This window comes from Camarhynchus parvulus, chromosome 1 (genome assembly GCF_901933205.1).
Source record: "Camarhynchus parvulus chromosome 1, STF_HiC, whole genome shotgun sequence".
NCBI classification, from domain to species: Eukaryota; Metazoa; Chordata; class Aves; order Passeriformes; family Thraupidae; genus Camarhynchus; species Camarhynchus parvulus.
The window spans coordinates 71,927,999-71,981,781 of record NC_044571.1 but is presented as its reverse complement, the minus strand read 5'-3'; the positions used below and the strand labels follow the sequence as shown (position 1 = coordinate 71,981,781).

The window sequence follows — 53,783 nt, the reverse complement described above, 5'->3', positions numbered from 1 at the left end:
TGCTGAGCTGAGCTTACTGCTGCTATTGAGGCCAAGAATGACCAATGCCATGGAAAGCAGCTGTCAAGAAGACACAGTAACGCATCAGAGCATGAGGCCACCACGAGAGGCTGAGGAGAGGCTGCCCTCAGTAGTGGTGATTTCATTTGCAGACTTTGCATTACTAAAGATATATTGCATTACTTTAGTGGGATAACTTTGCCATGTTACTGGGCGACCTGCAGATCCTTCTCCTTTCTAGTTCAGTTTCCCCTCTGGCCACAGAAAGCTATCAGGGCTCCCTTTGGAAAGGAGCAGGATTGTGCAGCCAACTGTTGCCCTGAAAAAAGAAAGGAAAAAACCTCAGCAATAGCTGCCCAGCAGCATAAAAGCAGGAGGAAAAAAGGCACTATAACTTACAACAAGCATATTTCTGGGACAGCTGATGTGGCCTTCACAGGAACAGCCAGTTTAGGGGAAGAGCTTTCCATCTGTGGCTACACTTTGTGGCACATGTGAGCTCCTTTGTGGCACTTAGCTGGGCAAACCAGCAACCTCGGGGAGAGCTGTTACTGTGCTTTGCTCCAAAGCAGCCCAGGGACAGAGGTGGTGTGGGAGCAGGGCAGCAGTGCAGCCTCCCTTGCCTGTACTGCAGCACCCAAAGCTGCAGGCCTGGCTCTTTGAGGCCTCCCTCCCGTCCAGCAGGACTCCCTGGGAAGGCTGCTGTGTGCTCCCAACAAGGGCCAGACCAACAGGAGGGGCCAAGGATGTCCTCCGCAACACGTGCACCCACACAGGGTAACCACTGCACACTGCAGCACGGCTGGACCATCTGTAAAGTCCTTTTCCTGGCTGCCACTCACGGCCTAAGAGGATCAGCTATCTCCCTTGGCCCACGTGTACCTCTTGCACATTCAATTTCCCCATTTCTTACAACTGCTAAGTACCTGGGGCTTTCTTGGGGCATGGGGATGAGACGGGCTGTGCCTTTACCTCTATCTTTTGAGCCCCACTGACGTTTGAACACTTAAGACCACTCAAGGTCTGCTTCATCAAGCCCCATTTTCTTCACACATTTAAAAAATAATAGATGCTGTCACAGGTATTTTTCATCTCACAGCACTGAAGTTAAGGCACTTTTGAAACCATGAGAGCTGCAAGTCAGCGCATCCATCAGTCTGTTCAAATTTCTGTTGTCCATGTCACCTGGCTCCAGTTTCTTCTGAAAGGCCTGGAGCTACTGTTGCATTTGCAGAAGGTGACCCCAGCTTTATGGATCAGATCCTCAGTTTGTTTTGGTAAGATGGAACCTAGGACTCCATTTTTACAAAAAGCTGCCCACTGTTCATTCACTGCTCAGAACAGAAACACGGAGTAGGCACAGTTTCCATGTTCTTAGCTGCAGCAGATTTCTCTGCCAGGAAAAACATTTTTACACTTTTTTGGGGTGTGTGTGTGTGTTTTAATGGTTGCTATTTCTATATTATCTATTCTTAAGATTATTTCCTGTAGGAAAGATTTATTATTTTTAATTCCAATAGTAAATTTAGTAACAGTTGCCATTTTCTGCCAATGTTTCTGCATTTTGGGATAGGACCAAATTATATGTTCTAAATTCCTCTTCTCCTTGCAGTTTCTCTAGGAAAGCTTTTAAGGCAGTTATTTCATACCTCAAAAATTACAGGGAAAAGAATTTTCTTGTGCTCGTGAGACCAATTTTCCATCCAGTTCCAGGCTATCGCCTGCATAGCCTCATTCTTCCATTCCCATTTAAAAGTCAAATGCTTCTCTCCCTCATTTAGCTTTCATGTTGCTCAAGCTAGGCAACTAGTTTTAAATTCCACTGCCAGTTCTTTTGCATCCAACTAGGAATAATTTGCTTCTCAAGAATTGCTGCTGCTCAGCAAATCTGGCCCTGCTGAAGAGTACAGGTATGAAAGGTTTGTAGAGGCTCCTTTCTGTTCCTGGCAGCCCTGCTATATAAAGTTTTCTGGTTTTTTATAAGTTATCTGGGGTGTTTTTTTCCGTTTGCTTTGTTTTGTTTTTGAGGAAGGGGTATTTTAATACCAACCCTGGATTTTTATAACCTCTGGAATCAAGATCCTTGATTTTGCAGGAAGTTCAGCAGAAACAAGAATTAGAGCCAGCCTCAGGATGTAGCACAAGGTTTACTTGTCCAAATTTTATAAAATTTACTCCCAAGTGTCTGTTTACCTCTGAAATGTCTGCAAAGGATGAGAGGCTTCTACAGACAGTGCCTGAAAAACTTGAAAGATTGGTTTTTCAAATTAGTTCTTTAGGTGAAAGGGGAGATGGCTTCTGTTCCCTGCAACATAGATTGTAAATCAGTAATGGTGGAAGCACGTGTTTTCTTCTGGGCTGGTTTCTCTTGTTTTGCTTAGTTTCAGAGATTCTGTATGTGCAGGTGAATTATTTACACTTTAGAAATGAATCAGAGGCAACAGCCAGAGGGGGCAAGCCAGTGTTGTGGCTGCCCTGGCAGCACCACTACTGCACCGGAAGTGACTGTGTTCAGTTTTTTCTATTTCATTCCATATCTATTCCATCCACTGACCTGCTCACTCCAAACCAAGTTTTACCTGGAATCCTGCTCCTTATTCTTAAGGGTCGTGAGGACAGAAGAAATAGTCTGAAGGTACCCTGAGATTCCACATCAAATGCTGCAGGAGAGATGAGATTTGGATCTTGGGTTTGTAGTTCAATCAATAACATTACAAAAAGAAACCCACTAAAACTTCTCCCTTAAAGGAGGATTGAATAACACATAACACATTATAGATTTTGATTCAGGTTTTTAATAAATTCTGCCAGTAGAAGCTTTCAAAGGCAATGATATATCAATAAATAACAGTTAAATTGAGTTCCTGAGAAAGAACCTATCACATGAAAGAATGTCAGATAGATGTAAATAACAAAAAAATGGCATTACTATATAAAAAAGCAGTAATACTGAATCTTACATGAACTGTCACAACACAAGCACTGCATACCTCAGAACATTCCTTTCATACAAATGTAAACAAGTACACAATCATTTTTGTTTAGTTTAGGCTGATGAATTCATATGTTGTTGCTTAGATATCTAAACAATGGATAGGATAGGATATGCTAAAACATTAAGGAATAATACATGGAATAATATACGGAAAAAATAATGAAGCTCCAGATTTAAAAATAAAATAAAACAAAAACACATTAAAGGAGTGTTTTCATCAGATGTTATTAGGTCAATCACTTTAAATAGGACTGTTACGCTAATCTGAATTACGGATTTTTGTGTGTGTTTACTTATTTAGTTATATATAATATATATGCAAATATGTATGGCTTAATTATCTTTAGTATTCTGATATCATCTTTAATAATTCTCACTTATACATACAAGAAAAATGCCTATTTTAACATAGTTAAAAACTGATATTTCAAAGTATGCCTATAATTAGACAGAAACGAAGGCCTATTGTGCTCCATCACAGCAACATTTTAACTCTAGACAACGGGACAGAATGACCTACCAACAATGCCAACATTTTCCAATGTCAGTGCCTAAAACATTAGATCCTAAATGGATACACATGTGGGGTCTGATGTCTGGAAAGACACATACCTCCAGGTTCCATAGGTGTCCATGGAGCTGCAGGCACCCAGCCTCAGCCTCGCTGCACCCGGGGCCTTGGGGTGTTAGGGGAGCCCCACGCTGGGAGATGCTCCAGTGTGGATGCTGTGCTGCCTCTGCCAGCTGGGGCCACGGCCTCTGTGCTGCTCCCTGCCTGAGCCATGGCCACTGTCCTGCTCCCTGCCTGAGCCAGCCCCATCCAGGCTCTCCCCACAAATCTGCTCTGTTGTAATGTTCTGGCTGCTGATCCTTGTTGGGAAATGTGTGTGCCCGTGACATGTGCTTGCTAAAACCATCTATTACCTCAGACCACAACATCACTACTCAGGTATAACCTTTGCAATCTGTTTTACAAAATTAATATTGGATACAATCATAAGAGGAAACCATCCACACAATACATTATCAACACACGGTTTAAAATGGTCTAATTTTAGACCCTTAGAAAAATGAATCCACAGGACCTGCCTGTGAATGGCAAGAAAAGGCCATTTCAAATAGAAAACCACTGCTCATGCAACATTCTTCACACACTAGACAATGAAATCACACCCAAGTTGCCACTTGCTCACACTTTCTATTACACTCCAATAAGCAGAAGGAAATAAAGCAGCTTTAAGGTTATGTCACAATTTTGAAATGTGGAAAATACATATAATAAACAAAAATCACGGTGTGAATACAATGGCGTCAGTAAATTTAGAAAATTAGAGAGCAGTTTTCTTTTTTTCATTTTTCTTCTTTTTTTTTCTTTCTTACATTATTGCACAGAGACCTTTCATCACATGTTCTTCAGCTTTATGCATCTTCCTAAATGTGAAGTAAGTGCTATGGATAAAATAAAAATGTAGAAAAGAAGAACAGCAGCATGATTTGTCAAAGTTAATCCCTATAATTTAGTAGGAAAAAAACCCTGCTATAAACAAAATATAAGTGCTCTTTATTCATTAAAAAAACAACGCTGACAGTTGCAGAAGTCTGTAAGTGTTAATCTGAGTAAGGGGGATGCTGACCTCAAATAAAATAGGCCAGAAATGACAGACTGCTGGCCTTGCAGATTTTGGTGAAGACCAGGATTTCAAGTGTAATTATCAACAAAGTTATTTACAGTAGAACTGACCTGAACTTTCAAGAGTGCCATCTTTAGGACCTGGCCCTGCAAGCTTCTTTTACTCCCCAGGATTTCTCCAGCCTCAGCTGAAGGTACAAAAGTGCTGCAGGATCAGCTCCTAAAGGATCAGTTAAAGGCCCTATTGGATTTGAGATTAGTCTTATCTGGAGTACTCTATACAATAATTTACACATATACAGGCTGACAAGCTCCAGTCTGATCTACCACACCTTTGTCTTCTACATCAGACTTCTCAGACTGGCAAACTTCCATTCCAGAAGGTTTGGGGTACCTGAACGGATACCCATTGTCATCAAAGAATCTTCGGAAAGTAAACTCATAAAAAGCATGTTCTGTGTGTTTGTTGTTGGAAGAGGCTAGTGGATCCCAGGTCCTGGTGCTGTCACCACTAGCATCACTCCAAGGACTTTCTTCTTCAACTGGATCAAAATTTGAAGTGTCCATTGGATGGCTGATCTTTGGAACATAGGGAGCTGGCTGCCTACGGATATCAGTAGAGAAGTCCATAGAGTGAAAGAAAGAATGGGCTTTAATATCATCTGCTCCATTTCTTCCAAGCCTGTCCTCAGCAGCACAGCAGAGCTTTGTGATCAGATCAGTTGCCTCAGGGCTCAGCTTGATCTGTGAGGGAATGTGCAGTGTGCTTTCCCAATTTATCACCTGCAGGTAACAAAGGTATTAAGGAACTTCTGATCTAGAAACAGAACTCTTCCAATGGCCAACATGAACTGTACAGGAGTGCACACCTAACGAGTCATCTCACAGTCTGCATAGTTCACAGCTTCAAGATTGCATTTTCTGTTAGTAATTACTCTAATGAACCAGAAAAACACTGTTGGCTAGCAGACAAAAAGAACAATACCATTTGTTAAAAAGGCAAATCCCTTCCCAAATATTCCAATAGTCAGATTTGAGAACATACTCAGTTTACACAAAGGAATTACCTCTCTTTGTCTCCAAAATGTAAACTAGGAAAAGTGGTCACAAGGCAGATCCTCTCTAAAAAAGAACTATCATTGCTCAATTTTGAAACACTTATATTGCCAACTGCAATTGTCACTGGCATATCAGGTACTAATAGGCAACCTAAGGAATTAAATGGATGAACTTGTGGCTGAGAAATCACAATTCTGCTGAGAAGACTCATAAAACTAATATGTATCTCTGCAGCTGGACAAGTCAGTTCTAGTCTGATATTCAGTATCTTCATTTACTGGCAAAAGATGTGTGCTTGCACAGAACTATTTATAATCAGGCTTTTTTAACCATTACTCCTTTCTCTAGCAAAAGAAAGGGGAGTGGGCCTGGGAAGGGAAGGGTTAAAATTTTGCTACCACAGACTGGAACTTTGCTTCAACTTACCTTCAGCTGGGTTTCTGTGGGTGTAGGAGCCAGGAAAGGAGGCTGTCCCACTAACATCTCAAAGAGGATGACGCCAACACTCCACCAGTCACAGAGCTGAGTGTATCCTGAAAGGCGAGTCAAAAGGTTGAACTCCACTAGCCAAGTGAAATGCGTATAGAGCTATTAGACCTACTTGCAATAAAGTATTAAAACATACAGCACAAACTTCTGCCTTTTCTCAGACAAAAGGTTTGTGACTTCTGCTTGCTGACCTACTTTACTGCTGTTTACTTCTAGTAAAGATCTAATCCTACTGTCCTTGAACCTTTCTGAATAAATTCTCAACAAAAGTGAGTCATGACACTATCATTGAAAAGAAAGAAGGAGGGCTTTTTTGTGCCCAATCCCACAGCAGCACAAACTGAACCTCAAATAACAAAAATGTTTAGCAACCGATGTCCACCTTAGGTTCAGCGGAGATGACTCCACGACTTTGAAAAGCTGCTGAAAGACACAGCCTGGCTCTACAGACAGAAGAAAGCCAACTCTCTGAGCAAGTTACAAGCAAAGGAACAACTTTAATCACTTAAGTGCTGTGAGAAGACCAATAAGGTGTATGCTTAAGATCTGAAAAAAAAAATTAAACACTGATTTCAATAGAATTTGTGTAATCAAATGATGTAGGATCCAATATGAAATCTCTGTTAGAGAAAATCAGGCTTAGGATCTAATTTGCAGACAACTCTGAACACCTAATCTCCTTACTACAGTGACCATGTCAGTTCTGCATGGATAGTCACCCAGTACTGTCCAAATTCCTCAAGCTGACCTTTTGAATGTAGGGTGTCCAGAGTAAATTGTGGAAAACTTCCTGTTGGGTTCCACAGGTTCTGGCTGGGAATATGGAGGACATATTTCCACAAGTTTACATCATCCATGCTGAAGTGGCCCATCTGAATCAGTGATCCAGAACTGTCAGCTGGCTACTCACTGGTCTGTGTAAACTTGATAGGGGTCAGAGTTGTACTCCATGAGTACAGATAATCTGCTTTATACTTGAAAAATATTGCTGTTAAAATTATTCAACACATTTATAAGCAGCCTCACTCAAAGGCCTCAGAGTGTGGACGTGACACAGACAAAGTATGGCCACCCCCAATGTGGTGATGCTAAACACTGGAGCATGAGGAGTTCTCCTTAATCTGAGCAAAGTGTTTGTGGCCTTCAGAATGACAATCTTCCAAAGCAGCAAGCTTATTCAAGGAAAAAAAAATAGCAAAACAGGAGAAAAATACAGGTTTACCTACCTTTACGAAGCAGGACTTCAGGAGCAATGTAATTAGGGGTTCCAACTAATGAGTGGGCCAGACATCTCTGGTGCTGCTTCTTAGCTCTTTGTTCCAATGTCTTCAGCCTATCTCCACATCGACAGTTGGACACATCATCCCAAAGATCACTGGGCTCCATGCTGTCTTGTCTGATATGGCTCCCTTTCAAATGAGAGAGAAAGTTCACATTTGTGATCATAAAACTCGACACACAAAGAGAGAAGTTTTTCCTCAGATCCAGAGTCATTTCCTACTCTCACTGAAGAATGGCATTTGAACTTTAAACCCAAAGTATTTTTAATGCCCTCCCATTCTCAATTAGTTTTCCATACAAAATGTCCAACAAAATGTCTCTGTCTCAGCACAAGGAAGTACAGCTCCATATGGGGGACACAGAACTATAGAGTATACTTAAGTAAGCTACACCAATTGTTTATGTCCTCTTTGCCAACAGACACCAGAACTCAACAGCACATACAGGAGACATATGGACTACTCCAAATCTGTGACTAAATTATTTCCCCAGCAAAAGAGACCCTCCAAACAAGTATAAACTGAAAAATTACTGCAGCCACATTACTGACAGGGTTTTGAACAGTATTGGAAGCAAAAGAACTGGAAACAAGCTAAATGAGTGAGTCAGAGTGAGACAGACACCTTATATTGCCATTGACTGTTCGTCTAGTTTCCTGATCTAGTGTTCCTGCCAAAAAGTAGGCGCTTGTTTCAAAACAAATAACACAATAGCATTCTAGAAAAAGGGTAAAAATATTACCTTTCTGATAGTATTTTGAATTGTGAGTCCACCTGAATCCAGTACACAGTCCAAAGTCAGTCAGTTTGATATGCCCATCGAGGTCTATCAGAATGTTGTCAGGCTTGATGTCTCGATGAATAAATCCCATTTTGTGCACACTCTCTATGGCCAAAGTGAGCTCTGCAATATAAAATCTAGCCAGACGCTCTGGGAAGACCTCCATCCGAATCAGCAGGCTCATCATATCCCCACCAGGGATGTAGTCCATCACAAAGTATAAATTGTCTTTATCTTGGAAGGAGTAATAGAGTTTAACCACCCACTCATTGTCTGCCTCAGCAAGTATGTCCCTCTCTGCTTTGACATGAGCCACCTGATTCCGGTTCAGCACATCCTTCTTCCGCAGAGTCTTCATGGCATACAGGGCATGGGTGTCCACTTTGCAGGCCAGGCATACTTCTCCAAATGCACCAATACCCAGAGTCTTGATTTTCACAAACATAGATTTGTCCATTTTGGCCCTTTTAAGTCTGTTGTAGTTGGACTCCTTCTGGTAGAGAATTTTCCTCATTTGTTCCTGTTCTGCTTCACAGAGGCCTGCCTTTACAAAGGAAAGCAAACCACAAGAGCTATACTGTTATATTCATAGCAAGAGAAAAACAAATGAGCATTCCCAAAAGACATTTCTCAGAAAAATTAACCAAGAACCAGAAAAGATGTATTCATAAGGGATATACTCTCTTGTCTGTCTGTTGAGGTATTTCTGAAAAAAGGGCAAAGTCACTGTGCCCAAACTTGCTGCCTGAATTTGCAATATCTGAGATTGGTATGCCTGTCTCTTGGCTGAACAAGAAGGCATAGGGCAATATTGTCAGAGAGGGGAATACGACATAACAAACCTGACCGTGGGATTTGGTTTACACCTTTCAAACGTGCACTTTGCCACTGCACTCCACTACATGTATATGAAATTAAGCCCAGCTTAATTTAAGATGAAACTTAAACTTATGTGCAGCAGTTCACTTTGTTCATGAATGGTTCCCCAGGGCAACTCACATTAGCAGTTCCTTGTGCCTTGGAGCCTCCTTCAGAAACTGTGTTTCTTCCTCTGCCATAAACATCCTCCACTGTCAAGCATTTTAGATCTCCTGAGCCTCTGTCCTATAAACTTCTCTTTTTCCCCTCCCAAAATATGCACCTAAAATCCTCAGGTCTAGTCTCCCCTCAGCCACTGCAGCCCAGACCCTGGTGCTATTTCCCTCCTAAATGTATCATTTTCCCTCTGCACCCAAGCTGTAGAGGAGCTGGCCTTTCCCCCTCCCATCTCCAGAGAGCCTCCCAGTAACTGCAAGTAACATTTCACAGGGCTGTGGGGAGAAACCTCCTGGAAAAGAGCGAAGCAGCTGGATCCAACCAGATTGTCCCCACCTTTCAAGACAGAGCCTGCAGAATGCCAACTCTGCCAACTTCAGAGTCTGGCCCTCTGCTGAGAGCCACTGGTGGCCTCCACCAGCAGAAACCCCTAGGCTGACCCCCAGGCTCCTCTGACAACTCACTGCCTGCAGCATGCTCTTTTCTTTCTGCACACCCCAGTTCCAAAATCCTGAATTAATTGGCATCAACTGAACTACTTTTGAGAGAAAGATCAGTGCCTGGTGAGAAGGGGCCATTGGGAGGGTGGAGGGGGCTGAAGCTCACTGATTAGCAGGCTAGAAACCCAAGCATACACCCACAGAGCTGCTGCTTAGGCTGATTTAATTTCACATCTGTAGTCTAGGTATCTAAAGATGAATGTGGGCAGCCAGACTATGCAATGAGATCCTCATGGTATAAAAATTAAATCTGTATGAATAAAGGATGGGGTAAGTCTACAGAAACTTGCAGAACAGGTAGGATGAAGTTTCAGACTGAAGGAAAAAGCCAAATCAAAACAAGGAATACTGTTTTTGAAATGAAAAATAACTACATCAATCCATAACAGAGGAAATATTTACTTTTTAGGGTAAAATAATGAGTGTGCTCTGTTCTTGCTAATTCTAGAATAATGCAATATTAAGATAGCCAAAATCTCCGCATGTGTATTTTCAGTCAGTGATAAGGTTTCTAGGGGAAGGAGTTGTTTTTGTTTATACCTGAATTATCTCTGAGTGAGGGAAAGCTGAAGAGTCAGAAGAGAACTAGCACAATTAGACCCTGTTATACCTCTCTAGAAATCATTCCCTATCTCAGTCTCAGGAAAATACTCAAGCAACACAATACAATCTGTACTTGCAGTGAGGACAAGCTGTTAACTGTCAGTAAAATGCCAACGTTTCAAGAGATTTTCCAAGAATATTCTCTTAATTCTAACCTCAGTAAACAAACTTCTGAGTTTTCTGGTGCAATGTGAGCATCAAATCAATTGACTCTGGAAACTGACTGTGCTAGGGAAGATTGGGTAGTTAATTATTACCCATTACGTGTTAATAACAGCTTTTCTTAGAGCTTATTCTTTAATGCAAAAGTAGACTAGTCATATTCCAGTCATGCCTAGGAAGAAAAAAACCCCTCTTCCTCTTCCAGAAATAAAAATTAAACACACAACTGCCAGACCAACCACCAGAGCTTGGCAGCTTTGTTTTAAGCAGCACTATCAGAGAGTCAGCTTAGATTCGAGAGCTGCAGTTAGCCATGAAAGAAGTTCTATCACCCAAAATGCATCTCCCTGAGACCTGCCTCTAGAATGGTTCTGGCAACGGTCCCAAAATCAGTTCAAGTTGGTCCAATACGGTTACTTGCACGACATTATTACTTACATGTGTTCAACAGACAACTTTCAATCGAGTATTACACAGTCATCTGAAAATACGGCACAGCAACTACCAAGCTGAACCATGGCTCTGGTGAATGGGCAGCAATCATGGAACAGTGAGGAGGAACTCGAGCAAAGAGTTTTACAAGACCTGCCAAAGTATTGCCAGAATTACCTCAGCCTCAAGCTTGCATTCTAAGTTCTTACCTATAATATGGGGGTTTTTTTGCCTCATTTTACTTTTCTGGTAGGAAGAAATATCATTTCACATCTCAGGTTTTTCAAACAGCCTCCCAGACCTGCATCCACACTTCTAAGGGGATACAGTCTGGTATAGGGAGGTGTCTGATACCTACTACTTCAGTGGATTCTGCCTTTACAATTTTTTTTACAAATTAAAAATAGCAATAATCAATTTGACCCTACTAGATTTTACAATAACAAAACAAGAATTACTTTTGCCATTTCTTGCTCCAACTGTAACCTTCTGTTAATTTTCTGCTGGTAGGTCTTTATGACGTTCTCTACGTGTTGCTCCATGTAGAACTTGAAGGCAAAAGGTGAGTAGCTCTTTATTCGGGATTCTCGCTTTTCCTCATCTTTGCCATTTTTTCGCACAGGCACCGGAGATGTCTGAATCTGCTTTTTATCTTTGCTTGGTTTTTCAGCTTTAGTGTTCTTGCTGCTTTTGTCATTTCTCTCACTGCTCTCTTCAGCCTTGTTGCTTGTTGAACTGGGAACCACACGCAGAGTCTGCTCCACGCCCATGCACAAGCAGTTGATATCAAACTGCTCAGAGGTGCCAGGAAGTAACAAATGCTTGGGATAGGGTGGGGGTGGACACCGCAGCTCCTGGTTACCGTAATCCACATCAAGCTGGTAGGCATTAGCTGCTCCAGGCGGTGGCACATGCTGCTCCATGATCTCCAGGCCATCCACAGCCGGTGCCTGTGCAGGCAGCCACGCAGGGTGGGAAGGTCCCACTGCAGTCTGAGGCTCTGGTCTCATCACTCGCATGCTCTTCACTGGCTGGAGGATATGAGCTGATGTGACTGCTGTGATTGTGTTTGGAGACGTAATGGAAGGATCGGGTTTTCCTGGAGGAACCTGTCTCATAGACACTGTCACCTGTGGCTGCTGCTGGTGGTTGTTGAAGGAGTTTGTTCTGCTTGGCACCGCAGCATCAGGTCTGAAGGATACATGTTGCCGTGGAGATGTTTCTATTCCTGGGTTTTGTACAGAATCTCTGCGTGATGGTGTTGCTGCCTGCCACTGCTGAACTTGAGGATTATTCATGTCATAGAGGTCCATGTTTAGGCTATTTCTAGATGGAGTTAATAGATTTTGTGGTGGACTGTCTGAAAAATCATTAGCAAAGGCTGGACCTCTGGATATCACATGCATTTGATGAGAAGAAGGACTTGTCTGCTTGTGATGAGAATGTGAGATATACAGGCTTGCTGGTGCCTGCTGAAATGCATGACCAGTACTGTTCTGAACAACTGCCCCTTTATTTGGGAGATTGGCATATCCCCCCTCCTGCTGCATCTTGTTTTGGAAGGATGGACTCCGCTGAACACCATATCCTATTGGTTCCCCCTGCACCATCATGTGCTGCCTGCTGTAATGTTGGCTGTTGCAGCCATGGGATGCCTGCAGCTGCAGGGCCTGACTGTTGTGATTAGCCACTGGATAATTAATCACAGAAGACTCCATATTGGCAGGGTATGCTTTCTGCTGATGGCTCGTTGGTGTGCTGTGAGTGCCTACTGCAGAGGGTCGCTGTACAGGAGCAGTCATAGCTGAAGACTGAGAAGTAGAGATTAAATAGTCCATGTATGGCCTGGGAACGTCAGTAAGCATATTTGCACCTTCTGCTCCAAAGCCTGTCCCTTCATAGGCTGCATTAGTGATCTGATGGTAGGACGGAAAAGATTCATTTGATCCTTCAAAGCTTGGCCTCCGGGTTACATTACTTGGCACAATACCCTTTCCTTTATAAAAAGAATACAGAAGAATGTTAGGAAACAATTCAGGTGAACCAATTACTTTGTATTAATCATGCATCTATACATATACACACGCACACATACACACACTGCTCAGAGAGTATGTTTAAAAACACCTTTCAAAACCTAAATTAAACACTCTGAACATTTAAAGCTATAAGGTGCCAAGTATTCCTACTGATAACGAGCTACTGGCTCACAATAATGCTCATGCCAGGAATCATCAGAGAGTCTTATCAAATCATGAAAATAGAAGCACAAATTATCTAACTATGAACTCATCAGAGTACTCTACAGCCTGTTTCTTAAAGCTGGACCAGTATTAGCAGTCATTGCTCTCAGGCAGGAGGAAGCTACAGAGCAGAGTGTTAAGTACAACAACAGGAGGAAAAAAGCTCCCGGAAAGACTTTCTATACAACTTAAAGTCAACATTGCTACAAACTACTAGGCCATCACATAGTCCATCTTCTGCACAGTGAGCCACCTGCTCACACTGGTTTTCTGTTTACATCTCTCTCTTCCATCATTCTCAAAAATCCCTCTTTCCTTCTCCTTCATTTAAACAAAGGCATCATACAGTTTGTCCTGTATTCCTTCCAATGTGTTGGACACTGAGTATCCCTTCACATTACTCATCTTCCATCTGTTGGGAAGGAAAATCTTTCAGGGTGTCAACATATTAATCTTAGCTTGAAGAATGTGCAGAGACAAGATAGCAGCATTCCTACAGTGGAAGTGTTAACAGCACTTTTCATCAGTTCTTTGATCTGAGGACAAATTGCAGGTGTATAAAGCACTAGCTGTGCTAAAAAGACAAGGGGAGACTCTGTGCTGTTGTTATGTTTTTGTTCCCCTTCTGCTTCTTTAGCTCTCACAAATTACAGGACTTGGCCCATTTATGCCTAAACCATTTCCTTTTAAAATCCTGACTTCACAAAGCCTGTAAGAATAGCCATACTGACATAAAGCTTGAACAGTGCATTACAAGCTTTTTGCAGTACAGCACGCCCCAGCTGGTCCAGATGCAGCACAACTGAGCACAGCTGCTGCCTCCTCACCTTGACACAAGCCCTGCTGCTTACAGACACACAGGGACATGCATGGTATCAAGACAGGTTTCTGCACACTCTCTGCACAGTGACAGCGTGCACTACACTGACAGCCTCATGAAGAATGCAATGTTTTGAAATGGAATCAGGTTGGACAAATAATTAGAGATCTTTAAAGTGAAATCTATAATTGGCAGCTCTTTCTCCTGTGATAACACAAGGCCAGCATTACTGAGGCTGTTCTTACAGCAACACCCCTGACAGCTCATCTGCTAGGACACAGTGAGATGCACTGATGAGGATGTAGAAATCCTAAGCATCCTAAGAAGTGGCTACTCTGGCCTGGAAATGGAAGGCCGCTAGTAAGGCCCATTTGTCATCTCTGTCAGCAGGACTCATCCTGAGCCTTGGGGGCAAGCTGACTTTGCTTTCCCTTATCAGAGGTCACAAAAGAAAGTAGCAGCAATAACTGTCCTTCTTTGGGACACATAATTTAGCTGTGCAAATAATCTTGATGTCAAGAGAGATATGATGTCCACCTCCTAGATTTCTGGTCCAATGTTGAAATTGTTCTGGTCCAATGTTGAAATATTTGGATTTGAACAAGAGATTTCTGTTTAAGAAGGTGGACTATGAATGTGTACACAGACAACTCTATGGAAGCAGGTGAGCCGTATTGAGGTTCCAGCCCAGCTGGCCTTGCAGGCTGGCACTGTCCCCTACAAGACTGCTGTGGAACACTGCTGTCCAACACTTCTCCCCAGCGGCGACCCTACTTTAAAAACTACCTTATTGCAAGAAAGAAGAACACAATTAAAAAAAACAATCATGCTCACCTGGTGAGGTTTGCTTAATTACACGTACTATCTGTTCATTTCTAGGATCCAAGTAGCTCATCTTACTGATGTACTCCAGGGCTGCCTCAATACTTCTGCTCCCTGTCTGCTTCAGTGCTCGGACAGCCATCTCCTGCACAAAGCAAACAAGAATTGAATCACGTTGTGACAAAACCCAAGCACTGCAAGCTGAAAAGCAGTTAGTGTTCTTACATTAATAGGAGCATTTTAAACACCAGATCACAGCTGCCTGAAGCCAAATGGACTCATATTTTGAAAGCATTTGCATGCCTTACGCAACTCAAAAATCATAAGAAGAAAATAACAAAACATACAATCTACCCAGATTCTAGCAATTAAAGAAGCCTCAAATTAAAATGTGTATTTCAAGAGCCCTTAAAACAATCTTTGAATAAGGTATGGAAAAGCCAGCATAATTTCACACTGGATGAAATGAAATTAAATGAAATTAAAATGTAGCTGTTGGTATTTGAAAGCATGTCTCTTAGTCACACTTGAACACAGTAAAAACTTTATCCTTTCACAAATACCACAAAGAAGCTAATTAGGCAGGGGTTGATTTCTGCTCACTAGAGTCCACAGGGAAGAAAAATTGCTGTTTTCAGTACAGCTGGGACATCATCTACTATTTGTTTGGAAAATGACTGAGCATCCCAAACGGAAAGCTACACTGTCAGTCTTTTTAGCTGTATTTTATTAACAACTATGGTTAGCAACCCCTGCTCTATTCTACAGCTCCTAGCAGTTTGTTTATACTTTTATTTATAGCTCAGGTATATTAAACATCTTTCAATGACTCAAGCACCATGTGGTTGCAAAACAAAATTCACAAATCCTTAGGAGGCTGCATGGTCTTCTATGAAATGATGGAGAAATTGAAATCCAAAGTTTTAATGTTGAATTTAACTCACAGAACTTTACCCATCAAAAAGTTGGATACCTACTCAAAAATAGTTGCTGAGGACCTTCCTATAATCGCCGCCAAAAGGCAATTCATAAAATAGGTATAAGAGGAGATAAACCCTAGTGACTTAGTGACATGATTAGAGAACTAACTTGAACTCAACTCCCAACTCTTAGATGGCTGAAGCTGAATGAAATTAATGCCACCACCAAGCATTTGCCTGCAAATGTCAGTATCTTATTCTCTTGCCACTTTATCACTATTTTTAGGGGAATTCTGTCATCACAACCTGCCCACTGAGTGCTGAATCAGAGGGAGGTCGTGCCTCCCCGGCTTGGCTGCCCGGTTGCAGATGTGGAGCTGGGTTGGCACTGGTGCACAGCTCTCCCAGGGGTCAGTTCTGGGCGCTGGCTGGCAGTCGGGAACTCCAGCTGGAGCAAAGGGCAGCTTTGCTGCACTGTACACGTCAAATACCCACTAACTGTTTACTTAGCAAGGGAGGCCCATCTCAGATGACACCAATTCACGCTTAGCACAGAGCCACACGCTGGTACTTGGCATCTTGTTTTGCTTAACTCAGACCACTCCTACTGCCCCCAAAATGGCAGCAGTTCCTTCATTAGTCAGAGCTTCTGCTTGTGGAATAGCTATAGCAAGCTGAATATTTTTCATACAATTTATGACTCATAATTCATAGAAAGGCAATAGTTGGTTTCACATTTCCTATAGCTGAAATACTTCACTGGCCTCAATATATTACTAAGGACAATTTTAAATCATCAGAAAAATATTATGTATGAAGGAAAGAATTTCCCACAATGTTTTTCCCTCTTTCTTTTTTTCTTCTTGTAGATACATTTCTAAAGTATTAGCAAATGCACATCTTCGTGCTCACCATTCTCATAAGCCAGGGACTCTGGGCTTTACAGCCCCGTTCCACATGGCTGCTAACATATTCTGTCCCATTTACAGCAGCTGGATCTAGCCTTAGATCACAAGTCTAAGTTCCCTAAATTAAATGGTCTCTAAAAGCACATTTGGGCTGGTTTGGATGTTGGGTAACATTTGTATTAATAATTAATAAAACAGCCCACATGGTCCATTTCTCCCTCTCTGATCTGTGCTGGCTGTATATAATTCAAAGGGACTAAAAATAGGAGAAATGTTATCACCAGCATATTGATATAATCTCTGAAAGCATACTGTAACTTTCTCCTCTTTTGCCATTATCTGTGTCTGAAAAGCAAGAGTAAAAAACAACACTGGTCTTCCTGAAGCTGCATGTTCTACCTTCAGCACAGTTTAGGGGGCTCATATTTAAACTTCAGCAGGAATAATGTGATGGAACAGGCACAATACATTCCACTGAGCACAGCTGCACAACCTAAGAGGCCAGCAAGAACTTTGGACCAGCAAGTGTGTCAGCGGCAATCTCACCCTTGCAAGCCCCCAGTGCAACAGCAGCCCTGTGCTCCAGCTCCCCCTTCTCATCTTTCACTGGATCACCTCCCACCCTCCAAAGGGTTTCCTCATTACACAGCCTGTTTGCTCAGCATTTACATTACTGCTGGAGAAAATATAAGTAGGGAAAAAATGAAGTAAGGAAAGGCAACAAAAGGAAAAAAGTTTTCCTCAGAGACAGATCACAGATAATCACAATTCTCCACCCAGGAGACAAATCCCTCTGGGGACATGTGATATTCAAGGAGAGTGGAGGGCAACAAGGAGCCCCAGCAGGGCTGCAGCTGGCATTTGTCCTCCTCTGCATCATTATTCCCATTGGCACTGTCCATGCCCACAGCTCTCTTCTCTATGGCAGTCACCTGAAAAGAGCTCCATTACTTCCAGCACCTTTTCCTTAGGGACAGAAGACATGCTGATGTGTGGCTGAGGATCACAGAGAGGGTTCTCTGCCTGAGGTGGCTGCTGGCTCCTGAGGCATGGTAGCCTTCTCCTTTCTATGTGCATAGGGATGAGCAAGGGAGCATGGCTGGCATGAGGCAGCAAAGGGCTGGCCTCCAGGAGCCTGCTGAAGGGGAAGTTGGCTCCCTGCGGGCAGCTGGGGCTGGGGCCTGGGCTGCATTTGCCAGAAATCAATGTAAGGACTGTTTTGAAGTTGAGGAAGAAGGGCAGAAGATGGATTAAACAATTACACTCGTCAGAAAGCAGAGGCTTAAGTGAGATGGAGAGTGCGTGTGAGCAGCAGCAGAATGGCTCAAAAAGAGGGGAAATCAATGCCAAAATCTTGCAAATCAATACATAGACAGTGGAAGGGCTGAGGAAATGAGGATAGACACTGGGTGAGGATAAAAGTGCTCAGTTACAGTGACATGGATGGAGCTGTCTTGATTTTACACCACTCAAAGGTAAGTAAGTATACTTTTGAAAGAGAAGGGAAAAAAAGGAACCAGAAATGAGCCAGGGGAAAAAAAGCCACTGGGAGCTGCAGCCAACTCCAAAACACTCAAGTAGGCACAGGATCAAATCCAGCTTCCACTGAGGTCAACAAAGATTTCCATTAACTGCAAGGTACACTGCATCGGGCCCCCTGCTTCAGATTGTTTCCTTTTCATGAGGCCAAGCGCTGTCAGCCCAGCATGGGTTGAGAAACTTGGCTGCTGGCTGTGCTCTGCTGCCCCACAGCAGCTGCCAGGCCCATGGAGAAACACCAGCTCCTGGCAGTGTGCACAGAGACCACAAGAGAACAGAGTGCTCCCAGCCCCAGCTCATTCTCTATTCCCTTTGGAGGATTCAAACATCCCTCCATGCAGGGCTTTTATGCACCTTTCTGCTTCCAGATATCACTAACTATTGATGAAAAAATCAACCAGAAAAAGTAAAGGTGAAGAGCTACAGGGGGAAAAATGTGCAGTTACAATTAACTCTAACAAAGCTGGAATTAATTTAACAGCTGCAATATTAAAATGAGGTTTCAGTGGGCAGCTATGTTCTGGACAGATCTAGTGGAAAACCAAAGTCAGGCCATGAACCACAAAACAGACTGAGGAAACTGCAGTATCCCAAATTTGTGGACTCAAATAAAAAACCAGGAAGGTGGAGTTTCCCAGCTTATTCCTACAGTGGGCTACCTAAACCTGATTGCTGCATGGTCCACATGCTCTCTGTTATTTCCCCAGTCTTACACTGGTAGATGGCAGCCTTCCAACAGATTTCAAGATTTTGCTAGAAGGGAGGCCACCTTTGAGCTGAGATGCTCAATAGGAGAAATCCTTGTTTGATGGTAAACAGATATTTGGATTTGTGCACATAAAGACTTCATCTCACTCTGTGCTCTGCAGGCAGTGTGAAAGGCTTTCCCCATTTTACCCTCTCGCCTGGCTGCACTCCACCAGCATTGGCAGAGGTTTGCGTTCTTGCTGTACTACAGGGTTGTCCAGCAACATTTTTCATTCAGAAAGCTCCTCGTTGCCAAGATGTATTTATCATCCAAGTGAAGATTGCACAAGAGGTTACAATAAGTAAGACTTTTTCCCAAGAACATTGTGTCTGAAGGAGACAATAGGTCCTCCAAAATTTGGCAAGGGTAATTAATTGCTAACAACAACAAAAATTAATTACTTGCTTTCCATTCACCAAGAAGGATGGCTGACAGATGCAGGAAACAGATACAGGTTCCCTGCAGAAGGGAAAAAAATAAAGCTCATGCCAAAAGAGATGATCCAGCATTGATTACAAGCCTTTCTGCGATAGCCCCCCATTGTAGGATTTTTCATTCATGAATTTAAACATGCAAAACCCAAGCAGTTCAGGAAACAATGTGTACAATGTACTCTATCAGAACTGCTGCAGCCCCACAGAATAGAGAAACCTATTTTGCAATATTCTCTCTCTGTAATTATTCTCTAGTTGGACACTTAATCCAATTTTGTATTCTACTTTTGTTTTGCCTGTTTTCAGGTTGCTAACATCAGGGGCTACATTTTGCACATAAATTCCCATGCCTACCATAACCTTGATTAAAATATTCTAGCTACATAATTAAGATATTATCCTGAGTATCATTAGCGCTTTTCAGTTTTAGTGCATCAGAAAAGCAGGAGGAAATTAGTAGGGGCAGAAACCTACTGAGCGCTGCAGCATCTCTTAGTCCATTCTGAAACAATGTGATCCATTCAGAAACTAATGCATATCTGCCCCATGATTAGTTGGGGCTGTTTTCTGCCCCGACTGCTCCTGTTACAAACTCCTCCAAGCTATCCTGCTTAGGCAATAATAAACCTCCCTCCCAGGCTAAATTATGCAGGGTCAGTTTACTGCCTCTGATTTTAGTTTTGATTGTCTTTTCACAGCAGTTCTGCTGTTACCTACACAGCGAGCCCCCTTCATCCTAAGGGATTCTCACAGGTTGGCCTCCAGGGATGAATTTGGTTTCTTCTGTTAAATGGGAATTTCGTTCCCTTTATTGGTGTAGCAGCCCATCTCTGTATCAAGAAAGATCAGACAGGGACATGATTTTGATAAGAGGTGCACATACTATTCTTGATGACGTGCCAGCAGTGGTGGAAAAGTCAGCCTTGAGGTAAAGTCACTTGGGGCTTTAATCCTGGCTTTTAGCCCTCACTTACAGCATTTCTACCTTTTGTGCTCCTGAATTATTTTTAATTCTGCTAGCACGCCAGCTCTGAAGGTCATCCATTCTTTTGGCTGGATGCTTTAGCTCTGCTTTGCACTGACTCTGCATTCCCACCTCAATAGTCAGAGTGCTTCCTTCCTTCTTTTTTTTCCCTCATACCAGGCTTACCAGGGGTTAACGTATGCCGAAGAGACACACTGTAGTACATACAACTGGGCAGACAAAAAAGAATATAGACACCTCACAAAATGTAAGACTCAATAAATTAAATCACATCAACACAGGAAAAAAATACATGACTGTAAATTAGGAATGGAGAATTGCAGGTAAGGAACAACTTTAACCAGGTGTTTTTTATACACATTTTCAAGGGATATTTGCAGAACTAACAAAGAGAGTATGTGCAAAAGACAGAGGGAGGATTTTATAAGTGATACAGTGCTCTGGTAAAGGCCCTATCAGAAGAAAAACAAATAAAAATAAATCTAATGTGACAGTCATTGCTATGCCACTGCTCATTCTGCTTGCCTTCCAACACTGTCAGTCTTTATTTAGCCAGTCACCTACAGAAGACTGGTATATTTACTACTCTGTTTGTACAGCACCCAGTACAATGGGGTCCTGTTATTGTGTTTATGGCAGCAGGATAACTTACTATTAAAATAAGGTCATTAAATCCAGGCCAAAACATGCAACTTGGAGTACTAGGCAAAAAGATGGTGGAGGGTGGAAGTGTTAATTCTACTGGGTCCCAGCAAAGAAACCCTTTTATCATGACCACCACAAACCAACTCTAAAATAAATTACCTTAATCCTCAAAGCCACAGAATATGACACATCCCACAGAATCACTACAGTTGCAAAAGACTTCCATTGAGTCCAACTTTTGACCGAACATCACCACATCAACTAGACCCAGCGATGGTGACTCCACCACCTCCCTGGGCAGTCCACTCCAATGCTTAATCACCTTTTCTGTGAATAAATCCTTCCTGATGTCAAACTATATTCTTTCCATACCTCTATTAGCTATTGCTATGGAAGGAATCAGACAAAATAAAACAAAAGTAACTAGATCATCTGGTTACTTTTTTTCACTTACAAAACCCATCTTTTGGTGATTAAAGTGTTTCTAATACCATTTAGGATTTAAAACAACTCTGGATGGTTAAAAATCAAACAAATGAACCAGACAAGTGATACCAATATTTGAAATCTATCACTTTAGTTTTTGTATTTTATTAGCCCTAGAGTGAATACAAAGTTCTCTCACAAGTATCACAGAAAACTTTTCTACTGTTTTTCACAGCTGCTTCTCCTTAAGTTGATGACTAATCAAAACTATTTAAGTTCTTCCAAGACAAGAAAAAAGTGCTATATAGATTTAGCAACGGGGTACTTATAAAGAACAGCTACCATAACACCTTCACCATCTTATAAAGGATAAAAGAGAAAAAAAAACAGAGCTGAGAACAGCAACTGTAAATATGACATAACTTCTCATCAGATGTCTCAAAAGGTACCAGTTACATCAAAATACTTTTTAACACTATGCAACTTATACTTCCTAGCAGCATAGAACTTGTTTTATTTTTTTTCCTGGTATTAGTTTGTTTTTTTAATTAAGTCTGTATATTCCATTCCCCCACCATAGCTCATTGCAAGACACACTGTGTTTGGCCATGGGCATTTCACGGGGGACACCTCCCATTTTACACTACAGTCCATGTGCTCCACGAGCTGTTCAAATACAGCTCTTCCCCTGAAAAGGAGAGATATGAACTTCAGGCTATAAGCCAACCCACAGTCCCAAAGTTAAGACATTTGGAAATAAACCAAGCACGGCTGCTCAACATATTTCCAAACAAATGCCTGTAAAATGAACAAAGTATTTATAACAAGGCATCTCCAGACAAAGAGCGCATATGTAAACACTTCAAGAAGCTCTGATGAACTATTCAAGAGATGCAATCTGTTTAAAGAGAAAACATACGTGCACTGCTATGTCCATTTTCAAATCCAATCAGAAAATTTCATCAAACAACTCCTGTTGATGCCCCAGAGAGTATGTGTATGTACTGACACACATACAGGTATTACATAACGTCTGCACATCTGTGTAGATTATTTCTTTTAAAATAATCCAATTTCAAGTGAGCTCCCTAAAAGCAATACGTAAAAATAAAGAAGACTCTTATTTGTGTCACCAGTCTAATAAAACAAGTAATTTAATTATATTTGCATATACATTTATTGGACCATTTCTGGAAGCACAACAGGCACTCTGGAAAAGATTTGGAAAGGGGGAGACTGAAGGAAGTTGTAAGAGGTCCTGCTCCAGGCAACAAAGCTGCACTCTGCACAAAGCTCAAGCACCATGAAAGAACAAACAGGCAAGGAGAGACCACAACATTAGGAACAATAATAAAGTGATTGAAAATAACTAAGAGCCACCACGAACACCACAAATAGAACTTTTCTTTTCTTTCTTTCTTTCAAGTAGTCTGGAAAGGAAAAACAGACCTGAGCTGCTCTCTTCCAGCCAGGACACAGGCATGAGAGGAAGGGGAACAGGGTGCAGAGAGCTTGATCATAGAGGCAACTTAATAGATAGACCTGAGGAACAGTAACAAATAACCTGTTCTCCCTGGCCACATCAGCCTTGGAAAAACCACATTTGTGTCTGAAAAGCTGATGGCACAAGCCTTCTTTTCCCAGATATTTGGTGAAGGGAGTGATACTGTAAACTTAATACAAGATCCATGGTGATTTGCTGCCTACCTCAAAGGCTGTAATGCCCCTTTCTGAAGGCATCTGCTTGCTCCCCCAGCTTTTCAAAGAGCACACACCCCTGATTTAACAATCATACTTGGCCAACAGTAGCAGGCAATATTAGTAGTTCCCTGAGTCCAGAAAATTCCCCTTCTGGAAAACACACTGCTTCAGATCCCACATCAGAAGAGAGTTGTAAGGAGCGAGCACACAGCATTCCATTTTGAACACATGTAGTACTTGAGAACTATCTATATTCCAAAATTCACAGGGATCAGGTTTACATTTATGACAGAATAGAGGAGTGGGGGGAAAAAAGTGTATTTGTACATCTGCTGTGCTCGAATTATCCCCTAAATGCACAAAATCCTTCCTACTGTGATGGCACCCCAAAGCCTTCTGCACTGGGCTGAGCTCTACACAGACACAAGAGAACAATCCTATTTTGAAATGAATTTCTAATTTAAAACAGAGCAAACAATTGTATATAGAGCCATAACTGTTCCTCATTACTCTTTAAGTATGCTCATTGGAGAGCTATTTAAACTATTTAGAGTTGAAGTCTAAGCAAATGACCCATGCCGGGTCTATCAACAGACAGAAAGTTGGACAAATCTCTCCTAACCCTTCCCTAGCACTGGAGCAGGAGCACTATTGTGTGCTAATTCAGAAAACTTATAGTGAGGCAAATCATGTTATAAGCAGCATTTACAAATTACTGCACTGGCAGGTTTACATTACAGAGCAGCAAGAAGGAGCTTTGCTTACTTCATGCGTGAGTGAATGCACATGCACACACGTGCAACTATGTACATAACTCCTTTCCAAAGATCCTATTTTACTTCCCTGAAACCCTCTCACTGTGGTTACACAAACAGGGAACTTCCCACCCTCTGGACACAGTCTGTAGCAGTTTCAGCCTGGGCTCTAGTTGACTTCTGTCTGGCAGCCACTCTAGAGACCTGTAATCCATCACACAGTGCTTCAGCCACATGCCTTGCATTAACCAGTGCAGCTTAAAAGCTTCTCCTGATCCCACAAGGCAAGGCACAGCACTATTCATCCACACCTTTAGTAGTATTGCAAAGGTAAGGTACATCCTACAACAGCTCTTAAACCCTGCAGAAAAGGAAACAGAAGGCAATTAGTAGACAAATTCAAGCATAAGCTTATGAGTTGTCTCAAACCAAGCACCACTATAATCTCCTGTAATGTTCACTGAAACCCCCTTCCAGGTTCCTGTTCACATTTTTTAATAACTATGGGTGTGATTGCACTCATCATCCCCTTTTCATACCAAGCCAAGCACTGGGCAAACTTTGAGGCTTACAACTCTAACTCAAAGAACAAGAGTCATCTACCTGCTATTCCAAAGCAAATCCTTTCTACATGGCACAGAAGTCCAAGACAGTGGAGAGTATTTTACTAAGCCTCTCGATTTTAATTTGCATTACTGAAGTGTTGAATGTCACACCTCCCATCTCCCTGTTTTCTACTTTCTTTATCCAGCAGTAAAGCAGTTGAGCTGATGTAAAGAGAAGCAAACAATCATTTCAGCAGCAGCACTGAGCAGCAAAGTTTGCCAAAAGCTAATAGCAGACAATATCAGGTGTTACAGCCTTTATAACTAGGAGGAAGGTATGCATGGGGCAAGAATCTTCAAATTCTTGGTTCAGAAACCCTGTCACCATCTGGTTTGAAACTTTCCTCTGGATTGGCACGATTTACATCCAGAAAGCAACAATGAATCCAAAAACTCAATTTAAAGAGAGAATTTAGCTTGAAAAGACAAGACAGTAACACATACAGGAAGTATTTTATTATCACTTCTTCATAAAGCACACTGAAGTAATTAGCAGAGCAGGAAAGGTGCTGTACATGTCACCAATGCAATCAGAAAGTTTTCCTACCCAAGAGAATGGGTAGACTTCAGCCAGACTATTTCCTCCACTTTTGCCCTTGACTGACTTAGCCCAATGAAACACGCAAATTCAACCAACAGTGCTGATATTAATACCAATGTAAGTATTAATTTGAGGGTATTAATAACACTGCAGCACCCAGCAAAGAACCTATTCAAGTTACTGGGAAAAAAAAGCATAGCAAGCTGCCTTCTGGAGTTTATTGATTCCACTGGAATCTCACAGACTCTCAACACACACAGAACATAGCAAGGAGCCTTGCTCAGAAGGCACCTTCACAGTTGAGGTAGAACTGAGCCCAGCCTCGAGGGAAAGGTGCAGCACCCAGCAGAACAACACAGCTGTTTCCAGAAAGGTGCTCCAGGACAGCTTCACTGCCAGTTGTGTGCCAGGATCCTCATGTATGAAATCTGGCCACAAATAAGAAACGAACCTCCTACTCTGCATTCTGGGAGTCCAAATGAGGGTCCCTACGCTCAAGGTGTGCCATCCTAAAAGATAAAAACCAAAACCCCACCTATTCTTGATGCAGTGCAATGTAAATCACTAAATACATTAAGATACCAAATTCCTGCAAAAGCAGCACCTTGCTGTGCAAAAGCCAGCTGTCATTTAAGTCTGCTCTTGGAATTGGGTTCTCTCATGTTCTTTCTCTCAAATGGGATATTTTATGGTACTACTATTTACACTTATTAGCAACCAGGGCATATCTGCTGCAAGACCAGCAGGTCATCCACGCCCTCCTCTAGACCTCTTTTTCACATCCTGAGCTGTGAGAAGATGGCACGACTCCTTCCTGCTAGCACACGCATCTCCCCTCTTTTCTCTTCTCTTTGCTTTTTTCTTCTCTTCTTTTTTTTTCTAGACAGCAGTTTCTTACTCTATCAGGGTGAGTAAATCAAGCTGGATAGAATAGCAGTTCAATGAAGGTTTCATGATGAGCTTATTCCTCTTCATTAGCAGCAAGTGATGTGTTTGCTAATTTTATTGCTCACGCATTAGCAAAAACGCATTTGGCTGGCATTACATTTACAATAATGTTATTTGTGTATTAAAGCATTTCTTTTCAGTGGCCACAGACAGTGAGATGAGGGCTTCCTATTGCTTTTCCTTATACTAAAAAGATACATGTATATTGAGTTATGTAGTTATGTAGAACAGGATTTTCACAGATATTCACAGACTTTACAAATTATTTCTTAGACACTGGGTATGAGGAACTTGTAAACAGGATATTTATATATCAGCAGGATGAGTTAGGAAGTTTGCTGTCCAGGAATAAAGCCCCAAAGCATACAAAAGAATTGTGTCAAAGACTGGAAATTGTTTTTGTGCTGCCAGAGACAGCTGTTACCCACAAAGTTGCATAGTGCTACAAATTTGCAATGAATCAGTACTGCTTATGGCATTTCTCCATATTCAACTCTACACATTGAATTTTGTACCTCTTCCTGTTAACAGTGCCTCTGTCATTTTTACTGAGTGCTACCTACTTAAGGCATTACAAATTTTCTTTTACTTCAAAAGATTTTAACATTTAAAGAGTGATATTCCTCTACCCGCTTTTTCTTGTAGGGGGTTTGTTCAGTTTTAAACCATTAGAACTTAGAAACATTGTTTTAAAGGCTCAAAGGCAAGGAAAATTCAAATGAAGGCAGCAAATTTAAGCTGTCTGTTCATATTCAAGATCAAGTACTAACAATTTTTCAAACAAGGTTCCAGAGTATTCCTGATATGGCCTTTAGAAGTTTATGAGTTTGGCTCCCCTACTTTTTCTTTGGGGAGTACTTTAAAAGAACTTATAAAACCTCCAGGATACCTGACTGGAATGCATTACCAGTGAACTGTTCTTTCCTTTGAGGATTTGTACCACAATGGGATCCCAACAGACATCAAGCAGTAATGCAGAGTCTAAAACAAAGAACATATCTGAGAAATACAGCTCTGCTGTGAGACAAATGAAGGCTACTTTCTCTCTCAGCCTCCCAGTGCAACACAGCACACCTCACATGACTGAAGAAACATCTGGGTTTTATCTTGAGATAGGATTCCTAATATTTTTCTGTAGAGACACTTACACACACACAGAACGCAAGTGCTGTGCAAGGCAATTTGCCCTGCATTTATTGTTCAAATTAGGAAGAGGCAAAACTTCTACATAAAATACTATTTTTAAAATTTTTCTTGGCATTTTGAATTTTATGTGTTAATTGTAATGCTATCTTTCTTTTTCCTCCCCAAATTCTCATTCAAAAACATAAAAAGGCATTTGTTCAGCTTTTAACATTTTAAAATCAATACGCTCAATCCAGTAATGCAATATACACTGTAGCACTAGGGATCTCAATAGACATTTTCCAGAAGTCTCCATGCAGCTCTTGACTTAGTTTCATTAACTCTGTAAAATACATATATATAACTACAGCTCCAAAAGTAAGAACTGCTAAACAGCACTGACTGGCATTTAATGATTCTCAAGGCTACAAAAATATCTCTTTGTACTAAATGCCTCATACGACTCAATGTTACCACAGCTTTCTGCAGTTGCAAGACAAAACCCTCAAATCTACCAGTGCTAGAGGCAAAAAAAAGAAAAAGAGGAAAAAGAACCCTTAGTCAGATAAAATATCTTAAGGTCCGGCTTTTTACATGTAAAGCAGCCGCAGCAAAATTATTCACATTCTTAGCACATAGCTGACCAGGACAAGATTCCACAGAGAGGTAAACAATTCCCCAAGAGAGCAGCTGCATCTTCTTCAGACTGGGAACTACAAGGGGGAGGGAGAAATGCCCACTGAGGTCCCCAAAACTGATGAGAAGCATGAAGAAAAGACTACTTCTGCTCAGTGGTAATGCTTCACTCCACTGCTCCTTTACTGTGCTCCATGAGAATAGAGAAGTGTAGAAATAAGTAAACAAATAAATAAATAAATGAAAAATAAATTGAAGCCAGTTAGTAACACACGCTTTAATTAATGTCCTAGAAGAACACTGTAAGCAGGAATCCAAGTCCAGTGCAATACAGAAGAGTAGGGGATAAATATTAGATAGTGTTGAACAGAACTGAAAGGAACTGAAACAACAAAGTCATCCAGCTTTGCTTTTATTGTGCAATTATTTTCAAAAGTACACATGACAGTATAAAACTATTTCTTTCTAAGTTTCCACATTATCTCTGAAATGATAATTTTTTAAATTGTTTCTTTTTCCTTAACAGTATCTTTACTCAGTTCACCTCACTGTTACTTCTAATGGCTACCAGCCAAGTGGCACACTTTAATAGTCAAGACACACAGTCCTGAAGAAGCATCTTTCTCACTCTGCTCCATTTACGTGCAAAAGCTGTGAGATGTATTTTAGGTTGTTGTAAGAAAATAAATCCTCTGGGAAGATTCTCCTCAATGCCATCCCCTTTCTCAGAAACCTGCCATAAGCCATCAATGAAATCAGCACAGCAATGTAGAAAACAACCACATCACTACATTTAGCATTCATAACTTACTATTCACATACCTGTTCCAGCTGCAAGTGTGTTGGCAGAAAACTATTTCTGTCTTGTCCCTGGCTGCCTGTCACTTCTCCCTCTGCCTGCTTCCCTCTTGCCTGACCACACTAGCCACCAGAGCCAGCTGGGTTAGCACAGACCAGTGATTCAGCTGTTGAAGCATTTTGCCCCAAGCCAGCTAGGGTTAACTCCAGCAGCAGCTCAGCTGGGGCAGTAAGACCTCACCAGAGGAGGAGTAAGATAACACAGCATCGAGCAGATGGCCCTCCCTGGAGCACAGCTGGAAGGAGGAGAGCATGTGAGTTCAAGGCTGAGCTTTCTCTCGGCATTTCCTCTGACGGTGGTTGACAGCCAAGGCAGCTGCCACCACTCTCAACTTCTCTGTTGCTTTCTGCGCCTTCCCCCTGTCGTACCCCTCAATTGTGCTCATGTCCCTCCCATCATCCCCAAAAACTTATTTTTAACCTGGATCACTTCTCTGATCTGTCACTACTCAGCTCCACGAACACTGTGCTGGCACAGCTCGCAAGAAGGAACTGGGGAGAAACAATAGGGAAGACAGGCGGCTCTGGCAGCAACAACAAAAGCTGCTCTCCTGGAAATCCAGCCCAGAAGTCTCCTCTACTTCCTCCACATCAGCCTACAAACTTCCCAGGTGAAAGGAATATGCTTGTGATATGTCAGATCATAAGGTTTTTCTTCTTTTTTTTTTTTTTTATTTTTTTGCCTCTGCACTGCATTAAGAAAGATTTTAAGTGCTGTACTTCGCATGTTGGTATCATACTAAGTTTAACAAGCTAATCCCTCCCTTACTTGTGCAGTTATCACCTAATATTTCAAGGCAAAACTAGGACATTTTTCAAAAATACATTTGATCATTTAAAAAGATATAGCCAAGGGGAAACAGTCTTACATGACAGGCTATAAATCAACATGTTAGACGAGTAATTTTAAACCACAGAAGAAGGAAAAAAAAAATCTCACTGTATCAATCCAATCAAGCCAATAAAAACCCTGTAACACTCTAGAATATATTGGACCTATTCCACAACAACTATATTTCTTATGAAAATACAGTATTTTGAACTATGAAGTCTGAACCTGATTAAATTGAAACAAAGGAGAGGGAGGAAAGCAGAGCAGAGGACATGATTCTACTCATCTTCAAAACTGAAGTCTGAGGAGGAAGTTTGAGAAGGTTCAAACAGATATATTCTCTTGAATAAGTCACTTAGTGTTGACACATTTGCTTAGTAGTTCCCAGTAATGCTGGCAGGGGATCAGTATTCCTTACCTATCTCCTTCAAGCCTTTACTCAAACTTCTAGGAGACTCTTTATTTTCCAATGCTTTCAACCTATATAATTTGATATGAGAACTGCCAATTGTTTTTCATGCTTCGTTACTACTATTAAGTTCAATATTTGGCTGAGTATAATTTTGATAAATGTTCACTGATGACACAAAGCTGGGAGGAGCGGCCAATACCCCAGATGTCTGTGCAGTCCTTCAGAAGGACTTGGACAGGTAGGAGAGAAGGGCAGAGAGGAACTGTCTGGAATTCAACAAAGGCAAATGCAGAGTTCTGCACCTGAGGAGAAATAAGCCCAGGCACCAGCACAGGCTGGGGGTGACCTGCTGGAAAGCAGCTCTGTGGAGAAGGACCTGGGGGTCCCGGTGGACAACAAGCTGTCCATGAGCCAGCAGTGTCCTCGTGGCCAAAAAGGCCAGTGGGATCCTGGTATGAAGAGCAGTGCCAGCAGGTAGAGGGAGGAGGTCCTGCTCCTCTACTCTGTCCTGGTGAGGCACACACATCTGGAGTGCTGTGTCCAGGTCTGGGCTCCTCGGTACAAGAAAGACACAGAGCTCCCAGAGGGGGTCCAGCAGAGGGTTACAAAGATGATTATGGTAGTGAAGCATCTCTCCAGAGTACAGGCTGAGGGAGCTAGGCTGTTCAGCCTCAAGAAGAGGAAACAGAGGGGACCTCAACAATGTATATAAATGTATAAAGGGAGGGTGTCAAGAGGATGGATCCAGGCTCTTCTCAGTGGTGCCAAGGAATAGGACAACAGGCAACAGGCAGAAACTGATGCACAGAAGTTCCACTTGAACATAAGGAGGAAATACTTTACTGTGCGGGTGACTGAGCACTGGAACAGATTGCCCTGAGAAGTTGTGGAGCCTCCCTCACTGGAGAGGTTCAAGGACCATCTGGACACAATCCTGTGCCACGTGCTCTAGGAGGCCCTGCTTGAGCAGGGAAGTTGAACCCACTGTGGTCCCATCCAAAGTGACCCATTCTGCAGTTCTGCAGTTCTTATCATCATCATTATTATTATTACAGCCCATACTCAGTTGCACAAATACTGTTTAAAGGCAGCAGTGTTTCTACTAAGATCTTTAAGGGTGCAAAACATTAAGAAACAAAAAGAGACAAGCGATCACTTTCCTTCCTTGAGGAAACATATTCTTAAAATTGAGGTCTACAGCAAAACCACAATGAGCAATATTCTTTTTGAGTATTTCAGCAGCAGAATGAAAACTGGCCCATGCTTTAATGGGGTAACAAGCACAACACTATGTGGCATGGGAGGGAGAATTTGTAAGGCAGAGTTTCAGAAACTAAGACTCAACAATATGCAGTAGTGCACAGGTGAATGTCTTGATTTCTGCATGAAGTAAAAATAATTCTGTTTCCCTGCACCTGTTTGACAGAGCTGCCAAAGGTAAGGACGTATGCCTGGTTAGGCAATCAAATTTCAACTTCCTAAACTTGCCCTCAGAGAACTGGGTGGAGACAGTCCTCCTACTGATAGCTAATCTGCAAGCATGTTGCCAAGTACTGTTAAATATGTCCCTGCATCAGACCACACTGCAGGTTCATGGGAAGATCTGTGTTCGTATTCTTCAAGCATGCCAAGAACAAAACAAAGCTAAGCCTCCATGGTGATGATACATGGAGATGGTCCCCTGTATTTTGATGATCAGGTTCACTCTACACTGAGAGGTCATCTTGGGGTACTTTCTACAGTTCCAGAGAAATGGTCTTTCCACAATTCCACTTACTTGGGCTTCCAGCTGTGTGCACACTGCCTTGGACAGTGCTGTGAGATGCAGAATCACAGATGCAGTTACTCCTAAACAGCAGTGTTCAAGCAGTGCTTCCAAGGCCAACATCTGCTTCCTGTAACAGGCATTGTAACTGTCTATTCCTTTTCTCCAAGGCATCCATCAGCATTTAAAATTGTTGGCATTATGGTTAATTACTTTTAATCAAGCTCTCCGGTGTCTGCCACCACCTTCAGAGACTAACCAGAGGCCAATGACAGGCAGGCTCAGAAGTATGTGCATACATATATATATATATACATACATACAAAACTATGTGTGAAAACCTGAATTCAGGCATGTTTTTCCACAAATGAAATGTGTAGGATTTATGTTTCAGAACATGCAATAGCTGAGGTTTTTGGAACTATCCAAAGTACTGCCTTGCAAAAGAAAACAGTAATACTGCCATAGTAGTTCCATATGTAGCCCATTACTTGAGTGACTATAATGATTCTTGTATATCAATTTTATTAGTCGGTTTTCAACTTGCAGCTTTTCTCTGCAACAGTTTAGAGCCAGGAAACCAGAGCAGAAGTACCCTAAACTGTAATAATCTGACAGCCGAACTTTTAAATAGGATCTATGTGCTAAAAGCCAAATGAGCTTTCAGAGAGTATTACAATGGTCCCATCTAACCAATCTCTCCACCACATGACTTTGCATTCTTTCCAACCTGAAGTGTATGGACTGGGCCATCCCACCAGCTGACTTCTCATTTACTCCTGTCCTGAACATTAAGCCATTTTTTCAGTACAACCTTAAGGTGTCCTCTTGTAGAAAGTTAAATAAGAAGACAGTAAGAACGAGGGAGATCTCTATGCAAACAATAAAACCACTGAACATCATTATCCTTTCATCTTTTCTGCATTGCAGCCTTCTCACATTTCTACCCTAGAAAAATCAATCCAGCTTGTAATGTCTTCTGGGTAGAGACCTCATTTTTTACATTGATGTTGCAACAAACAGCTTTACTCCAATGTCAGGGTGAAATGGTGGCTTTTTATTTGATTATCACTGCAATGCAAATGTGAAATCCAAAGTGAATAGTAAAACTCCTGTTAGCCATTTACACTGGTAATATCATCCATACCACACTGAGGTTTTACCAGTTTCTCACATGCAGGTCATAAACCAAAGATCTTGTTCTGCTAGGAAAGGTATGATAATTTTTTTTTTATAATGTCATTATAAATGCTTGGAAAATTCTGTGAACACTGACAGCATAATTAAGACAGGAAAGAGGGAAAATGCCAGGTGTGCTATAAGTTACAAGAATATCTTGGCTGGTTATTATAACTGGTTATTCAGTCGTGCATGTAGTCTGAAATCCAAGTTACCAATATTAAAGAGATTTGAACATACTTCATTTAAGGCCAAAATCTGTGCCAAACCCTAAGGCTAAGAAAATGGACTTAGCATGTGTATGTACTGGTGAAACAGGATGACTCTTTTATTGCTCAAAATAGGCAGCAAAACTCTGGCCCGATGAAATCACTAGGAATTTTACAGCTGATTCCACTGAGGGCAGAAATTCAGCTCAAGAATCCTCACATTCTAGCATGGTGGGGCTGGGGTATACGATCCCAGTCTACATGCATAGTGGATCTGAAATCCCAAACACACGGCTCTTCTTTCACACTACTTTCACAAAACTTCCTCATCTCACAGCACTCTGCACAGTCGTGCTCAGACAACAGATTGTTCTGAGCAGATCGTGCAGGAAAAAAGTTCACGTTTTGTCTTCTGACCCAAGCAACCGAGGTGGACCCCCTGGCGTTGCAGGTGGGTCTGAGGAAGGAGGACACTGCTATTCACTAGCTGATGAAACTAAAAGGCCTCCCCATCCCCCTGCAGCACTTCCTGCAATGCTCCATACACTAAAAGTCATATATAACACAACAAGCTGGATCACAGCTCAGTGCATTCCACTGCACTTTGTCATGCTTCCCTGACCGATACTATGCCAAAAATTACTAGCTTTAACAGTTCTCTGGTGAATAAAAGAGCTTTTGCAACTCTGAAACAGAGCTGAGTTTTTAATTCATGTTAAATCTGCTTTTCTGTTCTGAAAGAACATTTTTAACACTGCCTGTAATTCCCCTTCTGCGCTCTTTTTACTTCTGTAGTGACTTTTGTGAAGCTAAAGGAAAAATTCAAGCTGACTAATTTTAAAAGCCTTAAAGAGATCTCTAAAATACACCTGAAGGAAGTAAAAATATGACCTAGTGAAAGGCAAAGATGAAAAAGATCCACATCACATTCATATAAACCCAGAAATATATGGCAATAAGATTCACAAGAAGGCTACTATAGACAACAAAATCCAAAGTACAGCTGCCAACTGAGCAGAATCTTGGAACAATACAAGACTGCTCCTGCAAACATCTTCTACTCATATACTCTTGCAGTATAGAACTATGCCCTAAGAAACTTTCTTTTGCAATCTTATGCAAAACTCATGCCTACAATTATGAGAAGAACCTGATTATGAGAAAACTGTAAAACAAACACAAGCACTTGACAGAGTAAAATGCTCATTATGGCAATGCTTGACTCCTCTCCAGAATACCAGCCTGATGCATGTGCACCCAAAAAAGGGATCCTGCCTCCCTCCAAGCAGTTAGCTTTGCTGAGCAGATCAAGAACTGTTGCCTGCTCCAGCCCATTTTTGGAACAGTGGGTTTCACTATCCAACCCCATCTCCAGGCTGACCTGGAAACATGCCTGCCCTGATTTCTCCTTGCATATGGAAATAATAAAGCTATTTTTACATGAAAAGCAAATCCTTTATTTTCTTAAAAACAAGAACAACCATTGCAACAAGCACAGAAGCCAGGCGTTTCAAGTACAGGAGGGTGTTACCTGAAAGTACAAAAAGCAATTAAGTAAGCCCTGTGAACAGAGCATGTGGGCAGAATGAGGGGTTAAGCATGACTTTAGACAGCAAGCAAACAAAAAACTGAAAAGAGGGTGGGAGGGAGGAATGCAAGGTAACCTGGAGCTCTTAAATTCAATAAACTGAGATGGTGGGGAAAGCACTTCCACAGTGACCCCAGCTAGAGCCAGGAGCAGGCACACACTGAGGGAACTCTGGTGGGAACCCCACACTGCTCTCCCTGGTGTGCAGGGAGCAGTTCAGGCTCAGGCTGCTGCTTCTTCCACTCTGCAGTGGGGAAGAGAAGGGCTTTCCCAACACCTGAGCATGATCCCTTCAAGCCAGATATGCCAGTTAAAACAACCAGTTTACCATTAATGGTTGAGCTCAGCACTACCACCTTTGAGACCCAACTGCCACTGCCCCTCAAGTAAATGTCAAATATCATCCTCTCTGCTCACACACCCAGTTCCTGCTTTTTAGCAGGAGCTTCATCTTGTTATGCTTCCCATTGGCCATCATCATTGTCAGATATCACTCTCCTGTCAGAGCTTAAACCTCAACAGCAACACTTCCTCTACCCATTAGCTGCCATGATCTGTGAGTCAAAAAGAAAAAAAGAAAAAATAGAGCCTCTTCTCAGACTGGGAAACCACAAAACTACTATGTGAATGTGGCAAAACAAACTAGCTCTCTGTTTAGTGGCAGAAGTTTCCCCAAATTCATGGGCTCAACAGTTTGTGTGCAAGGAGGGCTCCACTCGTTTGACTCAGGGCTTTGTCTGAAGCTAGGCAATGGTCCTGCTTCTCTAAGTTCATGGGAGAGAGGAAGAGAAGGAAGTTATATGCATGGCAGAAACTAAGATAACTGGCCTGCTCCACCTAGATGTAGACGCTGTGCTGATGCTACAGCTGTTGCTGTTTGGCTATGTAGGGCAGGGCGAAGACTGAGTTCATACTCCACTACACAGTGGTGAGCTTGGGAGCACAAACCCTCTGGCTCAAAGCAAGAAATAGTTCTTTGAAAAGAACCAAAAAAACCCCTGCTAGGCATGTAGCACTACTATTTGCTGAAAATAGTGCTCCTGGAGGTGCTGAACACATAGCAGAACACTCTGACCTTCCCAGGAATCTGGGAGAAGGCAGCTCTGCCTCCAAAGCAGAGCTGTGTCCCAGACTCTCCTCCTGAGCAGTGGTGTTCCAGGCTCAGGGGGCAACAGATTCTTCCTGGCAGTGAATCTGAGCACCCATTTCTGCCTCAGTGAGGAGCAGGGCCTGCAACAGCAAGTTCTCAACCTCCACTAGTTTCTAACACTCCGAAATCACAGAGAAGTTCCTGGAAAAATCTGTTGCAAATGATTTTACAGTATTACAAAGTAATACTGAAAAAATACTTTTTCTAGTTACTTTCATGTGGTTAAGAGCCCTGAAGGTTCGCTTCTCAGCCAACAGAGAGATGAGGGGCGGGGGGAGGCACACCAACGCAAATGAAAATTCTTGTGGTTTGCTTTCAAATTTGCTGGCACTTCCCAGTAAGGTCCTCTTGTAGCATGGGCGGCTGGCTTGCCACGTGTCCTGAGGACTTTTGCCCACTTGTAGATTCCCAGGCTCTAGGTCTTCAATTTGCACTGCTGAACAATGCACCAGTACCTCCTCTCCACAATTTGCACGACTGCAACACCACACATTTCACAGGTTTGTCATAAAACACCTTCCAGAAAGCACTAAATGTACATAGTGTTTGCATTAAAGAGCATAATAAAAAGATTTTCTAAACAGAAGGGATGGCCAACATGCAAGAAATGATCACAAGAAGGAGATGGAAGTGAGTTTCCAGCATAGTAACTGCTGAAGAAAAATTCCACCCTGCTTCATCACACAGCCAGCAGGTTGCTACCATGTCTGGGCAGCACAGACCACATGGGCAATCAGGGGATCATCTAAAATACAGGGATCATCTGAAATAGAATCAAACTGTGCTGGACAACCAGAAAAAACAGGCTCCACCAAGGTGTAATGCATATGGTTTGGAGCACTCATTTGGAGCCAGGACAACACCAGCCCAATATGGAGTGAATTTATCTTGATTCAAGGGTCTCAGTCTTTTGACCACAACTTTTTATATTTTTAATTGGTACAACCAGATTTTTTTTTTTTTTTAAACGGGGATACCCCACACAAATTTGTATTTCAAAGATTCCAATTACATTGATTGAGCTGGATTTTATGCATCTTTATCAGGCTGACATCTGGCAGGATGGTGGAATGAACACAGCAACTGTGGCAATGCTGGAAGAAAAGCATGAATGGGACAGGTGGCTGGTTTAAGCATAGCCTATGAATCCCTGACACTGAATGGAAGCAAAGATGCAGAAATGAAAACACACAGGGTGTGCTGGCAAAGTCACATTACAGTTGCATCTATAATTCTTTAACATGTCACACCATTTTTTTTTATATTTAAGACTGAAGTCTATAAAAGAGTTATTTCTTAGTAGTTTGCAATTATTAAAAAAAAAAATAAACTTATTTAGGGTATTCAGAGGCACATAGAGAAAGACCCATAGGAGGTGTTGAATATTAGTCATTCAAACCAATGGAGCAGAAAAAGCAATGCAATAGGACAACAGGTAAAGAAAGGAAGGTATAGACTTGAAGAGGCTGGAAGATAAGAACTGATACAGGGAGAGAACAAAACAAACAGGGAGGGAATGAAGCTGCAGATCAGCAACGGTGATCTCTAAGTTTCAGCTGACATTCATTTGAAATAACCCCCATCCAACAGATTCAAACAGGGGATAAAATCCAAATGTAGCCATATAAAGACTTTTACAGGAGTAATTTTACACTGCTAGCTCTCCTTCTAAAGTCAGTCTCTTTAAATGGCAGAAACTTAACCATATTATCACCCAGTAGCAGCAGCCTCCTCTCTAGCATTGTATGCATGTGAGGTGCCAGACCCCGCATCTTTGCATGCTTTGGATTAAATGAGTAATTTACAAACCTTGTGTTAGAGTAATGAAGGATACAGAAAAGGAGGATAATGAAGAGCATAGAAAACAGTTGCAAAATGCTTGGTCACTCAAGCAGTATACATTTAAATCCCACCATTTTCCCAATTCCCACTGAATTTGTATTTCTCTAAGTGCATTAGTGACTGTGTGCGTCACAGTAAGTTTCACACATGCACACATACACTGATAACAATTAAAGACAAAGCAGCAGCACAGGACAGAGATATTTCCACAGACTGTCCTTGCCATGGCCATTACCTGATTCACAAAGTTACAGGTACACAGTGTTCTTTAGCTTCAGCCTTCTGAAAATTAACTGACCTAGAAATTAATTTTAAAGTATTTTTATATCCTCTCTCATTCCTTTTATCCTTCACCTCCCTAAGGAAATATTTTTAATTACTTGGATTCACTCAAAATGAAGAGCACAAGTTTCTCATCAGGAAAAATCCATCCCTTACACTGCAGGGAAGCAGAACATAGCCTCAAACATTAGAATATTGTTTCCTCAGACTGAAAAAGAAATCCTCAATGCAGTACCAAATCCTGTGGATTAAGTTCTTCACAAACAGCTGGCACCACGCAGACACTGCAGTCTATATCCCAACACATATATGCACACATGCACTGCTTGTGTGAAACCAAATTTCTATGTGTCCATTTGTAACCCAGAAGTTTCTTGTGAACTGCCAGTGACTGCCCAGATGGCAGGACAAGTCCACTAGGAACAAAGCACTTTTGCTGTGCTGCAGCCATAGCTGGGAGACCCCATCAAGATCAGAGCTGACAGAACCACCACAGAAGCTGCCCAGTAACAGAAAGTCAAAAATATTCCTATCAGCAGCAGTATTTTGGGTGATGTGCAGCAGATGTGTAGAGCAGGCAGACAGCAAGAGTTTGACTGACTGACTCTCATCAGGCTTTTATTAAAGCATCTTCTGGACATGGGAAACTGGGATCCCTCTCAAGCCTGGACAACATGAGATTGCTACTGCTAGGATGAGACCACAGACCACAATGCCATAGCAACTTCAGCCTCTAATTTGGTAATCAGAAGCATTGTTAAATTTAATTTTATTTTTTTTCCAAAAAGCTAGGGAATGATAAAAACTTAAAAATAAGGGCCAGTATTTCCCACTCTAAGCCTCAGCTCCAAGCAACATAAAAATGTCAGATTTAATCTATACTTACAATTAGGTTGTGAACATAAGCAGAAGGAATGAAAGAAGTTAGATGTATTTCACATGCTATACACATAAACTACATAAGTTTAAAGCCCAAGTTAACACAAACATTTGTAGCTTTAAGCAAACAATGATCATATGTCTGTCCCTGCTTGATTTTACTAGCACAAATGGCATTTATTCCAGCAGTGCTTGATAGTGGAACATCTACTCTATAGCTAGAGTAGCTATAGGCACAGGCAGCTTGTAATCCACTCAGAATTCTTTCCAAGGTCAAAGAAAGGAAAACCTGGGTCTAACCAGCTGTTTCTTAAGTGACTCAAGGCAATTGTGAGGAATTAATGGACATATCCACTACAAGAGAAAAACAGCAGCTGGCACCACCAAGTAAAAAGGTTTGAAGGGCTCTTTCACATCTCTCTTCACCTACTTCAGACAGCACTGCATACAAGCACTTGCAATTCAGACACAGGCAGCACCCAAGAAGCAAAGAGTGAAGCCTGATTTATGGAAGATTAGGGGGACACATGGGCAACACACATGGCACATGGACATTCTATAGGAGTTGACACCACAAGCAGCTGCCGAGCAGAATTTGAATGCTGGGCCCATGGGAGCACCAACAAGCTGTGGTCTGCTTGAGATGGGACTACAGCAAGAAAAAATTGAGGAAAAACAAATGTAATTGTACGTTATTTTATCTATATTTGCCCATGCTTTAGGAAAAAGAAAATAATTTTTTAAAAAAATCACTCCATAGAAGTATGGCACGTACCTGAGTATCACATGAGTAGCAAGAAATTTTTATTTTCATTGTACTGACATTTAATTAGCAGCTTTAACGTAAGCTTTTAATTAGTTTGGTAACTACTAAAAAACATTCCTAGATTGAATTGAGTTCTAAATGCACACCTTGACCTACCCCTAAAGACAGTAGCATGCAAAAGTCCTGTATCAAGTCCTGCCGCTGAAACCTCTAAGCTGAAAAGTGCCATTCAATTTCTTTAAGAAAGAAAAGAACCCCCACAGACAAGCAAAAAACACCCCACATTCCCCTTCTAATGCAGAGATGCTATTTTTCAGTCTCAGTGTAAAATATAAAATCACACTGGTTCATTTCAGATACTAAAGCTGAAAGAGCAGCAGAGATTTAGGCTGAGAACAACATAAAAATGCTAAAGGAACTGTTACACCCTACTACTATTGTGATACCAGCTTCCTGTTAGAATAATAATGGCAATCTTCAGTTTTGGTCACAAGGGCTTTTTATTCAGAGACTGAAGTAAATGCTTATGCAGATTTTTTAGTGACTGTGAAGAAGCCATTTCCTTTCTCACAAAAAAAAAAAAAATCCATAGCTCAAAATTCTACTGGCAATTAAATTTTAATAAATACAGTTTAAGTATCCAGTGCAAGTTAATCCTGTACCCTGTTACAGCAAGATACAATTTTATATTTTTACATTAACTCCCAAGCTTCTAGAATGTTTATCTCATATGAGGAATAGGAAAGTTTAAGATAACTCAAGATTCACACTTATCTACAGTTGAAGTCTAGCATCTGATTCCTGTCCTGTCATTTCAAACACAGTCCTACTACCAAGATGTAATTTATTCTATCGTTTGATAAAGAAGAAAAAAGACTAACAAGAATTAAGGGCACAGTTCAAAATATTCTTCATCAGTGCAATATTACTGCCCAGCTGCCAAATCTTGTCATGTGAAGGAGAACACAATCATTCACAACTGTTAATAAATATTTCCACCACCACAAAAACTCAAGGGAAAATACTTTTCTTCCTTCTGCAGGACAAGCATATTCCAAGCCATGCTCACACAGAACACCACCAAGAGCACCATCTCAAATACATTGTGGGAGTTGTGTCCCGACACAGAGAATCTGAGTATGCTCACTAAGGCAGTATCACCAAGAAGTGACAGAAACATAGGAAGATTGGAGACAAGAGAAAGGGCTTAGGAGAGAAAGGTGTCAGAAGCTGTTAGCTGAAGAGCAATCTCCACCTCCTGCTTTCAGCCCCTGGAAAGCTATGACTCACTTTTTTTCTGAAGAACTGAAATTACTTAAGTTGCTAACCTCAGGCATATTAGTGGGGAAACACATTCCGTTACATGCTTTGATGGAAGAACACTGCGTTACACTGGAAATCTCTCAGAAAGACTGAAACCAAAAAGGGAGGTTAGAAAGAAAAAAGTGTAGGAAAAGGTTATGAAACAAGCCCTCGATACACCTAGTAAAGAGAAGGCAGAGTGAACAACTTTCAAACGGTGGATGCAAATGGAACACCCAAGAGACTGTTGGCCTGAATTATCAGATCTATTTCAGTTGCTAAAATAAAACCTTTCTCCTGCATTCAGCAGTGAGTGCCCTCACTTGAACATCCTTTTTTCCTCCCTGTAACCCAAAATACTTCTACAAGCAGCACAGCTTGTAATGACTTGCACCACATTAGCTCAGCTGGTGAGAGCATGCTGCTAACAACACCAAGGGCACAGGTTAGATCCCTGTATGGGCTATTCACTTAAGGGCTGGACTTGATGATCCTTGTGGATTCCTTCCAATTCAAATTATTCTGTGATCCTCACCTTTAAAGTATGTCCCACAGAATAACCCAGGCAATCTTATAACAGCTCAGTCATTTTTCATTAACCAAACAATCTGGACTGAAAACATCCAGAAGATGACTAAGATGCTCATCCTTGAGGTTTTGGTAAATAGCTGGGCAGGCAAAATTCCTAACACAGGTAAAGTTTACTCAAGCAAACACAAAATTTTGTTACGGGACAGGCCAGTGTTATGAAATTAGTTCTCTTACTTGCTATTACAATTTTTGCTGTCCTTCACCTTGAAGGCAAGCTGTTGCTTTAGACTTGTTCTCTTAACAAATACATCACAACAGATATTTCACTACAGCAAAGCTTCAGCAAGTCTGTTATCAAAACAAAACTCTACACTGTATCTGCTTCCTGTCATCACTCCAACATTATGGGTGAAAAGTCCTATTGCTCAGTAACACACTGCTTGATGGCACATGGATCGTAGGTGCAAGTTGTATAGGACAAGCATGACCTATACAGAACAGGAAGAATAGAATACTATACATGCTAAATGCAAAAAAAAGGACTTTTTGCCCAAGCTCTATTTGGCAGAACAGAATTTCTCTCACTTAAAGAACTGCAAATATTTGTTCAAATTGAGAGAAATACTTTATTCCCCATTCTCAAAACCTGAAATCAATCAGCATTCCCAAATCAGGGTAGAATCTTTGCCTAATGGGTTCAATGAAAAGAAGGCAAGCCATGAAGAAGAGACTGGAAGAATCCTGGAATGCAATGAGGAATTTAAGGGGAAAAAAAAAAAGCAACCAAAACCCCTACCCCACTTCTACAAACTGAATCTCGTTAATTCGGCATAACACTGCTGACAATGTAGTCAATTTGATATTCTTACACATATTATTACACCATTCCACAGACACCATTCCATTTTATTGAAAGACACTACAATTAGTGGAAAGATCTTCCCCTTCAAAATATTCTGATATTGGCACAGGGGGTACATGTTTCACTCCAGATATTTATAAAAGCCTCTGGAGAAAATGAAGCATAAGAACTTCCCCACTTCACATATTCATATTTATACAGCAGATAGCATGTTACTGGCAGTATGTAGCCTGTAAAAAATCTTAAAACATGATTTTTTTCTTAAAAATAGTTGCCCAAACAAACAATGTCTAGAAATCTTCACCCAGAAAAGGCTATCTTTGCTCAAAAGGAAGTTTGCTTGAGGGAAAGAAAAAAAAAAGCCCACCAAAGTGAAAAGTGTGTAACATTGCACAGTTCATCTAGAACTGCTGCAGCCCACTCTAAATTACAATGTCAGTGGCTGTTTATGCTCTAAGGAAGTACAGTAAGTACAGTACAGTCCATTCAGGTTGTTGGAATGCCACTGATCATACACTCAATTGCATCTATTCATTAGAAACATTCAGTCCACAACAGCAGCTGCTTTTACCACCACACCCCAAACACCACCCAGTTGCCCCAGGTGATTCCAGTGGTTTACCAGCCCACAAGACAGATGCCCCACACTCTTGTCCCCCTGCAGTGACTGCAAGTTATACTTCCAAGCCCAAGGACTTCTATTTACTAAAGAATGGCATATTAGGTGTGCTTTTGGTTTCAAGCTTTTACAAAGAAAAAGGTCGGGTCTTTTACAGTCATGGTCTGAGAGTCTCGAAACTATTTAGGCTGCACTAATTATTTTTGATTGAAACTCACTAAATAATTACTGTTGAAAAGATGACTTAAGCAAACAACAGACAAGTTGCTCCATTTGTTTCAGAAAAACAATGACTAATTATGTGTGTTATTTTGTTTTTTATCTCTTAAAAACAAGAAAAGATGCAATCGTGGCTTCTTTCAGGTGACCAGTGAAGTCCCCATTAAGTTTAGGGTATCAGATTTCACTATAAAACCAAAAACTACACAATGGCTGAAAAATAAATCTTTCTGGAAGAAAACAGGTCATTTAAAAGAATACTGGCAACTTCCTAACTAATTTTAAAAAACCAAGTCTGTTTTCCTATGTAACACCTATGCTGACTGCAACTGAAAGACATGAGAATTTGATATTTACTTCATGAATTACACTGCATTTCATATACTTGTTAAGTCTACCAAGTGGTTCATAATGAACCTCCTGGCTGTGTGGGACTTTACAGAACAAGAGTAAAGTAATAAAATGTTATGTTTCCTTTTTATTTAATAAAACCAATTTCAATTTCATCTTAAAACGTAACAGTCACTTTAGGCAGAACAGGGAGCTACAAACCCCAGTAAACAACATCTCTTGTAGGATGTAAAATGGTTGTTGTTAAAATCTATCATGCTACAGATACACAGAGCTAGTAAGAGTACTCAACAGAAGTATCCTTTTTCTAGCCTCTAAAATTCTTTTCCTTTTCAATTGTTACTACTTCCCTTCACCCTCCCAAAAGCCCTTATTGTGGCTTAATCAATAGACTGAAGAAGAATCCTGATCCTTGCATGGGGTCCACCACAACATTCCCCACAAGGTTAGTGTTACTCTTCAGTGCTCCATCCAGGACACCAAAAATCATCAGCCCAAACCCAGCTGGAAAATGGAGTTCTGGTAAGATCAAACTAAGTGTTATAGCCCTCTACTCCTTCTTCAGAGTCTCCTAGAATGCTCATGAATAGAGCTTATGACAAACTGCCAGACACTTCAGGATGCTTGCAGCACCTGACCAGCTGATTTGTGTACCATGAAGCAGGATCAGGAGGAGTAAGATTTTGTATTCTGCAGGCTTGCTCTAGTGGAAGGCTCATGTAAACATTAGCTGTTCAAGGACTGAAATCCTTAACCTCAAAACAGCTTCTCATGGCTTTTGAAAGGGGAAGGTTGGTTGTGGGCTTCAATGCCCATTTACCAACCTCACACAAGCACTGGGTTCAGAGGTAAATAAAAACATCCCCAAAGAAACTGAAGCTGCCTTCACTTCTCTGGTAAATCAGAGATCTGTTGCTGCCCACAGGACTACAGAAGATGTCCGTGTGGCAGACATTCAAAGGCTTTGATTCACAAGCAGGGACAGGGCAGCTTGGGATCATTGATTTAAAACACATCATGATATGAAACAGTTCAGCATCTGATTCAGAACAGCTCAGGCACCAGGGGGAAAAGAAGAATCTAGAGGCAGTAATCAGGTCTGTCACCCTACACCATGCCATCTCCAAGGTCAGATACCATCCACATCATCTCAAGAAGCTCCACTCATTCACACCTTCCAGGACAGTGAATCTTTATGTGGTCTGGACTCACCCTAGGAAGCTCAGCATTTTTATTCACAGGATTCCAGTCTTGAAACCTCTATTTGGACTCTAACCAAATGTGACCCTGGTTAAGCATAGACCTGAGTGCCAAACACACCTAAAGAATAGGCCCAATAATGCCATTGCCAGGCAACAAGTCACAGCTAGGGAGAAACAACAAATGGGAGGATGGAAGAATCATGGTCAATGAGGAGGGGCAAAAAAAAGCCCAACAAAAAATGTGAGCAAAATTTAAGGAGCAAAAATCTCCACATCAGAGTCAGAACTGGGTTCAATGCTCTAGAAGCAGCAATGCCATTGTATGAATATTGAAGTCAAAATAGCTGAATATATAAAAAAATTTACACACATACATCATTACACTGCTTTGAATACCAAGACATTTTAGCAGGTGTTCAAGTATTTCTGGTTTATACATTGGCTTAACATTGCTGTGCTGTAGTGTGCTCAAAGTACTTTCCAAGATTTCAGTCCAACAAGCCAAGTTCTATGTGTGAACGATTTGTCCCTGTAACCTACCGAATGTGCATTTCCAATCCAGAATCCAGCTGTGCTCATTTAACCCTGGCTCATATGAACAGGGAGTGTTCCCATCCTCAATAGCTAGGGAAATTTAGAGGCTAGAGTTCTAAAAAACACTGTTTTCATGGCATTCTAGTGATCAGAGAAAATCCTTAGCTCCTCCAGTTAAATAATTCAGTACAGCATCTTGGTTCACTGGACTAGGAAGTGTTTAGCTGTTCTGCAGCACTTCTTATTAGATATGCAATCTACTCTAGCTCTGATTATCTTGTGTAGCATAAACTCTTTGGCATAGAAACAGCACTAATTAATATTTATATGGCTCCAGGGAAATGCATACTGTTACACTGTTTATAATAATGTTTGATGTTAGTTTTGTTATACAGAATCAGAATATAGTCTAGGAGAGTAAAGAGACTCACATTCTGCAATGAGTTAATGGGGGCTAAGTTTTGAAATCAAGGAGATGCCACTGAAAGCACTTTGGTTTTAAATCTCTCCAATTTGTATCAAGGACTATAAATGGAAATGTTTCAGCTTGTCAACAACTTCAATCAAACAGGGAAAAAAGTTTTCCTACAACACTCAGAATCTGAACCCAAACCAGCATTTTTTCTCTAAAAAGCAAAATTTTGAACTACTCCTGCACAGAGGTGAAAGTTGACACCAATACTGGAAGCACAAGCAAGATTAATGCAGCTGAACACAAAAAGACTGTGTTTTGCACCACGTGAAAAGTCTTTTAATTAAGAATATATTCTAACATCAATCCCAGGATGACAAAAATAAAAAGCATCTCTACACCAAGTCTCTGATCTGAGCAGGGCTACCACTTCTTAATAGAAGCAGAGAAAGAGAAGAAGAAAAGGTGTGGACAGAATCACTGCAGTCAGCTGAACATCCATCCAAGGCCTCGTGCTTCTGGCCAACAGCAAGTGAGATTCTTCAAATACCAGATATTGTGTCTATAATTTCTTACAGTTTTTTCTGACAGTGAGCTGGGCTTAGATGTGCTAGACAAAATTCCACCCTATTACTCACAACTAAGGCTTGTTACTAAGCATTGCAGGGAAAATGAAGAAAGAAAAAAGAAGAAAAGAAAGCTAAAAAAAAAAGGCAAGCTACCTTGTTCAGTCTCATATATCAACTGTGGAAACTATAGAAGAACCATAGAAGAATCATAGAGGTGACCATGACTGTCTTTAACATAAATGAACTCCACACTAGTCATATCTGTCCCCAGTAAGTCCATCTATTCTGTTGCTCATACAGAAATATGACTGCCAGAAGAATCAGTGCATTTCCATGATTTTGACAGCCACCATCAAAATCCTTTCTTCAGCCCAGAGTATGAACTTGTTTTGAGAGCAGTGCCAATCTTCACTCCCAGTACATACGTACCTGATCACAACCTGCATTCACCAGTTCCTGGAGCATCTGCCTGTTGACTTCCACGGCTGCTGTGGTGCTCGACTCATTAGCAAAGGGCAGCAGAGAATATCTGATTTCTCGCAGAGCTTTCTGATATGGTCCAAACTTGGGCGTTTGTCTCATCTGCTGCTGCCTTGCAGCATCCTTCCCTATTAAAATCTTAGGGTCCAGAGAAGTTTCACTGCCTGCTCCAATTGGCAGGCCCTGACCTGAAGATTTGGATGGCTGCTTTAAACCTTCTCGAATCTCTTGCAACCTTTGTCTGCTGTTTCCAGAATACGTCGTAGCAGGAAAAGTCTTTGGCCTCATTGTTGATCCAGTTTTCTCTGACCATAAATACAGCTTTATTATTTGTTTTTTTAAAATTATTTCAAAGAAGTGTCACTTGATGGTATCAATTTCTTGTAAACATAATCCTTCACAGAGAAGAAAAGGCAAAATTCTCAAGAGATTTCTACCAATGTTTTACTTCAGCTCACAATCTTCACATTTCCCACGAAAAATGATAATCTGTGGAATCATCATTTTGCAGACTGCCAGTGACTGAAAAAAAAAACCAGAAAGTACATTCAATTAAGTAGATATTGTAAATGCCTCTGAAGGGACAGCATGACAATTAATCAAGTGAAAATGAATCAGTTGAACCTCTTAAGCTGTCACAGTTGGATACCCTTTAATGATTTTCACTTTATCTGTTTTCAGCAGGATTCTAGAACATTTTCTCAACAAAACTAATAAATAACTCATTTTTCTTGTAAGTCTAATCTTCAAAATAAATTAAAATAAAGCTCCTAAAAACCAAGGTTTAAAAAAATAATTTAAGAATTTTACAGTACCTAATTTTGGCAAGTTTCCTATCCAATTGCATAACCAAATTCTGGACAAGCCTATCCTATTTCATAAATAGGGAAGAGTATGCTTATGAAATGTTTTTCCCCCACTTAAGATTTTGTTTGTTTTACACTAGCTGAGCACAGTTTCAGAAGTTTATGAAAAAGATTTATAATGGAAATATTGATGACTCTAACCATAGCAACTTCTGGTATTTCAATAACAAAGTCAATAACAGGAAGATATTTTGCCTTTCCACGTGAATAACTTAGCAAAGTCCGAAGGTAACAGTTCTCACCAGAACTGCAAGGAAGAGGGGAGGAAAAAAAAGAAGAGAGGAAAGGGTATATTGATATTTCATTAGCTGTGCCTTATAGGGAAGAAAGGGAGAAGACTGGTAAATGGAGCTACACAGTAAGAGCGGAAGATGAAGAACCAGATCATACAGCATCCCAACAGAGAAAAAGAAGACTTTGAGACAGCTTTATGTTCTCTGCTGCATGTCAGCTCTTCTGCAGAGAACACCTATGCAGCACAGCTGAGCAACTGTAAAACTTGTGATCTCCATGCAGCAGAGGTTACAACAAGAGTCCTACCTTAACAAAATCTTTATGCATCACCATAATACAATAATGAAATAATGGTGCATTTGGAACAGGATTAAAAGACAGCCTAAGCTGGCTTCTGGTGCCATTTGCACTTGCAAAGTGACTCCAGCCACCTTGCTGGTAAGGGAAGAATTCCACTCAGTTGTTTCCAAATTGCAAATACAGAGGATGGTAACACACTGTGTTTCTCACCAGCACCCAGAAGTCAACTGGATTTTTTTTTAAGTGCTTCACTTTTGATCATAGGACATTTATCACTAAAAAGGATTTCTCAGGGAAGTACTGTTCTTTATTTTCCCACGGTCATACTAAAAATTCTTTTTGTTGTGATAGCTGCAATACTTCCCAAAAAGCCAACCATTTCCATGCATTTACCATCACTTCTCACTGCCAAGCAAACAGCTTCCTGCTGTGAAGCCCAACAGAATCAGGACATATTCACCTCTGAAGCCCACCATCACTTCCTCATCACGACAGAGTCCACTTCAAGCTTTCCTTTACCAAGGTCTGAAATGCAACTGTGCAGTCAGACCCCAGACTCTCCTATGATGGTTTACCAGTCTGAAATGCAGGAACCCAGATTAATCGCTTGAGATTAACCCAAGTCAACCTTTTTTGTTAGGATTTAAATGCTCCATTAACTAAAAAACACCTATAATGTGTTTGAGGTCTTGAGCTCCTCCATTCGGTGCTCTCCATGAATACCCAGCCTAGCTAACTGACAGAGAAGTGACAGCAACATTTGCCAATTGTTTTAAGGGAAGTGCTAAAGCTGTTCATCCAGATTTTGATGTTTCCACAATCCAGCTATTGGTCAGTAACAGGTCAAGCTTTCATTGTCCCAAGTGAAGACAAAAGCAACTGCAGAATCTCAAAAAGAGATTTTTCCTACTTGGACAGAATATAGCAAAAGATAACACACAGGCTTGGTAAAAAATAAAACACAATAGTATTGCAGCTTTCTTTGGATTACATCATAACTAGCTAGTGCTTAGAAGATACAGAGCAATTAATTGGTCGATAATTTTCTTTCTTTTCCTGACAGCAGCAGGCACCATATGGCTTGGTTTAGGCATCTGGGTTGTTCTTCCTTCTCAGTCCCTGTGCCAGTCCTCAGGCCTGGGACATGCTGGGAAAGCTTGCAAGCCCCCCACCTTTTTGCAGCAAAAGATTGCTTTCCCACTTACACACATGCTTCACATAAAGAACTTCTATGACCTTTAGCCTCAGCTCGAGTCTAATAATGCTGGGTCAAGCCAGCTGGCAACTTCCTCAGCTTACATTTACAGTACTGCTTAAACCAGAAACCATCCATACTGTCGTCCAGACAGTATGGATGACAGCAGCAACAGAGCAGTAAGTACTGGAGCTAACTGCAAACCTGTTTCATATTTTGCAGGGGTTTTTTTTAAACTAAATATGTAAGATAAGCAAAAAAAAAGGAACACTAAATATTACAGATGATTTACAAGGAAAGACAAGCTGCTGGCTTTTTTAACATCTTCCTGTGATTTGCATTTTTCAGAAAAAAACCATTAAATGGTTGTATGCTTTAAAAGGTATGTAGTGTATCTCATTCTATCTAAGCATTTCTAACTGTACATCTGGATTTGGATCATTTCAAATCCTTCTGATCTGCACCCTGCCTGCAGCATGGATGTAACAACAGCCTTCCTACCATGAGAAGAAATTATTTTTGAGTTGTTAGCCATTCTGACTAAACAGTCCTAAGGTCTTTTCCAAAATGTTACAGGTTCTGTACTAATTAGAAGTTTGTCCATTATCCTAAAGGATAATGGACACTTCAAGTAGGTGCAGCATTACCTTAATTACATCAAGTTAAACAATTTTCGAGTAACTGATTCTTTTGTTTCATTTGAGAAATACCAATAGCTGCTCTGTCAGCAACCAAACAATTGATCAATGACACACTGAAATTATATGTTGATGTCTGTTTTCCCAGCAGCACTATCTATTCACTCTCCTGTTTCTTCATTCACCAACAGGCTGCAAGTGCTAGTGGCTCTGTGGAGCTGGGACACAGGCAAGAAACTAAAGCTCACCCAAGCTGGTGAGCTGTTTCCCTGTAACTGTGCAGGCACTGGAGTGAGCTGAACTTGAAATCACTGCAGTATAGGAAGGAGTAAATTTTTAAGAAACTGCTACAATTACCTTGCCTCACTCAATTTACAGGTATCGCTTTGGGGGCTTTTTTAGAACACCAATTCAAGGAAGCGGGGACTGTTCAGTTCGTATTGGAGGTCTACAATGCGGTGGAAGTGTTTCAGGAATTTCATTATTATACAAACCGTGCCTCTCTTTATAAGTGGGTACATTGTGGAAGTGAAGAAAAGTAGAAAGGGTTTTTTTCCTAAAACGATTCCATCTCTCCTGCTAACAGGACTCTCCAAAAGTGACTCTGTGCCCGTGTCCCACTGCCAGCCACAAGCAGTGGCCCAACGCAGAGCTCTGGGAAACAGCTCACCTTCCTTCAGCAGCCCGGCAATGACTGACCGCAAAGCCCGGACACTCCAAACGAGCCCTTTCTGCGTCATTTGGGCGAGTGCCTTTCCCGAGGAAAGGGGTATTTCAACACGCACACCGCTCACGAGGCAGTGGAGAGGGTGGCGAGCTCCTGGCTTTTGGCAGTGACCTTCAGCAGACTGGGAACAGCGGGGCCCCGCCGCAGCCAGACGGGACCCTGCGGGCCCTGCCTGCCCCCGGCCGCTCCCCGGGGCCCTCGCTCCCTGCGACACCGAGCCCGCAGGGTCTGCCCCGCCGGGTCGCCTCGCACCCCCGTGCCGCCGGGAACCCTTCTCCCCCCACTCCTTTCGTGGGCAGAAAGCTCCCAAAATAAACTCCGGCCATTTATTAGCAGCTCCGGCCAGCTGGGGCAGAGGCCTCGGGCAGGCGGACCCCCACCCCGCTCCGCCGGAGCTGCGCTGCGCTGTCACACGAGCGTCCGGAAAATGTCGGAGGGTGCAGGCAGGACGCCCGGGCGGCCCCCACGGGGGGACTCACACACGGGACGCTCGCTCCCGCTTCGAGAACCAACCCAGCTCCGCTTGCCCGCACCCCCCGCTTCCCCACAGGACTTTCCCTTCCGCGCAGAGCAGTTTTGGGGGATGGGGAGCGCTCCCACCCCGAGCTGAGGGGGAGCCCGCGCCGCCCGCACCCGCTCCGCTCACCTCCCCGGGGCGCCCGGCGCCGCCGCTCGCCCTGCGCGGGTCGGCACGGCGCGGCTCAGCAGCGGCGGCGGCCGCGGCGGCGCGGGCCGCTCTCCATCTTCCCCCTTGGCCGTCCCGGGCGCCGAGTGCGGGGCGCAGTCGGGACATTCGCTACATTGTTGGCATTCCATTCGCGCCACGTGACCGCGCGGCGCCCGCGTCATTCCACTCCCCTCCCGGCGCATTCCAGCGGGGGGAGGGGCTTCCAGGGCGGGAAGGGCCGGGAAGGGCTGGCGCGCCCTCAGGGACCGAGGTGGCGGGGGCCGCCTGCCCTCCGCCCGCCGGCCCTCTCGGGGCGCCCGTCCGTGGGTGTACAGGCAGTAGTGACACTTCTTCCCCTCACAAAACACACTCCGCGTCACAGCAACTCCTCGCTGGATCCTGGCGGGAGAGGGGTGGCACTGCCTCCACTTGTTGAGGCGAAATGGGCCGGGGTAGAATCATGGAATAGCTTGGGTAGGAAGGGACCTTAAAAGGCCATCTAGTTTCAGCCCCCTGCCCATGGAGGGCACCTTCCACTAAACCAGGTTGCTTAGTGTCCCATCCAACCTGGCCTCGGACACTTCCAGGGATGAGGCACCCACAGCTTCCTTGGGAAGGATAGGTGGCTTGGAAGTGCTCTTCCCCATGCTCCAAACTCATTTAGATTGAAAGGTCTGTGCTGATAACCATTATTCCTACCAGTTTCCATTCCATGCTGGACTAACCAGGCACACAAAGTGGCAGCATTTCCAATGCCTACTTGGGGTTTTCTTTTAGCTTCTGGTTTGCTTTGTTTTTTTTTTTTTGTTTTTGGTTTTGGTTTTGGTTTTTTTTTTGTTTGTTTTGTTTTTGTTTTCGTTTTTGTTTTTTGTGGGTTTTTTTTTGTTTGTTTTTGGGGTTTTTTTGAGGGGGAGTTACTTGTTTTTCATGTTGTTTCATAATGGTGAGGAGAAAACGGAGCTATGAGATATCAGAGGACAGACAGGGAATTCACATCTGGAACAAAAATGCAGAACCAAGCTGCTAAGAATATTTGGATGCAAAGTTCATATTTGACCTTATTATGGATGGCGGTACCTGGAACCAGATTCATAGATTCACTGAGACTGGAAAAGATCTCTGAGATCATCGAGTACAACCGTTAACCCAGCATCGACGTGTTCACCACTAAATCACATCCCCAAATGCCACATCCACGTACCTTTTGAACAATTCCAGGGGTAGTGACCTCACCACTTCCCTGGACAGCCTGTTCAGTGCCCAACCACCCTTTCAGAGAAGATCTTTTTCCTAAGATCCAATCTAAACCTCCCCTGGTACTACTTGAGAGCATTTCCGTTTGTCCTGCTGCTTGTTACCTGGGAGAAGAGACAGACCCTCACCTCATTGAACCTCCTTTCATGTAGAGAATGATAATGTCCACTTATGAACCTGTTTTTCATGAAAGCAGAAATAATACCATTTTAGATATCTCTCTGGTTTTTAATAAAGACAATTGACAATGAGATATAATCCCCACGCTCCCAAATACAGTAATGTTCAGATCTGGGAGGCTGGCTCTAACCCCTCAGCGTGACAGATACGCATGCTAGTCATAACCAGGGGGTATTCATACAAAGTAAAAACCATAAGAAAATAAAACTTTTTTATACATAGGCATATATCTTTAGATCATTGACATGGAAGAAGCCTGCAGTCCTGAAATTCTTCAAAATTCTTAAAATCCTGTTGCACAGCTGAGAGGTGCTCATTGTAGGGTTGCTCTTTTTGGCAGGGAAAATGTCAGTCTTGCAAACTGCTAAGACATGTTTAATCATGTGATGAGCCCCAGTGTCTTCCACTGGACTGCGAGCACGTACAAAGAGAAGTCTGTGCATAACTGTCTTTCCAGGATGGGAGCTATATTTACAGCCTTTTCCAAGCCAGGGAGACTATTTTTGTTAGTAATAGACTCATGGGCAGTCCTATCTCAGGATATTTCTCTGAGCTTGTTTATTGTAATTTTTTTTCAATGTCTTCCATGCAAAACTGTCAATAGTGCCTATACATGAATAATACTTTAAAAAAAATAGTGCTTACAAAAGTGCTGGTTTGGGAAGAGAATAGAGTGCTGCATTTCATGAGGAAAATGCAGCCTGGTGCATAGAAATTGTTTAGCATCTCATCTGAAGGCAGTCAGTTACTGTATATAAATTGCTGTCAGAATTTCAGTAGTGTCATTGACTGGAATATATTGTCAGGCAGGGTCAGGGGGGAAAGAGGAAGCCTCTCATTCTGGAAAGCTAAAGATAAGGAAATCCATTCGGTTCAGACCAGATTCCAGTGTTGGCAGAATATAGCAGGAAAATGTGGGTCATTTTGCAATCTTCAAATACCTGCAAAACTGAAGTAAATTTTAAATGATATGACAGATGCAGCATGGCTTCATTTTCTGAATTACTGCTGTGCTTATCCGATGAAGCATAGCAACACGATTGCCCAAACCAGACATTGCTCAATGCTTTGAGACCTTTTCCCAACAAAGTTCAGGCTGGTTTAAAGGAACA

General features: G+C 41.9%; 1 protein-coding gene across 1 annotated transcript; it reads right to left on the bottom strand.

The window, feature by feature from the left end:
- Window positions 1-2,785: 2,785 nt before the first annotated feature.
- LATS2 (large tumor suppressor kinase 2) lies at window positions 2,786-51,372 on the bottom strand. The gene is made up of 8 exons (XM_030950473.1): window positions 51,217-51,372; window positions 46,560-47,132; window positions 14,864-14,996; window positions 11,425-12,962; window positions 8,196-8,778; window positions 7,400-7,582; window positions 6,111-6,217; window positions 2,786-5,408 (listed from the first exon to the last, which is right to left on the bottom strand). The coding sequence occupies exons 2-8, from the start codon at window positions 46,896-46,898 to the stop codon at window positions 4,914-4,916; spliced, it is 3,378 nt and encodes a 1,125-aa protein (XP_030806333.1). The 5' UTR covers window positions 46,899-47,132; window positions 51,217-51,372; the 3' UTR covers window positions 2,786-4,913.
- Between the last annotated feature and the right edge of the window lie 2,411 nt (window positions 51,373-53,783).

Bases quoted from the DNA above. Each gene is read 5' to 3' on its own strand.
- LATS2 (XM_030950473.1), bottom strand. From the start codon at position 46,898: ATGAGGCCAAAGACTTTTCCTGCTACGACGTATTCTGGAAACAGCAGA. The intron at 8,779-11,424 runs GTAATTCTTGTT...TCCTTTGTAAAG, and splicing joins TGGAGCAAGAAATGGCAAAA to GCAGGCCTCTGTGAAGCAGA. The intron at 5,409-6,110 runs GTAAGTTGAAGC...TGTTACCTGCAG, and splicing joins CCACAGAAACCCAGCTGAAG to GTGATAAATTGGGAAAGCAC.